The 61,666-nt window shown below is 38.3% G+C and overlaps 1 protein-coding gene across 2 annotated transcripts; it reads right to left on the bottom strand.

Annotated features, from left to right (window-relative positions):
* Positions 1-7,237: 7,237 nt before the first annotated feature.
* LOC129247347 (platelet binding protein GspB) lies at positions 7,238-24,559 on the bottom strand. 2 transcript variants are annotated; one of them, XM_054886454.1, is made up of 6 exons: positions 24,318-24,559; positions 23,785-24,005; positions 19,420-20,267; positions 13,191-14,464; positions 12,488-13,093; positions 7,238-9,008 (listed from the first exon to the last, which is right to left on the bottom strand). In XM_054886454.1, exons 3-6 carry the CDS (start codon positions 20,120-20,122, stop codon positions 7,890-7,892), a joined length of 3,702 nt encoding a protein of 1,233 aa, XP_054742429.1. In that variant the 5' UTR covers positions 20,123-20,267; positions 23,785-24,005; positions 24,318-24,559; the 3' UTR covers positions 7,238-7,889. The 2 variants fall into 2 exon arrangements, with proteins under 2 accessions (XP_054742429.1, XP_054742428.1); XM_054886453.1 differs by having other exon boundaries at positions 23,785-24,559.
* Positions 24,560-61,666: the final 37,107 nt, after the last annotated feature.

Below are 61,666 nucleotides of genomic sequence, written 5' to 3'. Positions count from 1 at the left end.
TTTCTTTTAAGTCTTTTTTTATAAATTAATGGATTCTTAAAACTCGATAAAAAGCTCGACAATGTAGAATAAAATTTTCACATACCTAATTTTCAAACTATAAAAATAAAAAAATAAAGTTTTAATTTAAAGAAGAATTTTTTTTTATTAGAAAAGAGATTTAAAAAATGTAAAAAAGAAAACAAAAATTTAATCAAAAGAAAAATGTAATTTAAAATATTAAAAAAAAATTTTTTAAAAAGGTAAAAAAAAATTGGAAAATTAAAAGAAAAATTTAATTTAAAAAATTAAAAAAAAATTTAAATAAATAAAAAGTAAAATAAAAAATGTTCTTCTGAAAGGTTTTCAAATTTTTTTTTATAAATTAATGGATTCTTAAAACTCGATAGAAAGCTCGACAATGTAGGATAAAATTTTCACATACCTAACATACCTAATTTTCAAACTGTAAAAATAAAAAAATAAAGTTTTAATTTAAAGAATTTTTTTTTATTAGAAAAGAAATTTTAAAAAATGTAAAAAAGAAAAAAAAAATTTAATCAAAAGAAAAATGTAATTTAAAATATTAAAAAGAAATTTTAAAAAATGTAAAAAAGAAAAAAAAAATTTAATCAAAAGAAAAATGTAATTTAAAATATTAAAAAAAAAATTTAAAAAGTTAAAAAAAAAAAATTGAAAAATTAAAAGAAAAATTTAATTTAAAAAATTAAAAAAAAAATTTAAATTAGATTTTTTTTTAATTTTCTTTTAAATTTTGTTGTTTTATTATTTTATTATTTAAATTGATGGATTCTTAAAACTTGATAAAAAAAAATTTTCACATACTTAATTTTCAAAATATATCAAATGTAAAAAAAAAATTAATTAAAAGAATAAAAATTGCAAAAAATTTTAATTTAAAAAATTAAACTTAAATATAAAAATAAATTTAATTAAGAAAAATTTAAAATTGTAAAAAAATTTTAAAAGTAATTAAAAGAAAAATTTGAATTTCACAGCATTGCTAATCGGAGGTGGGGAGTGGAAACTACTTGCGTTACGACCAGACAAATTTGGCCATCCTACAATCTGAAACAGACCAAAACCCTTATAAGTCTTTCGAAACACGAACTAAGGCATATAATATCTCTTATCACCGGCCACTGCCTTTTGGGCACTCACGCACGTCGGCTCGGGGTTCCTCAAAACGACCTGTGCAGATACTGCGAGGACGAAGATGAGGAAGTATCGAGCAGACATTTGCTGTGCAGTTGTCCCGGTCTAGCCAGACGTCGACTCGCTCTTCTAGGCTCTCCAACAATTGACAATCTTTCAGTACTCCCTGAAAATCGAGTATCTCATCAAATTCTCGAAACGAATTAATATCCTTGACCAAAATCTATAATAAAAATCTCGGTTAGGTGGGGAGATCATATAATATAATCAGGTCTAGGGCAACACAACGGACCCAACTGGCGGTCTATGTGGCACTCCGATGCGGGGTCAAAAGAAAAATTTAATTTAAAAAATTAAAAAAAAAAATTGTGTTGAAATCTTATGAAATTTTTTTTTATATATAAATCTCGAAAATTAAGAATAACATTTTCACATACTTAATTTTCAAAATATAAAAATTAAAAAAAAAAATTTAATTAAAAGAATTAAAATTTAAAAAATTAAAAAAATAATTTATTTAAAAAATTTAATTAAGAAAAGATTTAAAAAAATTAAATTAAAATAAAAATATCTCAATTTAATTTTTTTTACTTTAAAATTTTATTTTAATTTTTATTTTTTAATTTAAATATTTTTTAAGTTTTCTCTTTAATTAAATTAACTTTTTTAATTAAAAAAAAGAATAATAATAAATATTGAAGTTTTTTGTTGGCCATATTAGTTTTTTCGTCCCCTCTCTTGGGCAGACACTCATCGTCAGCCAACTTTTGTCCGTCCAAGAGAGGTGTCCTCAAATGAGGGTTACATTTTCCGATACATAATATTTGGTATAAAAAAATGTGCGCTCAAGGAATGATGGCGGCTAATAGAAATGTCCTGAGCTCCTTCTCCTACAGTTTCGCGCCGCCTTCGATCGGCAGATATTTGTTATGAGGATGATTTTAATGGCAGAAATACACTCGGTTTTTTAATCGGTTCCTAGAAATCTAGGAGAGATGCTGAAAATCTTCATTACTAATTATCTCTTTATTTAGTTCTATTTTACAATTTTTTTTATGGAACATTGATACCTAGAAAACTAAGTTTAATATTCGTCTTACTTAGCAGAGTTTTGCAAAAATTTTCTTTCTCAAATACAAAATTAATTAATTAATTATTTAATTGATTTCTAGAAAATTGGAGCTAACGAATTCCCATAACTCGGAAACAAAGCGGAATATTGCAAAATATTAATCCTTCTTTTACAAAAATTTATCTCACATTTTAAAATGTTTATTAAACAAACTAAATTTTGATTTTCGATGTATTGAAAATATTAACATAACGAAACATTTAATTCTCAGTTTTGGGGGTTTCTCAGCAATTCTTACTTTGGAGGTGCATAAAAAACTCCATCACAAAAAAAAAAGAAAATAATAATATTCCCATTCTTCAAACTAATCGAGATATTAAAAACTTTTACTTGTAATTAAAAATACATTAACTGAAACTGGATTTTTTGTTTGCTTTATTTCGTTCTATTTCTTAGTTTCATAAAAGTACGCTAAAAAAATTAAAAACATCAAAATTAAACTAAAAACAATTTTAAAATTTAATTAAATTAAAAACAAACACTAAAACTGAAGTGATGCCTAGAATCTTTACTTGCGATTGTCAAATCGGAATTTATAAGATGCATAATCAAATTGAGCTGCTGTGAAAATAATATGGCGAAACATTTTATTAAAATTATGTTATTTTAATTGCGAGAATAATAATAAAAAATACGTGAACTAAAATTAGTTTAAAATTTTACAGTTAGTTTTATTAGCCAAAAAATTAAATATAAAATAAGAAATGTATAGTTTCAATAATTTTTCCCAGGTTTCTTTTTACGATATTTCCCTCGACTTCTTGTCGAATGTGAGGTTATGTTCTAGGTTATGTTAACTTGACTAATCCACATTGATTTCACATGGACTGGAACTGGTTGCTAGCGTTCGAGCGTTCATGAACTCGGGCAATGTGAGAATTATTTACTTAAAAACTTAATACTAATAAAAATAAGTGAAGGGCGATTAAAAACATTTGGTTATTAAATCTGTTTCATATTTTGGAAATTTCCGCATCATTGTTTAAATTACAATCAAAATTTTCTCAATTTTAAAAATCTTTCCGCAAAAGCTGATATTAAATTTAAAGTGAAGTTCATTAGAGTAAAGATTTGGAAAACAATAGATATGTACCCTAGGTGGTTGGAAGCAGTAGTAGGTTTTTATCCTATAGGATTATTTATAGATCAAAATGTGTGTTAAGGCAGCAAAAACGTGTTTAATTAATATTAATAAAACAGACGAACAAATTTTAAATTTTTATCCGTCGCAGTGTAACCAGAGACATGAGGTGGTGCTAATCAGAAGTAGTGAATAAAGCTATAGCACATCGCGATTGACCTTTTCCATAGTTGCATTTGTAGGCTCAGCAATAACAAAAACAAAACAAATCAGGGAAAAAATTAAAATAAAAAAAATTTTGAATAACTTTAAAAAAAGTGAAAAAAACTAAAAAAAAACTTGAAAAAATTAAAAAAACAAATAAAAAAAAATTAAAAAAAAAAGAAAAACTAAAAAAAAATATAGTAAAAAACCGAAAAACAAAATTAATAAATAACGACATTAGAAAAAAATCTCAAAAAATTCAAAAAATTTAATTAATTAAAAAACAAATAAAAAATTAGAAAGCAAAAATATTAGAATATAAAAAAATAAAAAAACAAAACAAATATTAAAAAAATTATGCTGACTTCATAAATCATGGAGTAATGCAACACCATAAATTCTCAATATTTTATTCAGTACAATTATTTTCTGATAAATAAAATACTGAAAAAATTGAGAAAAAACTAGAAAAAATATTTTAATTAAAAAAAAAATTGTAAAAACAAATAATAATAATAAAAGAAAAATTAAAAAAAAAAACACATTTAAAAAAATTAAAAAACTATATTTATAAAAAATAAAAAAGAGGCCTAAAAAATTAAAAAAAAAATTAAACAACTTAAAAATAAATATTAAAATATTAACTAATTAAAAAATAAAATTAAAAAAAATTAAAAAAAAAACAAATTAAAAAAACAACAATTAAATAATAGAATTAGATTAAAAAAAATTCTAAAATTTTAAAATAATTTAAGTTAAACAAATTAGAAATTAAAAAATATATTAAGACAATTTAAAAAAATATCAAAATAAAACACTTTGACCATAATGAAAAAGATTAAACAACTTAAAAATAAATATAAAAACAATTAAAAGTAAAATAACAAAAGATTAAAAAAAAACTAAAAAACAAAAAAAAATAAATATATAAAAGAATTGGATTGAAAAAAAATAAATAAAAAAATTTCTAAAATTAGAAAAAATGTAATTTAAAAACAAATAAGAAAATTGAAAAGACAAAATAAAATTCAAAAGCTAATTAAAAATAAAATAACAAAACAACAAAAAAACAATTTTGAAAACAAATTAAAGTAAAAAAAAATAAATAAAAGAATCAGACTAAAAAAATTTAAAAAAAATTCTAAAATTAGAAAAAAATGTATGTTAAAAAAGAATAAAAAAATTGAAAAATATATTAAAATCAATTAAAAAAAAATCAAAATAAAACACTTTCACACTAATGAAAAAAAAATTAAACAACTTAAAAATAAATATAAAAAAAAATAAAATAACAAAAGATAGATAAGAATAATAAGAAAAAAACAGTTATGAAAAAAATAAAAAAATTAGATTGAAAAAATATATATAAAAAAATTTAATTAATGAATTAGATTGAAAAAAATATATAAAAAATTTCTAAAATAAAAAATTTTGTTTTAGGAAAAAAAATTAAAAAAAAAATTAAAAGCAATTTAAAAAAAGTATTAAAATAAAACACTTTGACCCAAATGGCGTCATAAATCATACACAATTGCTGCATTATAAAACAGTTCTCGATATTTTACTCAGTAACATTATTTTTTAACAAATAAAATGCTGAAAAAACGACGAGGAGTAGAGTGTATATTGGTTGTTGAATCGCATCAAATTTAAAGCACTTCAAAACTTGCAGCATTAAGTCTTCAGTAATGACTGGCACGTTAGTTTTTGAAAAAATTTTCAAATTATTTGCATACTTTAAAGAGCCGTAACTACAAGTATTTCTATAAACGACGAAACCTCGATATGATGATGTTAAAGTGTACGAACCTCATATTATTATTCGTTTTGCTATATTCACTTTTCATCAAAATCTTAATCTGCATAAATTTCAGGGTAAATAATTCATAGTTTGTCAGTAGTTATTTTTTTTGTCATGTCCAAATACAGTGAAACCTCTCTGACATCGGACATTCATCGTCAGTCAGCTTTTGTGCATCCAAGAGAGGTGTCCACTCAAAAGAGGGTAAGTTTTTTCGATACATAAGATTTAATATAGAAAAAAATGTCCGCTTAAGGGTGGCGTTCGGCTAATAGAAGTGCCCGTTAGGAGAGGTTCTACTGTAAGAAAAAATAGAAGTTTTGTAATCCTTTTACAGGCTTTCAATAACGGAGCTTCCACTACATCTTTTAATTTAACGAGCCCGTTTGGACGAGGTTAAGTTTGACTCTATAGAAATAAAGTTTTTGTATAATTAATTTCTATGCTCAAGACTTCTTCGTTTTATCTATGGAGTACTTTTGTATGAAAAACTTTGAAAGCACTGGATTATTTCAAGGAATAGCAAAAGTGGCGTCTTTCGAAAACTGCTACTTTGTGCTTGGCGAATTTGAAATTGAATTTATGTCAGTACAGCTAATAAACATAACTTTGAGTGGAAATATTTAGACTTGCATATGCATTTGTGCACGATTTATTCAATCAATCTTGGTTTGCCCAGTTTTATTTTTTTTTAGCAAAAAGTATTGAAAACAGAAAATTTCACAACATTTTACCTGCTCTGAAAAATCGTTGGAAAAAATTAGTTTTATTTTTTTGTAAAATTATATTAAAAAAAAATTTTTTTTTTCTTAAATTAAATTTGTCAAAAAAAAAATATTTTTTTTTGTAAAATTAAATTTTTCAAAAACAAAAAAAAAAACAAATTTATTTTTGTAAAACTCAATTTTTAAGAAAAAAAAATTTTATTATTTTTATTTTTTTGTGAAATTCAATTTAAAAAAAAAAGAAATTTTTTTTGTGAAACTAAATTTTCCCCAACTTTTTAATTTTAGGCGCAAGTCATGTTACGAACGAATTCGAAACTGATTCATTCAATTGTTAGAAGAAACGTTATTTGCTTGTTTCTCTTGTTCACAATAGTATTTCTTTTATGTTGCTAAATTTCTCGTACCTCAATCATTTTGTGTATTTAAGTAAATTCTGAATTCAGAATACTTCTGAAATCTAGGTATTCTGAAATCGATTTATGGTGATGTTTAAGGCGCATTCATTAAAGGTGGTGGTACTAGACCAACAACAATGTTTTGTACGTTTGATTGTCAAAGCAAGGCATTGAGAAACTAGAAAACAAATAATGAGTTCGCTTTGTTTCATTCTGAGCTGACAGTCATATGGACACGGCAAAAGAAAAAAAAACAACAAATCAGCTGATTTACCGATACCACCTTTAATAGATTCGCCTTGATCTAAGTATTCTGAATTCGGTATTGTTAGAAAAAACGTAATTTGCTTTGTTGACTTTTTTACGATTTACGGTGATGTTAGAATAAACTTTCTTAGCTTCCTAGGCATTCTATCTGAGTCAAAATGTAAAAATATGTAAATACAAAAATATAAGCGGGTGAGTAACTGAGCATCAGTATGTGAAAAATCGCATTGCGACTGTAATTTTTTTATAATTTCCAATATTTTTAAGTTTGTGTATGTGGAAAATGACATTGCGGCTGTATTTTCTTTTTAATATTCAATCCCTTCCATTTTTGAGCCATTAAAGTTACGATTTTGTAATTGCTTCAGCTGTTTCTGTAGTTGATACGAGTAAAACCAGGATAAAAATTTAATAAAAATTAAAAACGAAAGTTAAATGAAGTCTTAAAATAGGAATAAAGTTATGCCACACTCATTTTGTTTGAACATACACATACAAATATGCAGTTGCTTTATATTTAGGCATAGTTTAAAAGGAATATTAACTTGTAATGTATGATACATTGATTAACACTATAATATATATATATTAAAAAACCGTTAATTCATTTGTTGCAATTTTCCGTAGTGTGTGTGGGTTTTTTATACAAATTCTATACATATGTTTTTGTGGAAAGTTTGCAACAAAGCCGAAAAAAATTAACATTACATATTAGAGCGAGCTGCTGTTTCTTGCTACAAAAAATTCATTCATTCATTTCGGCTGCTAGTCAGCTTATACATATAATATTTTTGATTCGTTCTTCAAATACGTTTAGTTTATTTTAAATTAATTATACGGGAATTCACTAACAAAATTCCGCTTAATATTTCTTCTGTTTCGTTTTAGTCTTCGTATTTTTTTTCTTTTCTTTTTTCTTCTTTTTCAGTTTAACGCTTATTACTTCTATGGGCTAATAAAAATCAAGTCTTCTCTTAGAAATTGCTAACAGTGTAGAAAGCGTGGCGTGGCGCAGCGCCTGTGCATGTGTGAATGTATGCCTATGATGTGTATGCATGTATGTGGCGGGCGTGTGAAGGGGAGTGCAGTGTGCATGTTTGTTAAATAAGACCCCCTTCCCCGCACTTTAATTGCTAATCATATTCACTGCGCTTGTGGCCGCAATTGCAGTGACAGTGGCAGTAGTTGTGGCTGCAGCGGAGGTGGCGGTGGCGGCAGCGGTAGCTTTGGTGCCGTTATCTGCAATGCTATCACCACTACTGAGTGTGGCTTTCGCGGCATCACTTGTAGTTGTAGTTGCAGTGTTATCAGTGATACCCGCATCATTTTGATGCGTGACAGTATCCTCATTAGCATCACCAATTGTGCTTGCCACAGGTGGCGGCTCGATTTTTGCCGTTGCTACAACTTTGAATGCTGCCTTCACATTTTCATCTTCATTGGTTGTGCCTAACTTAGACGCTACCGATTGCTGTGGCTCTGTGATAGGTATTTGTTCGCCGTCTATCTCTTCTGCTATGACCTCGCCGTCATCCTTCTCCTCCTCATCCACTGCTGCATCTTCTTCTACATCCACGCTGCACGTGTTGTTGTAATCACAATCGGTAGTCACGCTGCGCTTGCTAATAAGCGTACTGGTGCTGCCACTTACGCTCAAACAAGCCGTATGCGAGACAGCCACAAGCGTGGCGGTTGTATGGCGATTATGCTGTAGCAGATCATTGATTTGTGAGAGCCGTGTTGCACTGGAAATGGGTGTACTAAGCTGTATGAAGCTGGTGCCACTACCACTGCCACTGCCATTGTCGCTGCCGCCGTCGCTGTCATTGCTGTTGAGTGCAGCGTTGCCTCTGTTGGTACAGGAAGTGGTTTTGATTGTGGTGTTATCGGCACAGCTGCTGCTGTTGTCGTTGGAGGTGGTGGTGGCGCTGCCATTGCCATCTCGGGTAGCGCCACCTGCTTCAACGCTACCTTCCTCACAGCCGCCGCTGTCGTCAATGCTAATGCAGCTGGGCGCTGTGGTGTCGACAAGCGCATAGCTGTTGGCGTTTTGGTACTGTGATGCGGCTGCGGTGGTTGTGGCGGTGCCGTATGGTGGCAGCGATGGTACGGCGCATGAGCTGTAGGTGGTTGGTGGTGGCAGCGTTGGCTGTGTGGATATGCCTGCCACTGTGGCGCTTTGCTGGTTGTGTTGTGGTAGATAACCAGCGCTTGATGTCTGCTGATAGGCTGTGTAGGTTGAGACCTGTAAGGTGGAAATCAGTGATCAATTCAAAGAGGCGTTTGAATTATTGAATTAATGAATTTTAAATTAAATTAAAATTAAAACTTAAAAATTAAATTAAATTCAATGTTAAATATTAAATCAAATTAAATTGAAAAACGTATGCCAGTTTTCATATAATGATGTATTGGCAAATTTAAATCAAAATTTCCATGTACACGGTGGCGCAAAATTAATCACCCTATTGGAAGATTTGTAATTTTTTCGAATGGCGTCGACATCTGTAGTATACAAACAGACAAGCAATGGACAAAGGAGCGCATAAAGGTCAAAATTAAGATGCCCATCATTCAAAACCTGTTTTTTAGTGAAAAAGTTGAAAATTGAAATTTGAAACGTTGAGCCATGAAGCACCGAGAGATTCGGTAACTCTGGTAAAACACACAGGCTAAAAAGCTCATTGTATTTAAAGCTCTAGAAAGTAAAGGGGTAGATAGTTAAGAACGAAAGGAGAAAAGTAGCAAAAGGAAAAGATAGGATAGAATAGAGCCAAAGAGGTAGTTAGACCTGTGAGAATTTTCCCGTTTTTATTTTTGGTAAAACTGAAAATATCCTCTCGTTTGGGAGAACGAATATTACTGGTTCTCATCACATCGGAACCCAAAATTCGTAGCCTTGCTCTAGCAAATGCGGCACACTCACAAAGAAAATGCTCAGTGTTATCCGCCACCTCTATGTAAGACAAGTAAATCGGGTCCTCAATGACTCCAATGGTGGTCATATGTTGACCCCAACGAACGTTGACCAACGTCTTTTCCTTCAAGTTTTAGAAGAAAGTTCAACAGTTTTCTGTTCGGGCTTATCACAAAAGTGAAAGGTTGAAAAAGTTATTCACAGACAAAATGGATGATTAATTTTGCACCACTTTGAGTGAAATTGTGTTTATGTGTGCATACAGCCAACGCAATCACTGAGCCAGTTTTGACGAGGTTTACGGTGTTTCGCACTTTCTTCATATAACAAATGCAAGACATTTGAAAAAAAAAATTATAAAAAATTAACGGAATTTTCAGCAATTTCAAAGTCGCACTTTGTTATACTGCATACCAAAATTTGTTCGAGAAATTCTAATTAAAGACCTTGGAATTGAGGTGAAAATATTGTGGATTTTTTTTTTTTTAATTTTGGTATAACGTTTGAAACTTGGATTTATATGGTCTTTGTTAGAAAATGAGCCATGGTTAGGTGAGGCTAGCCAGGTGGCTTGTATAAGGCAAGACACTCGGTGGCTTTAAGGCCCATTGTGAAACCTGCATTTGATTTTCATCTCCTAATTAAGCTGCTTAAACCAATTAGATATTATTTTTTAATTGGTCCCTCCAGTGAGACAATTTGGGAATTTCTCAGATCTTCAAAGAAATAATTGCTAAGATATTTAGCACGGCTTCTTGGAAGTGCAGGACATTCACAGAGGACGTGTTATACCGACTCTTCATCTCCACAACTCGTGCAGAAGTCATTGTGAGGCATACCCATTCTACTGGCTGGGATGCCAATAGCGCAGTGACCCATTATACACCTGTAAGGACGCTTGTAGTTGATCTGTTGACTCCAAGCAGACATTTTATCCTTCTAAGATTTATTTTGACCAGAGTGCTGCGGAGACCCTGCAGTTAGTGGTCAAAGACCACCTTTTATTGGTTTCCGCGTTTACGCTCAAGCCAATCGCAGTGCACAGTTCGTGTAGAGGAATGCTTATGTCCTCTATCACTCACTGAAGGTCAAGCTCAGAGCATTTCCTGGCACACTCTTGTGCTCTTTCATTTTCTTGGCTAAATGGGTTATATTTTTCTGCAAAAATAATGAACTTAAAAAAAAAATTTAGAAAAATAGTAAAAACTGGTCAAACTAATCAGCTTATTCGAATTGAATTGAAATATTGCAGCGGAACTTCTTTCGTTTAGCTCTTTGCCACTTCAGCTCTTATCCGTTGCCTTTCTATACTCCCTGTTCTATACTCTTAAGAATGAAGTTATTTGAATCGAGCACCATTCAATCGTTGTTGTGTGTCTGTGACATCATTTCTTGTTTCGTTATCTGCACGTAACTACCTGATCTCATAAGCTTCAACTCTACACTTTCAGTAAAGCTAACTATCATTTTTGGGCACAATTACAAGAGCTCTCATCGAATTCAATAGAATATTCAGTAGCCTTCACTTAGAGCATTGGCTTTCACAGTAAAGAAACATTTATGAGAAAGTCAAATTAATTTTTTTTTTGTCGGGACAACTAGCAAGTGCAGCACTCAGACATTAATTAAGTCCATTGTACTACACTTGGATTCCCTTTTTAATTTTCTTTAAATCTACCCGATCTCCGAAGAAATCTGAGTAGATCTTGTGGTGCCAAGGAGCCAAGATGGTCGCTTCTTAACACATCAGTGCCAAAGATCTCAAACCTGATTCGAGCGAAGGCGGGGCAGACACACAGGAAGTGGTTCGCCGTCTCATCCTCCTCTTCACAAGCTGGGCAGAGTACACTGTCTGAGATGCCCAACCTTTCCATGTGCTTTGCCCACAGAAAGTGGCCAGTCATCAGTCTAACCAGCCGTATGCACTCCCCTCTGCTTAATGACAGAAGGGTTTGCGACAGTCGATCGGACATGACAGGCAACATCAGTTTAGTCCATCTGCAGCCTCTCTTAGCCTGCCAAGCTCGCTTGTGGGTGGTAGTTACCCATTTGCTAGCCGTGGCTGTGATGGCCGCAGAAGGTAGTGGTAAAACTAAGGAGTCAGAGGTCTCGTTACCCGCAATACCCACGTGTAGTCAAATTAATACTTGAACAAATAATAACAACGTTCTAAATTCATGCTGGGCAGACTTCTCCGGCCGATTCTCATTATAATAACAAGAATTTATGTTAATTATAATAGAAGTAAAGGGTGTTACATAAACAATTTGAACTTCAAATTCTTTTTTCTTTTTGCAATTTGTTTTTAAATTACATACTTCTTCCAAACTATTCGGTATACTTATTAGAAATAATTTACTTAAAACCATTTTTATTGTTTATTAAAAAATATCCTTTCATCACAGCTCTGGCAATAAGCCACTGGCTATCGAGACTACGATAAAATTTCTAGGAGAGTTGGTTCTACGTTACCGGAACGACCTGGATTTATATCCGGCCAAGGACTGTCATTCCCCGTACATGTATGGGGAATGTTTATGCTGCAACAACAACAACAACTGTAATTAACAAGGAAGATTGGCAGTTCAATAATTATTTTCATCACACCAGTGAATAGAAATCGTTGTGCCTCTGTTTTCGTTTTCGCGCTGATGAGTACGGAAAAAAATTGGAGTTAAGAAATCAATTACCGAGGTGAATAATTTAATTTCAGTTGATGGAATTTCGACTACTGGGTGTTACTAATTTCGAGTCACCATTTAAACTTAGATTTCTCTTTCTTATATAAAATTTCCGGTAGTACTAACCTGTGTTTGTTGAACAGTCGCATAGTTCAAATTCTGGTGATATGCACTCACAGTGGCAGTGCTCGCGGAGACTCCGACCGCGCTACTGTAGGATGGCAGCATTTCGCCGTACACGGGTGCGGCAGTAGCTGAGCCCGCATATACACCCGCATCTAACGAGTCTAATTGATAATTTTGCTGTGTTGTCGCTTGCAACTCGGTTGTGCTTACGGCGCTGTAATGAGTGGTGCTGCTACTTTGTTGTTGATAATAATTGGCTGCCGGTTCGCTTGGGTATGCGGGAGAAGCGTAACCAGAGCTATAATTTGATTGTGTCTGCATGGCATAGTAGCTGTTGGGTAGTGCGGTGGCGTATGATGGCGTCGATGGTAGGGCGTTTGTGTGTGGACCGACAGCGGTAGCAGTTGTGGCACAGGCAGCGGATAAGCTGTAGCTGCTCACAGTACCACAGAGAGACGGATTCTGCTGTTGACGGTTCTCCATTTCCAGGCGCATGATTGTGTGTATGAAGTGGGTGCGCACACGTGTGGGATTAAATTCAACGCGTCCCACTGTGTTGCCACAGGCATCGCGCGTACAACCGCATGGAAACATGGCGCGATCGACCTGGTAAGGGAGAATAAGAAAAAATTAAGATCATTCACATGAAAAATATAGTAGTTACAGTAAGTTTATCGAAAAAAGTATTTTCTTTTACACTCACTTGACATTTGATGCCCGCTTGACTGCAGGCACACGACTCTGGATCACAGAACTCCACACACGCACAGCCGCACACCTCACGTGAGTTTCGTATGTCGCGGCATTCAATCTTCTCGGCTGCGTCGATCTTGCGCACACCAGCTGCTTTCAGCAGTGCACGCCGTTGCTTCGGTGACACCGGCTGCAGAAAGCCATTCGATTCAGCATCCAAATCGGAGCTACTGCCCTCGCTTAGGTAATCCTCTTCGGATTCCTCACTATCATCACTCGACGAACCACGTGGATTGATTTCCTGCAATTGTAGACGATGAGCACGCCGCAACTCAGCGGCATGTTCCGCCAGCGTAAGCGTTTTGAAGCCAATGTGGCGCGCGCCCATGCCCAGCGTACAACCGCCCGCCGAGGGTACACAACCGAAACCTTGCTGTCGTGGAAAGTAGTAAACTTGCACGTTTTCAAAATTGATGGAACGTTTAAGTTTTTTCACTTGTGTGCCGCCGGTGGTGGATAGCTGCGTTTGTTGTGACGAATCGCCAAGCGTATCATCCTCCTCGAGGCGACGCTTCAAATTCGAACGTACCGGTTTCGAAACTACTGTTAGTGGCGTCATGGCGGCGGCAGTAGCAACAACGGGCACAATCGCAGTGGAAGTAGCCGCTACGCTGTCTGCCAATGTCACATTCGACTCGCTGCTATTTATGGAGCAATAATTGCTCGGGGTATCTACGGATTTGCTGGCAGTAGGTGCACTTACGGCGCTGCTATCGCTGGGTGCCGCCAACTGGCTGGTGTCTGCCAGGCTGGTGAGCGTCGTCTGCAACGTGGATGTCTCACTGCCCAGTCCCGAGTCGGAACCATCGCTGCGTATCTCTTCCGCGTTCTCATCACGTTGAGTGCTTAGGATTGTTGCGTTATTGCTGCCGCTATCGCTGCTAGCGACCGCACTATTACGCTTCTCCTTGTCCGTAGTAGGAGAAGTAGTGAGATGTATCCGCAGTATGCTTGTGGACGTATCTAAATTCGTCCTGATTGGTAAGTCTTTTTCTGCATTTGGCGTTATAATGTTTGTCTTTAAATTGTCGATATTACTCCATAATAAATCGGCGCTTGTGGATGCCTCATCGTTCGTTGAGGAATCCAATGGATTCGAAGTATCCTTGATTGCCGAAATCGACGGCTGTGTGAAGTCATCGATGGCCAGTGGATCTTCGGAGGGCGCATCGGACGCAATGGAGGAATTTATGTCAACGTCGCCGAGTACAATGATTTCGCTATCTAAAATATTAAAAAAAAAAAAAACAAATTTTAATTAAATATTAATTTTGCCAGAATGTACACATTTTTTTTTAATTAAATTCTACAGAAAAATAGTAAATTCTTAAAACCAAAAGGAAAAAAATGAATGTTCGGTTATTACGTGTCACGAATCTGCTCAACTGGCCAGCAGACATCTTCGTTCGTTGGAGTTTGCGAATGTAGATTTTATTATTCCCGCTTCACGGATAGTTTTTATATACAGTTAAAATCTTTAAAAAGGTAGAGAATTGCAGGCGTATCAAAATTATGAAAGAGGGATTTATTACAATTCACAAGGTGGATATCACCTTCAACGATCGTACTTCGTCGGACCCGAAGAGATGCGCGAGCTACTTTAGCCGGCAATTTATATTGCATCCTCCGGTCGACAGATCCAAGCGTTGTGCCACCAGACGGCTGCACAAACTGCCCTACAACAGTGCACCGCTTACTTTCACCAGCGACGAGGTTCAGGGGGCCATCAAACACATGAAACCATCAAAAGCCATTGGCCCCGACGGACTAAACATGCTGATGCTGAAAAAGCTGGGTCCATTGGGAGTAGAATATCTCACAAAGGTCTTCAACCTGTCTATGGCCACTCTCATCATTCCTGATAAGTGGAAATTAGGGAGAGTGGTCCCACTGCTGAAGCCTGGGAAACCCGCCAACCAAGGGGAGTCTTATCGTCCGATAACTCTCCTTTCCCCAGTAGTGAAGACACTTGAGGCCCTTCTACTCCCACTCCTCACTCAACACCTGACTCCAGCCCCACACCAGCATGGTTTCCGTAGAGTGCACAGTACCACCACGGCACTCACCGTCATAAACACCCAGGTAAACCGCGGCCTTAACCAAAACCGCCCCTGCGAGAGGACTGTCCTAGTAGCGTTGGACCTACAAAAGGCTTTCGACACAGTCAGCCACACCACGCTACTAGATGACATTTTACAGTCGACACTCCCGCCAGGGCTGAAGAGGTGGACCGCGAACTACCTGAGTGGTCGTCACTCGTCGGTAGTATTTCGAGACCAAACCTCAAAACAAAGAAAAATAAAGCAAGGAGTACCGCAGGGTGGTGTCCTTTCACCCTTGCTTTTTAATTTCTATATTTCGAAACTCCCCCAGCCACCAGAGGGAGTCTCATTGGTCTCATATGCCGACGACTGCACGATAATGGCGTCGGGCAATGACATTGATGGCCTATGCTCAAAAGTAAACGACTACCTCGCCAGCCTTTCTCGCTTCTTCACTGCGAGAAACTTAAAACTTTCTCCCACGAAATCCACGGCGACCCTATTTACCACCTGGACAAAGGAGGTCAAGCTGCCACTTCAGGTTCACGTCGATGATACCCCAATTCCGACGATAAACAACCCCAGAATTTTGGGAGTCACCTTTGACAGCTTGCTCTCCTTCTCGGCGCACACAACCGCTATTGCAACGAGAGTACAGAATCGCAACAAGGTCCTCAAGTCGCTTGCCGGCAGCACTTGGGGCAAAGACAAAGAAATGTTGCTGTCGACTTTCAAAGCAATAGGCCGACCGGTTCTGAACTATGCCGCGCCTGTCTGGTCGCCTGGAACCAGTGATACGCAGTGGACGAAGCTTCAGACCTGCCAGAATACTGCCATCAGGACCGCGACAGGATGTCTCCTGATGTCCCCTTTTCACCACTTACATGACGAGGCGCACATGCTCCCGGTTAAGGAGCATAACAAAATGCTCGGCAAGCAGTTTCTGCTTGGGTGTCACCGTAGGCCTCACCCATGCAGACACCTGCTCGAGCCTGAGCCACCTCCCAGGCACATCAGGAGACACTTCCTCAACTACGTGGACGAGATCCAGGACAAAACGGACAGACCTCTCCAGGATCAGACAGTATACAGACAGGCTATTAACGACATTCATCGGGAGACACTTACCACCTTCCTAAGCTCCCGACCCCCGAATGCCGTTATCGGAGTCTAACCACCACCTATCGCAGACGAAGAGCTCCAGCTTCCTCGAGAGTCCCGCGTAATCTTGGCACAACTACGTTCTGGATATTGTAGCAGGTTAAACTCCTACCTATCCAGAATCGACCCCGACATACTAAACATATGTCCTGCATGTGAAGGTACCCCGCACGACACTAACCACCTCTTCACATGCCCCATCAAACCCACTCATCTAACACCTCTCTCCCTCTGGACCCAACCCGTCGAAACTGCCAGTTTCCTGGGCCTACCGTTAGATGAGCTAGACGAAGACGACCGGTAATTTACACTACACTGACAGGGCGAAGATACTGCTACAACAACAACAACAACAATTCACAAGAGAACTACGTCCTCTGCCATGCCAAAAGCTGCTCATAAAAATCATTTGCCGTTCAGAGTCGGATTTAAGCTGTTGGTCCCTCCTGTTGCGGAACAACATCAAGACGAACGCCACAAATAGGAGGAGGAGCTCGACCAAACACCTGACAGGAGTATAGGCGGCAATTATATTTTGTTTTTTGTATAAGAGACCTGCTAGATTTATGGATTAGTAGAATAATTCGGAGTCCAAGACGGTCGATGAAATAAAATTTCAAGTCGCCCCAGTAACTTGTGCTTTTTTCAAAATTAACGCTTTGCCTACCGACCGGATAAAATAGATCCGAATAAGATTTTATTGTATTCCCTGAAACTCTGTTACTTTCTTTATTTCTAAATCTTCTGTAATATTCTAACATTGTTATTTTTAAATAATTGGACCATCCAGAGCCAGTTCTCTTATCAAACTTAAGATAGAACTGGGTTTGCTCTGAGCGTACTTGCCTTTCTTCTGGCTGCCAATGGCCAAAATGTCCCAATCTTTTCCACGCTATAGCGCTGCATTCAAGGAGAAAGTGCATGGGGATATCCTGGGACTGGTCACAGAAACAATCAGAGTCAGTGGACAACATCCGGATCATGTGCAGATGACTGCGCAGTCTGCAATGGCCTGTGATAATGCCCATGAGTTATCGAAATTTTTAAACCTCTTTTAGTTGTACCCCGGGAGGGATCTGGCCTGGCGTAGCCTCATAGTTTGATGCCAGCTAACCTTCCTTAGCCTTAGTTTATCACTCCTAAGCTTCTCCTTAATGGTGTGCTGTCCCATAGCAAGGAAGAGCTCGGGGGCTATTAATGACGAGGCCGTAGCATCTTTCGCCAATGCGTCCGCTACTTCAATCCTAGTTATTCCGCTGTGTCCTGGGACCTAAATTAGCCAGTTGCGATTGCGCGTACCTAACAAGATTCAGTTTCTCGATACACTCAAGGTCCAGTGAGTACTTAATCTCACAGGGTAACAAAGCTTTGTGTGCCGCCTACCTGTCGCTCAGAATGGCAATTCGCTCATTCCGGAACTTCCTATCTAATTTAATATCTGCACACAAACGGAGCCAGACTCCTGCGCTTTGAAGATGCTTGGAAAACTACCCATCGGCACAGAACGCTATGTTTCAGCGCCTATGCCTTCTGGCGTCCCCGAGCCATCTTTGTACCACTGCAGGGTACAATTCTGCAGTTTATGTACTTTCAAATGCAGGTCTACTCACGTTTACCTTGTCGCACAGTTCAATTCTGTTTGTATTTAAACATGGATAATTTTCTCAAAACTAAATTCGTCTCTGTAAAATAATTTTCATCGAAAAGTTTATATAAGGTTGGCAAAGAAGTCTTGCGGTATTTCCGCAAGCTTGTCTTTGCAAGCGCGTAGTTCTGGTTGTATTCGTCGCATCGGTTCACGCTAGAGCTTTTTGGAAAGCTCTTTTCACGTGCTAACACGTGTTTGATTAATTGCTGTTTGCTTTTAGTCGTTCGTGAGTTATAGCGTCGCAAACATGGAGCAAAATAAAGAGAAAATACGGCATATTTTAGAGTACTACTACGATAAAGGCAAAAATGCATCTCATGCTGCCAATAAAATTTGTGCAGCTTATGGACCCGATACAGTTTCCATTTCCACCGCACAACGATGGTTTCAACGTTTTCGTTCTGGTGCAGAGGTGATCGAAGATGCGCCACGGTCCGGAAGGCCTGTCGTCGAAAATTGCGATAAAATCGCTGAATTGATCGAAAGAGACCGGCATAGTAGCAGCCGTAGCATCGGCCAAGAGCTGGGCTTGAGTCATCAAACCGTTTTAAACCATTTGAAGAAGCTTGGATTCAAAAAGAAGCTCGATGTATGGGTGCCACACGACTTGACGCAAAGAAACATTTTTGCCCGTATGGATGCATGCGAGTCGCTTCTGAATCGCAACAAAATCGAGCCGTTTTTGAAGCGGATGGTGACTGGCGATGAAAAGTGGGTCACTTACGACAACGTGAAGCGCAAACGGTCGTGGTCGAAAAGCGGTGAAGCTGCCCAGACGGCGGTCAAGCCTGGATTGACGGCCAGGAAGGTTCTTCTGTGTGTTTGGTGGGATTGGCAGAACGCTCAATTCGGAGCTGTCTGCCAACAACTGGACCGCTTGAATGCAGCACTTATGCAGAAGAGGCCATCTTTGATCAACAGAGGCCGAATTGTCTTCCATCAGGACAACGCCAGGCCACACACATCTTTGGTGACACGCCAGAAGCTCCGGGAGCTCGGATGGGAGGTTCTTTTGCATCCACCGTATAGTCCGGATCTCGCCCCAAGTGATTACCACCTATTTCTGTCCATGGCGAACGAGCTTGGTAGTCGGAAGTTGGCCACAAGAGAGTCCTGTGAAAATTGGCTCTCCGAGTTTTTTGACAATAGGGAAGCGAGCTTCTATTAGAGGGGCATTATGAAGTTGGTATCTCATTGGGAACTCGTCATCGAACAAAACGGCGCATATTTGACTTAAATCGCATTTTTATAACCAATTTTATGAACAACTGAAAATTCAATAAAAATACCGCAAGACTTTTTTGACAACCTTATATCTTTTTGCTTACCTTCAAAGTGTCGCTCTTGATGGCTTGCTAATTCCAAAAATGTCTCTTCGACATCTTCTTCTTCCGTGATAACCTCCTCTTCTGCAGTATCCTCTCCACCACCAGCCGTACCATCATCACTCACCAGCGAAATTGCCTCTGCGCCTTCTGCTGGATACTCATCGTATTCACCTTGTGAATCAGCATCAATGGCATCGCTGTGATCGCGTAATGAGTCATGCGATTGCAGCTCTACACTTTCGCCACCATCTCCATCTACTTCGTCCGTTAGGTTTTCCACCGAAGTAACACGATTTAACGGTCGACGCAGCATCACACTGCTCTTAATTTGCAATTCAATATCGTCGTCCTCTGCGTCATCGAAGTCGGCACGGCCATTCAGCTCTTCACCGTTAATCGCATTTACTGTGGCGCTATTACCATTTACAAAATTCAATTTATTCAATTCTATTCGCTTCATATCTTCGTCCTTTCTTTGTTCGAAAATAACTTGAGAAATCCTATTTTCTTCTGTGTGCCTCCGCTCACTGTTTTCTTGCGTTGCCTCGCTTTGTATGCGAATTACTCTTGTTGCTTCGACGCCAACCTCTTCAGCGCCGGGTTCTACTTCACTATCAGCTATTGTTGTAGTACTGCCAAAAATCGCACTGCCGCTTGCATTCTTCTGTATATAGTTAATGAAATTCTTGATTGGTCTAAACATTCTATCTGAGAAAATTGCCGTTGACAAACTGCCTCGTATTCAACGAACTGTTTGTTCTGCTGTCTTAACAGCTGCTCCTGGAACAACCGAGCTGAAGTGGGCAAATTGGTTGTTGGAGAATTTTGCACAACACGGTAAATGGCATCTGAAAAGAATATGAGATAAATATAATATATTGTGGATAAATTGCTAGCAAGGCCTACAGAATTGTTGGATTTTCTTCAGTTGAATGCATTAAAAATAATTAGCCTATTTTGGGGGAATTATGACAGAGTAAAACTCGTTGAATGCTAAAAAATCCGGGCTCCTACGTTCCCCTAGTCCGGCAGCATTCCCCATTCACCTCAGCAGCATTCCCCTAAAACTCATGTTACAACAACGCATTAACGATTGTTGCCGTGAGCGGCTAAGTGCTCTTTCGGGAGTAATTCGAATATGACGCAAAAAGAATACCGGAATGGCCCGCATGTATAGCCAGCCAAGGACTTGTAACTCCAGTACCATTCCCCGTAGATGTATAAGGAATGTTTATGCTGCTTAAACAACAACAATGGAGTACATAATGAAAGAGCTGACAGCGGAAGACTTTCAGCGCTGTTTTGAACAATGGAGCTTTGTAGGAAAAGAGGGGAAATGTTGTACTCGTAGATAATAAGTGAACATATTTGAAATCGAAAAAAATTGCTATACAGTGTCAGTTTATTTTTTAATGGCCACACCTGGTATTTGCTAATTCAATGATAACACAGGTCTGCAAAAATATGGGTTCGGAATGTTCTATAAAAGTGTAGTGTCATTTCCGAAGTAATTTTTTGCGTAGAATCCGAATCCGGGGTTTAAATTACTCTATCACGTCAGGATTTTGAGATATCCTAACGTAAAAGTGCAAACAACGCTGGTTTTGCCTATTTTTGAGGTTATGTAGCTACGAAGATTTTGCTCTTCATAAAAAAGTAGACGTGGTATTTTAAATTATAAGTCTTCCTCTTTTAAATGCCGTTGAGTTTGCTCAAATATCTTAATTTTTCACTGAGATATCGCATTTTGAAGTTTCCATGTTTGTGAATTTTTCGATATTCGAAAATCCATTGAGATAACATGAGACGTGATACGGTCGATTACATAGTCACAAACATGGAGACTTCAAAATGCGATATCTCAGTGAAAAATAAAGATATTTGAGCAAACTCAACGGCATTTAAAAGAGGAAGACTTATAATTTAAAATACCACGTCTACTTTTTTATGAAGAGCAAAATCTTCGTAGCTACATAACCTCAAAAATAGGCAAAACCAGCGTTGTTTGCACTTTTACGTTAGGATATCTCAAAATCCTGACATGATAGAGTAATTTAAACCCCGGATTCGGATTCTACGCAAAAAATTACTTCGAAAATGACACTACACTTTCCTAGAACAAAACGTTGTTGACCTGTGTAATCGGTATAAGATGAAGTTTATACAAAGATACAGGTGCGCCCGCTTTTTGGGAGACTTTACTCATTACAAATTGGTTGCCACCTCGATGTCAATGGACCCATATTACAAACGTGGCAATTTGATAATATAGTATTATTATATTCACGCCTAACAATTTTCAATTCACTCCTATGTAATGTAAAACCACAATAAATTACCTGAAAACTGTACTATACTTAACTGTAGTACACAGCTTTTTCTTTGCTATCATCAATTAATAAAAGGAATGGTTTTTAGCGCAGAAGAAACCTTAAGGAAAAATAAGCATAGCATAAAAATATGCCATGGGAAAGAGTTAAAGCGAGCGCTTTAATAAAATAATGCAGTATAATAAAGCTAAACAACATTTTTGAAAGAAGAAAAAGTATACAAAAAACGGCCGGGGCGTATAGGTTGCGATTTTCAATAAATGCGAATGAAAGAAAATGTAGGTGAAACTTATGCATCCCCCCCTATGAGTGGGCGTAAACGCTAGAGACTTTTACAATAAGGAAATATGGATAGGGCTTGCGATGGCAGCATGCCGATGATAGTTGCAGTCTAGTGATAACTGCAATGATTGCACGGATAAATACTAAAAATTGAGCGTTGCATTTATGTGTGCGTACAAGTTATTTTGTATATATGCATACGTGCGCACCGATGCTACCGTCCCAACGGTGTACGTGATCTAAGCATGTGTGTATGCGTTAGCTAAGGAAAGAGTAGGGAGACGATGTTATTATATATTGAAGAAATTATTACTGCTGCTGCTGCTGCATTCAAAAAGCTATGACATTTATTTTTCATGCATTACCTCTTTCTTTTCTTTAGCTTTTAGTAGTTGCAGTGTTGCGTGCGCATGGAAAATTGGATAAAATAAACAACTTGAGTTTTTGAGTTTGAAAAGTTACACATGCAGTGGGTTGCATGTGTACTAAGATAGGGGTAAGGTTGGATGAAGCAAATTTGTTGGCAGGAGTAATAGGTAACCGTATTGTTTTAGATTTATTCCCTTCTGTTGTTGCTCTACTTGTAGTACTCTCTCGATATACACACACTCGTATGTTATTACAATAGGGAAATAATGTAATAATTAATATTGATTGCCAAGCAAAATATGTTAAGCAAAACAACATGACTACAGTTGAGAGAGCATACATATGTACATACATACGTAAGTAGGTGGCTTTGAGATCACTAAGGGAATGTTGTAAAGGTCCAGCTTTGAGTAGATACTTTTTAGGATTGTTACAAATCTATGCAAAAATGAGCTTGAAGACTGACTCGGTAACGCATACCTACATACATATGTACATACATGCATGGGCAACCAATTTTGTTTGTAAAAATGGCTCAATAGGTTATATAAGTTCTTATTAGGCGGAACGAATCAATGCTACTACCTACCAAAGGGCATGTCAAAGCTTGCAAAAGTTAAAAAAAATAATTAAAAACAAATTAAATAAAATGCAGAATCAAGAGTTCTTCAAAATTGAAACGCGTCATATTGTGTTGCCCAAAGCGCTAAGTATTAAATTTTGTAATATATGGCTTTAAACTCAATTATCTCATGGACTACACTTATCTTTATCAAAACAGATACGACACTGTCGTCTGTAAGCTGGCAATTTATAAATCGGCATTACTATTATTTAGCGAAATGCGATTTGCGCTAACAAATTTAATAGTCTTGGATGTCTGTAGGCTACATCAAGAAACAATGCAAACAATGAAACATTGAAAGAGCCAAATTTCTATCTACGAAATGCAGCTGGAATATTAGGAAATGGAAGCATTTTTAAAGCGAAAATTAGTGGTGTTGGTGTTGGTGTTGATATTGAAAAGGATTAGTAATATAATTGCTGCTCTATTGAAGCGCCCACAACTGAGAAACAGCAAGACAAATGCCAAACGACATACATTTTTGATGAGCAGCCAACACAACATGGGACTTCGCACACTTAGATTCTCACTTGTTTCCGTATTTTACTAATATTCTTATTGGACTAAGTTCTAAACCAAAAACCCAGAATTCATTCCAAACGATTGAATAATTCCTCTACTCAAAGAATGCCGAAAGATCATAGAAAAATATAGCATACAGTTAATTGAATGAAGTTCATAAAGGAATCTTTCATTTTTACTTAAATTTGTTACCCAACTTTTTAGATAACCCAATCGATATTATTTATATGAAAATACCTTTATTGATCCTTTTTTTTGCTTGCGCTATCCAGCGTAAATTTTATTTACAATCCACTTGTTAAACCTGCTGCGGCAGCTGACCTTTATATAAAACTGAAAATCAGGGACAGATGCGTATTTTTTCTTGTGTGCGCCTTAAGCTGGCGACTTTTTTGCCTCACTCCGCACGGCTGTTATGCTATTCTACCAAATTCCGATAATTAAATTGCCTTATGAAGCTAAAACGTTTCCAAAGCGTTATTTTTGGGGAAAAATTTGCACTGAATTACTCAATCCTGTAAAAAAACGTACCGCATTTGCTGCGCGTTTTGCCAAAATTTACTTTACACTGATTTTTTCACATCACACACGTTCTGACGTTTCACTTTTTTTCAATAACGGCACCCGTCTTTTTTCTGCTATTTCTTTAGAAGAAATGAATTTTCTTGCTCTTATATATTTATTTTCTTTCAATTTTATAAAAATCTTTTATTTTTTTAACTCAGTTACGTTGCATTTTCATTAAATTATTTTATCTCAAATATTCATACAATTTTCTACAGCTCACAGCTTCTTCATTATCGCCTTTTTGGGACGACGAATTTTACTGCCGCTCTACTTCTTGGTAAATGTTTTACTTAGTTTGTTATAATTTGTATTACAAAGTTTTCTTTCTTAACATTTTCACGCATTTTGCGGATTTTTTTGCATTTATTTACATAATTTCTGCATTGAAAATGGCAGGATTTGAATTTTCACAAATTTTCTCACGACTTTTCATTTCCATTTCGGACGTTTTCATAGTTTGCCACTTCTGCTTCTACGATTGTCTTTTTCGTACCTATGTCGTTCTACGCACATTCGTTGAAGAATTTTGAATGTAGGGTTGCATTTGGTTCAGCGGATGATTAACGAAATTTGTTGCAGATAAACTATAACTTTTTTTTAGCTTGGGGTAACATATTTCGATATATCAATTAAATTGTTTTTGCTGGTTTAGGTAGCTTTGAGCTATAAGAGCTTGCGTTTAATTTATTGTATATAGTTATATTACAATGTTACATACTACTATACTTAGTTACATGATCACCCTATTCCTATATTATACCTACTCTTAATTCTAACTTAATCTTACTCTTATATTTAATTACTTATGCTAACTCTAATGTAAACCAACAACTGCTTTACATACTTTCTCACACTCTACACCCACACGCTTACTCACGCACTCAACATACACACAACATTCATTCCTACATTCATTTGCTAGCTTTACTTTTTCCCATTCTCATTAAATGTAAATATTAGTTAAGCTTTAAGTTAAGAAGAGTTTTTGTAAAAAGGAGAGTGAAATAAAGTTCTTTGATAAAAGAAGACGTGTTTTACTTCATTATTATATACTTGAATATTAAATTTCATAAGTTGCTCATAGCGCTTAATATTTTGTTGTTAACTTTGGGCTTACACAAGACAACAATGCTCTGAAGACAAATACATTTACAAAGATAGTTCGTTGTTATTGGCATTTCGTACAAATTACCCTCTCTGATCTCAATTTGTTTGGGCTAACATTTGAGTGAACCGTAGATTAAAATAATAAATATTTCAATAATACTTATCAAAATTTTCAAATTAAAATAGATTTCTCAGAATTGTGCGCTCATTTGAGACTAGATTTTGCTTTCTTTCGCGAATTGCAACTCCGAATTGGCGTATGACCAGTTATTTCAAATCATATGTATGTTAAATTTAGAGTCTTCCTACGTCATTGACGAAGACAATGAGGGAATTCTGAGTGTATTAGTAAAAACGTATGGATGCCTTTGCACGTATTGACTATATAAAATTGTCTCGGGTAACGCCAAGCAAGCAAAAATGTTGTAATAGTTTTAGTCGTTTCCATTTGCTATTGTTAAAATAAAAATAAGTTTATTAGACAATTTTAGAAGCAATCCTGCTATAAAACGGATGTGAATGCGAAATTCAACAATTTTATTCAAAGCGAATTTAGTGCAGCGCGCGCCATCTGCAAACAAATGGTCTAAATGGAGTTACCATAAGTGATTATCGTCAAAGCAAAACATGCGCAATTATTAGGTCTAGTGCCCAGCAGATGTCACTGTGTAACGCAAGACTTCCTTCATTCTTGCGGAAATTAACCGAAATTAACGGAAATGTAAAATAAAGTGAAACAAGAGGTGGCTTGTAAGTTTTTTATTTCATTAAAAAATGAGAAGATTTTACTACTACTGGAAGTTGGAAAAGTGAACGTCTGTTTTTGTTGTAGCAGCATAAACATTCCCCATACTTACATACGGTGAATGCTGCTGGAGTGACAGTCCTTGGCCGGATATAAATCCGGGTCGTTTCGGTAACGTAGAACCGACTGTCGTGGAAACGTGAACGTCTGTCCTCCTAATTAGTGATTAAATTAGTTCGTTTGTGTTGTATTGTAAGCATATTTTCAAAGAGGTTCAGCAAGTGTGCTAGCAAGCTGGACCAGTCTGCCTCCTTATCTGTAAACTCAAAACTCCAGCGACCTTGCCCATTATTTCAAGGACATCATGTCCCTTCAAATCGCCACCCAAATATCAAGGGCGGGCAGCCGTTACTACGCTTCCGGAGTGACCCGGAAAGGATTTCTACTATAGCAGCATTTACTAAAAGTTTTTGCCGACTATTCTATGCTTCTATAACAACGATAGCGCAGCTATTTACGTATGTGCGTACAATTTTGCGCAAACGTTACTCAGCAATGCTCACGAAATTACGCCAAGTTACACTACTCTTGTTCAAGGCGAACACGCAAAATTTCGAATTCATTTTGGCAAGGAATCATTGATCTCCCTGGAATTTTCTCAATAAACAAACATTCAAGCTAAGGGACAAGAAAAACAACACGCCACTTCCTCAGCACAAAGCCGTCGAAATAAACTATAGACCAGAAAAATGAGCAAAAAAAAAAAAGAGATCCAAAAAAACAAAAATATACATAAATGATATGCTAATTATTTAATGCTCATGCATAATACCAACATATGTATGCACATGCGTATGTATTGTAAGTGAATACGTACTCCCCCTACGCGGCAGCATAGCGAGTACGGGGTTGTGTTGATAAATTGGCCTGACGCACAAGGTGCGTGCGCTCTTTACACTGTTGTTTTTATTGCTGTTAGTAGAGCAGTTTTTGTTGTTTATTCGTTATGGCGCGAAGATGCTATGGAATCATTGATTTTTGCCAAATTCAAATGAGATTCTCAAGCCGCAGTAGAGGAGACATTGATCTTGACCGCATAACTGTGGCGGCGGTGAGTGCGTAAAGCGGCGGTAATAGTAAGGCGTGGCAAAACATGTGCTTGAGCGCTGTAGCAGCGCTTTGACGCAGCTTCGCGCAGACAGTACGTTGACACTTTTGGCAATTTCAGTATTCCCCACACTTAACACTGAACACTGAGCACTTTGGTTTGGGTGTACGTGTGGCTTGGAATTGTTTTCGTCCATTTTATTTATTTATTTGTGGTTTTTGTAATGATCCAACTGAGTTAGCGTGGAATAGGAGGAAGAATTTTACGCGCGCTTTTTCGCTTGCTAAATTTTCTTATTGTAATTGTATAATTTAGCATTGGGTTACTTGTCTCTTCTGAATTTTGCTACGCACCAAAAGGCTATTGACATTTTCAAGGATTTTTGTTTTATTTTTAAAACGTAGTACAATGCATGGAAAATATGTATTCTTCTTCACGCAAATTACGCAATTCGTAAATTATTTGATCGATGTTTGAAAAATACGCATTTTCGCAGTATTTTTGCATTATTTAAGTTCTTTTAAGTCTTTTTATGCGAATTTAAATGAACTGTTGTGGAGTGATGAGTATTAAAAAGGGTTAAAGAAGACGCGCACGGTCTTAGGAAATAATGTTTGTATGTATGTATGTAGTACATCAGGTCAATGACCTTAGATGTTTTGATTTGGTTGTACCCTGTTTAGAACAATTTGAGATTAATCTTTGTAGAATGCTCGTACAAGCATAATATGAAACATTTATCATCAGATAATTTGAAGCTAAGCAATTTTAGAACCTGAACTATCGAGAAACCCGTCACTCCTTGCGATTAGAGTATACAGACTTGCTTAGTGAGTTGCTTGAACCATCAGCATTATCTTGCACCCTTAGTTTAATCGAATAAAATATATTAAAGAATAAAAGTAGTTAATTTCCCTATTGCAGTTTGCTGAAAAGAGAATCGCCACACACCATCTTTTTGTCGACTTCAAAGCTGCATTCGGCAGGTCGAAAAGGAGCTGCCTATACTTGCCGATGTCTGATTGGTATACCCGCAAAACTAATACGGCTATGCAAAATGACGCTGCTCAATACCAGCACCGCCGTCAGAATTGGGAAGGACATCTCCGAGACGTTTGATACTAGACAGGGTGACACTGTCGTGTGACTTCTTTAACCTGATGCTGGAAAAGATCGTGCGAGCTGCAAAATTTAATCGCCCAGGCACAATTTTGTCTAATATACATATGTATATATAATTGGCGCTTACCCTTTTTGGGTGCTTGGCCGTGCTCCTCCTCCTATTTGTGGCGTGCGTCTTGATGTTGCTCCACAAATGGAGGATCTGCAGTTTCAAGATATTTTTTTTATGAGGAGATTTTTCATGGCAAAAATACACTCGGATATTTGCCATTGCCTGCCGAGGGGTGACCGTTATTTTCTTCATTTTGGTGTTTCACGGAGATTCGCACCAACGTACTCCGAATTCCGAATCGTAGTCACGCATAAACCCATTCAGCTACGGCGGCCGGACTGTTAGTTCTGTATTTTCCATACTGCATTAGGAAGCACAGCGGATGGGTCTGATGGTGAGCGCGGCAAAACGAAGTACCCGCTGTCATCATACAGTCGGCGTACTCACGTGTCGGAACCCACGTCACTGTTGACAGTTATGATTTTAAGGTTGTAAAAGACTTCGTTTATTTAGGAACCAGCATCAACACCGATAACAATGTCACCCTTGAAATCCAATGTAGAATATCTCTTGCCAACAAGTGCTACTTTGGACTAAGTAGGCAATTGAGTAGTAAAGTCCTCTCTCGACGAACAAAACTGACACTCTACAAGACTCTCATCGTGCCCGTCCTAACGTATGGCGCAGAAGCGTGGACGATGACAACATCCGATGAAGCGACGCTGGGAGTGTTTGAGAGACAGATTCTGCGGGAGATTTTTGAACCTTTGCACGTTGGCGACAGCGAGTATCGCAGGCGATGGAACAAGGAGCTGTATGAGCTTTACGACGACATAGACATAGCACAGCGAATGAAGATGCAGCGACTTCGTTGGCTAGGTCATGTCGTCTGAATGGATACAAACGCTCCGGCTCTGAAAGCATTCGATGCGGTACCAGCTGGTGGTAGCAAAGGAAGAGGAAGGCCTTCTCTGTATTGGAAAGATCAGGTGGAGAAAGACTTGACCCCGTTTGGTGTGCCTAACTGGCGCCGGTTAACACGGGAAAGAAATGGCTGCCGCGCTTTGTTAAACTCGACCAAACCGCGTAAGCTGTTATCGCGCCAATCAAGATGAAGTCGAAATGTGTTGATTAATAGTTACTCGAGTAACCCTAAAGTTTGATTAAAATATTACATTTTTAAAGCCATGAACCTTTATCTTCTTTTCTTTATGCTTTCCAAAAAATGCGGGGAAAAGTCAATTAATACCGTACGGGAATTATGAGTACTCATTTAGATTTCTTAAAAGAGCTTCAAATTTATGTTAGACTGGCTATCAGAGTAGATGGCGGCGCTATAGGTTGTGCCAAAAATTGTTGGCAGGCTGGTTGTTGTTGATAATATTCAGGTGTTTGAAACATAAAAAATAGTCTGCTGGCAGTCTTGTTTTATTTTTTATGCTTTAAAGATCAGATAATTAACTGACTTTCTGAAACTAAGAATATTATAAGGTTAGCTCACCTGCAGCCTCGATGCATCGCAGTCATCACTGAGCAAAATATTCTAAAAATGACTTCATTGGCTGATAGTAGGACTTCCTTATGTCAGCGAAAATGGAACTTTCGAACGAAAAATTGCTCACCGAATTCAATGGGAATGGCAAAATTGGTGAGAAGCCTCCGGTATCCTGTGCGACAAGAAAATTCCACAAAAATTAAAAGGTAAAATCTACAAAAGCATGATCAGGAAGGCAATGACATATGTATGCACCAGAGTGCTGGGCTGTACCACGTAAACTAGAGCCGAAACTGCACGCGGCAGAAAAGCGGATGCTGAGGCGGGCGAATGGCGTTACACTGTTGGGCAAGATTCAAAACACCTTTATTATTGGTAGCAAACAAGTTGCTCCAATCAGCACTAATCTCTAGGAAAACCGATACGGTCATGTGATGAGAAGACCAGTGGATCATGCAGTGAGGCAAGTATTGCAGCTGGAGGTAGCGAAAAGAGGGCCAGGCAGTGCACCAAACACCTTGAAAAATACCAGTGAAAACGACAAGCGATACAGAAACGTCAGCGAAGAGACGACTCAGGATCGCGCGACCTGGAGACTTCGCATAAGGAGAGCCGACCCGAAATAGAATAAGGTTAGGTTAAAGAAGAATATGCAGCCTGCCTTTGCAATACGCTTCACTTCAGTTGAATGAATCACTTTATACGTACAATAAAAAAATAAAACGTTTGTTGTACCTTCCGTAGCATTTTACTTAAGGGGTTTTATACAGTTAGAATTTTCAAAAAATCGATTTTTAAATTTTATTTTCTTAATGTACATTTACTTAAGAATACACACAGAAAATTTAATATCGTTCCGGTGAATATTTTCGAAGTTACACGGAAATTTGAAAAGTCGTTTTAGACTTAGACTCAGAGCTTTTCAAAACGGCTTAAAACTGTAGGTCCCTCCATTTGTGGAACAACATTAAGATGCACGTCACAAATTGGAGGAGCAGCTCGGCCAAACACCCAAAAAGGGTGTAACGCGCCAATTATATATACATATATAATTAATCGAAGATTTTTTCTCACCGATAAATATTTGGGAAAACTTTAGTATAATGTATATCGCTTTGAAAAAAAAGGTTAAAAGGGGGGGATAGAGGGGTGTATCCTCATCTTAAAACTGAAAACCGAACCTGCCGGCGGCGAGCGAAAAGTTGGTGTTGCCATACGCCTGAAATAAAAACGAAGTTCGTATGCAGGGATGTTCAGTGGAAGGTTCATTGTAAAACTGCAGTATTTTTTGCTGTAATTTAAAATTGAGAAATATTTTTGAAAATAAAAATATACAACTCATTTAAACTTAAAAACAATGATATTAAGCGTATCACAAAAAATAATAAAGTAATTAAAATTAAATTAATTTAATTAACACAGTATTTTTGCTTAGAACTTCTTATCGGGCCTCCGCCCGCGCTTCAAAAAAAATAACCCTCATCAGTCCAACTCCGGCTACGCAATCCACAGTATTTTTGCGTAGAACTCCTTTCCGTGTTAAAACCATTGAACCCAAAATTAAAACATCATATGCGTGTATGTAGTAAGGACGCACAATAATCCCCATCCCCATCATTAACACTAAACTTAAATACTTAATTTTTGTTCATATTTTTGTTTCATTTGTAGGCATCCGGCAACACCATATTGTTGTCATTCCAATCTTCTTCTTATTCGCGTTTAAAATTGGAAAGTGATTACATGGACAAATGAATGTGCATTTAATTTTAATAAAAGCAATTCGAATATAAGCATAAAAATCAGAAAAAACACGCGTGTGAGTGTATATTTGGTGAATTTTAGTGAAGTGTTAAAAAATATATAGTGTAATGTGGCAAATTATAGTGAATTTCCCGAAGGCATTTTGAAGGCAAATAATTACAAAATTATTATTTCCCGAACAATTTAGAGTTATAAAGAGTGTTCCGTAACACCTCACTAACATCTCCACCAAGTTTCATTAATAAAGACATAACAGTTTGCCAAAAATTGCCCAATATACATTATTCTAAATTCCAGTCAAATATTTTGTTTTATAAATAATTTAAGGCCGAAATTTTGGTCAAAAATCGATTTTTTTTTGCCATTTTGCCAAAAAAATTATTTTGCCTATTTCTTCGATTAATTACTAGATTTAACATTACTTTAACGAAATCTGTTTGGTTTTTTAATTTCAGGGGATCTAGTTCAGAGATATAGTGGTCACAGTAGAACGTCTTTTTTTAGAAAAGTTCTCGGAGATCAAGTGTAGCTCTTTTCCAAATAAATATTTTTACTAATACTAAGTCTTAAAATACAGTTAAAAGATAACAAAATATGTGTAAAAATTTGTAGATCAATAAATTTAAAAGTTTTCTCAGAAAAAATTCTGGAAAATTTGCTTCTTTTCGGCTTTCTAACTGTATATAACCCCTTAAGCGGAAAATGCAGAAGGAGAAAGCCAGGAAGATACAGCTATAACAGATAAAAGCAATACTATGGAAAAATCACAGGAACAACTACCTGCAACATTGGACGCAATAAATTACATGAAAAATCACAAATCGTTGGGAGAGGGCAAAATTACAGCTGATCTTTTAAAAAACGCTGCCCAAGGATTAGAATGTAGCGCTTAAAATACCAATCCATAAGAAAAGTGAAAAATGAGAGTGTAAAAATTGCCGCGGTATCTCACTTTTCAACACAACATACGAAATCCTAGCTCATATTATAGACAATGGACTTCTTAAATACGCCGAAAAAATGTTGCCGGGGTACCAATGTGGCTTCCGTCCGGGTCGGATCTTCATTTGATTTTTATTGACTTCAAACAAACATTTGGCAACATTAAGCGAACGGCCATGCCAACAATCTTCAAAAAATGCAAAATCCCAGAAAAACTAATCAGGCTAGTAATGATTACCCTACAAAACACTGAATACAAAATCATGATACAGCATAAATAATCTGAAGCCTTTCACACACAGAGTGGCGTAAGACAGGGCGACACGTTTTCATAAACAATTTTTAACTTAAGGCTGTGCTGTGCAATAGACGAGGTAAGCGATATCAAAAGAACTGGACATATAATGAATAGAATAACTCAGAGTTAGGCGGCTGCTCAATGAAATTTTCAGGCATCCAATCTTCTGTCGCCATCGCTTTGTGTAAAGAAGCAGAGTCTTGCTGAAAGATGTATGGGCCGAGTACCCAATCAACCACCACCTCGAGCGAAAACCATAAAGTTACCTCAATCTGGGCCCCGGAAAATCGGAGCATCGTAGGTAATGAAAAAGCGGATGAACTGGTAAGAAGGGGATCTGCCATGAATAACGCTCTTGCAGAATCGGTATTCACACGACTAAGTGCAGTCAAGAGTGCAATTTCCCTAAAATACCTTCGAACCGCAGATTGTAGATGGAGAGACCAGACAAAATGCAAAATTAGCAGATCGTTATGGCCCGCCTACAACCTTAAGCAATCGTCAACATTGATCAACATGAAACGATGGGACGCCTGGAGACTAACGGCAGTCATAACTGGCTTTTGGTCTGTGGGAGAACAAGCAGCCAAAATGGGTATCCCTCACAACACATACCGTCATAGTTGTAAACAACTGGAGAAAAAGGAAATAATCTTCCATTTCCTCTGCGAATGCCCTGCCCTATGGAAGGACAGAATGTTAACCCTGGGTAAACCGTTGTTCGAGAGTCTGGAACAGCTGTCTGGCTTAGATGTCAACAACCATATAAGGTTCCTGAACCGCATAGACTGGATATAGTCATGCTGTAAATAACTGGCAGACAAGTTGGTAACGAGGATGTGGCAACAAAATGGTGCGGAAGCGCTAGTTGGATTCTGGAAGAATCACCACTTAAACCAACCAACCCAACCCAATCAATCCAGGGTTTTCCTATTGTCTCTAGAACCCCGATATATGCAGCAGAACTCATTCGAAATCCTTGAGTATAGAACTTCGTATTAATAACAACAGGAACCCCTGTACGATTGAAACATAGCTATCTGTCATTTTAGCCATTTCTGCGGTTGATCTTGGCCAAATTTTATTTCGTCCGAAAAATATCATTACATCTCAGGCGTCTCAGGGTATTTAATTTTGTTTAGAAGGCGTTTTGATCGAATAACTGACTCTTCTCGTGTTTGCTCCAACATAAACTGTCGCACAAGGTAGGATTTATACCGAAGATCTTCATGGACAGCTCGGTAGATAAGACCCTCAGAAACATTAAGCTCCTTCGCAAGGAACTTCATTGATTTTGAAGCGTACTCGTCAATGATCGCTTGCTCTTGTTGAATAAATTCTGCAGATTCGGCAGATCTGAATTCAGTGTCAGAATGTTCTTCGTGCTTTTGTTTTTCGTCACAGTGAACCTTATGAACGAATGATCAGGCGAACTTAAGAAAATTAGAAATTTCTAAATCGGTGTGATTTGCACATACAAGTATATGTAGCGACGATACCTGCATGTCTCTTGATTTCTTGAGTTAAGTTGCAGTCGGCCATGCCTTATCTGAAAAAGAGCAAAACGAAAAATAATGATTTCGGAAAGTTATAGTCACATATTCATAAATATCCTCAAAAGCCGTATGAAATAATAATAACAGGGTTTAATATAGGCTGATAGGTTTAATAGGTTAATAATAACAGGGTCTTTATCCCAAAAATCTTACTAAGAAAACATAAATATTGTTGGAATGAATTTTGTTTTTTATTAAAAACTGGAAGATAATTTCATAGCATTTTTTTTTTTAATTATCCGGCGTATTTCCGCAGCGGCTACGAGTTAGATGGTACATTCGATCAAATAAATCGATTGTTAAAACAAAACAAAAATTTAGTCAGCATGGGTCGATAGCATTCGCCATTCCCCGTAACTGCAGCCGTTTCCTCATTTCGAAAGAAATAACGACCGAAGATGCCGCCAGTTCTCTACGAACTTCGCCAACAGATTTTTTTTCTTTCAAAGTAAATTTCCGCAATTTGGAAACGTTGTTCTGGTATTAAACGATTCATTATGACTTGCTAAACCTTAAATACATACATAACTTCTGCTCAAATATGAACGAGACGGTATCAATAAAACGGTCCGCGGATGACATATGGCAAAAATACAATTTTTTGTTTTTTGGTAGGACTGTTATAAGCTTACATGGCAAATTTCAGCGTAATATGTCACATAGTTTGTTTTCTGTGCTACTGTAAACAAGTCAAGCTCGAGTGTGTTCTTCGATTATAACAGTCCTACCAAAAAACAAAAAATTTATTTTTGCCATATGTCATCCGCCGACCGTTTTATTGATACCGTCTCGTTCATATTTGAGCAGAAGATAATTGGCGCATACTCCCTTTTTTGGGCGTTTGGCCGAGCTGCTGCTCATATTTGTGGTGTGCGTCGTGATGTTGTTCCATAAATGGTAGGTCCCTCCATTTTCGAGTAGTTCTCATGCACTCTCCCCAATTTTCTCTATAATTCAAGTCCATTTGTAGAACAGCAAGACGCCCACCCATCACAAATTAGAATATAGAGCTCGACTTAGAAATCTTTTATTAACTTTCAAGTCTACAAACTTTTTGTAATTGAGCCTTTCGGTTCCCTGGATTTCCCCTCACCAAATGCTTGTATCTGCCTTTCTCTTCAACTCCTCATAACCCTATTACGCACGCTGGCACTGCGGTCAGGAAGACCAACCAGCCTGATAATCAGCCCCTCTTGCCAACGTAAATCGATCGCAAAGAGTTTCTTCTAAGAATTTCCCGCCAAAATACAAACTGCAAGCTTATGCAATGTCAACACATGCATTTTCACTGGATATGTAAACAAAAACATAGCAGATAAGTATGGCATTGATAAAAAATTTCACAGCAAATGCAAAGAGTCATCGAGCGTGCAGGCCAGACAAGTGTGCGTCAGTGGGACACTGCTTGGGGGCTAATTTAGTCACAAAATCAAGACCCAATACATTTGCACGGAAAGCTATTTATGGATATTTGCAAAAATATGCGAAAACCCAGAGAATTGTTTTTATTGTTGCCATTGCAGTGAACCTTACCTCACCCTTTTTTCTTGCAAATATATGTTGCAAATAGGTATGTATATGTTTATATGTACATGTTGTTGTTGTCAATTTGAGTCAGTTTCTGTGGTTGCTTTATAGTAGCGGTGTTTACATTTTTTTATGGAGGATTTTCGGTAGATTACAAAATGAAGTGCATGGAGTGTCTGCACTTCAAAGGGTTCAAGTACAGGTTAAATCAACAAAAACGTTGTTGATAAGCGTTGACAACAATAACATGCCAAAAATTAATACATATAAAAAAACAAAATCAGTTAACATTGATCGTACACTTTTTGTAAGCAGTTGCAGGCAGTTGGGGACACAAGACAATTGAGCCAGATCTCCGCTTGCCACTTAGTACTTGCTTACATCAACTCAACGCTTTGAAAAGTTCAATATTAAGTCAAGTTAAGTTGAGCTCGTTTTTTTTATTTTTTTTTTTATTTTTTTTTGTGGTATTGTTCGCAAAGCTCGCAGCTCTTTAGGCGCGCGTTGTGACACCCTACGGCTTTGCCTTACTTTTTTCCTTATTAAGAAGATCCAAACGCGCTGATACGTCGGTTTAATGTTGAAGGAAATTGCGTCAGCAGCAGGTCGTCTAATGTGCAGAGGCAATAAAACTGTTTTTTTTTGCCACGTAAATGCAGCAGTGCGGGTATTGTAGCAGTGCCGCGTGCATGTTTTTTTTTGCTACTATTTGCACTTCTTTTTACTGTTCCTTTTATTTTTCGGCAAATTTTGGCAAAGCCGAAAAAATTTATTGCAAGACACCTTTTGATTGGATTGAAGCAAAAGGAAGGAAAAAAACAACAACGCTCTGCAATTGAAAAAGGGTAAAAAAGGTATTAAGTATAGTTTAACAAACAAAGCGATTTTTTTAAGGTTGGGTTTGGCAGCTACCGATGCAACAGTAGCTGCCTCTGTTAACGAAGCCTGCGAATGGAAGGTGCACATTAGGGCACTGCGTTGATTTTTAGTTGCACTCTTTTTCTCTTAATTTTTGTTTTTTTTTTGTCAACTTTATTGTATGTAGATATGTTAGTTATGTAGGTTTGCATATTCCGTGCAATTTTAGGGCACCAACATTTGTACGTGAGCAACTGCAAACAGTAGCTGCCGTTTTTGGCAATTTGGCTGGTGATTGCGGCATAATTGACGCCACAGTAGGTGACTAATCAGTATTTGCCGATCACAAGCCGCCATGCTCGCAAATTGATTGATTCTTTCGGGAACGCATTGACATTTGCATAATTTTCGAAATTCGCCATTTGCAGTTTGCCGCTTGCCGTTCGTCGCCTGTTGGCGCTGATGTCTGCTGTTTTGTATGTAATTATGCAAGTCAAAATTTGTCAACTGTCAAATATTTGTTTATTGCAGTGCTGCGAAGGTTTGGTTCTGGGTTTGAATTTGTAAATGACGCGCCATGGGTAAATATGAAGTGGGTGATGTGATTGCCTACACAAAAATAACTTCCTTGATTGGGAAATCGTTTTCAAAGCAAACGATTATGACGATTTCAGGGAAAATTACGTAATTATAAAAAGAAGTAAATATTTTTCTCTCTATTTTTGTTAGATTAAAGATTCATTTAGAATAGTCGGCATAATTTCTGGGCTTAACAGGGTTCTATACAGTTGGAAGGCCGAAAAAAGCGAATTGTCCAGAACGTTTGTTGAAAGGCGACTTAATGAAGCCCAGCTGTTTGACCGCATAAGCAGAACAAAACCACTCCTCTTAAAAAGATATATCAAACACCGACTTGCCTTTGCAAAAGCCCACAAGGACAAATCTATTCAGTTTGGAAAAACGGAATAGGGACCTACGAAACCGAAATAAATAGGATGGGACCAGATGGGAAAACTATTGTACGTCGTCCAAAAAATCAAGCGCTAAATCTTAGGTTCACAAAAAAGACGATTAAACACGGCGGTGGAAGCATCGTGGTTTGGGGAGCTTTTTCCTGGCATGGTGTTGGACCGATTGTTCGCGTGGTTGGTAAAATGGAAAGATTTCAGTATCTGGATACAATCCAGAATAAAATGGAGCCATTTGTGTTTGAGTTTATGACATTGGATGTTTATGCAGGACAATGAGCCAAAGCATACTGCAAAGACAGTGAAGCAAAAAAATTAATGTACAGGATTGGCCGGCGCAGAGCCCTGATCTCAATCCAATAGAAAATTTTTGGAATGACGTTAAGGTCAAAATCGCTAAAAAAAATTTTGATGATTTGTGGGCCAAGCCTCCTCAAGGTACTCGATTCCAAAGGAAAGATGCCACAAGCTTGTAGAAAGCATGGAGCGACGGCTTGAAGAAGTAATCAAAAACGGTGAATATAGTACAAAATACTAATCTGGTAATACAATATTGTTACTTAACTATCTGATTTGTTTACTATTTTTGCCTTTATTTGGAATTTTTTAGGATGTGCTATTTATGTGTCCAGGAGGTATCGAAAGTTACCAACGGTCTAAATTAAATCAGAACAGAAATTCCTTATGAAAATTTTTTTGTTTTAAAGTGGAAGTAAATAAGCTTTTTAGTTTTTATGTTGCTTTTTCCCAATAGAAAGTAATTATTTAAAAACATATTCAACTCTTTGCTTTCAAAGTCTAAATGTGCTATTTATTTGACCATGGCTGTATGGCTGTATATCTTTGAACTGGATCGTCTGAAATTAAAAAACCAAACAGATTTCGTTAAAATAAAATCGATTTTTGACCAAAATTTCGGCCTTAAATTGTTTAAAAACCAACAAAATATTTTTCGTTGAGAAAAAATCTGCGATTAATTACTAAAAAATATATTTAAGAAGCTTGTGCTAAAATCTGAGACTAATCGGTTCAGCCATTTTTGAGTAATGTTGGTCACCGACTTGGAAAACACTATTTTGAGAAAAACGCGTTTAAAGTTTGAAAAGCTCTGAGTCTAAGTCTGAAACGCCTTTTCAAATTTGCGTGCAACTTCGAAAATATTCACCGGAACGATATTAAATTTTCTGTGGGGGGGGGGGGGGGGGTGGGTAAGGGATAAACCCTAAAAAAAAAACACTTTTTTCATGAATTTATTGTAGCGAAACGGTTCAAGTCAGTTTATTAAAAGTTGTTGCATATTATAAAGTAACATTTCAAGAATATTTGATACAATTTTCATGTAAAAATATTGCAAAATGAGTGAATGAGAGCACATTTACGTAGACGTCTTTTCAAAAATACATTTTGCAGTAGTCAGCATATCTCAGCGTAGAATCATCTGAAATCAAAAAAATCGAATAATTTAGTTAAAGTATGAGTTAAACTTCCCCCCCACAGTTTATTTTGACGATTTATTTTCATTTTCAGCCATTTGGTAGTCGTTTGAAGTAAAAAGTGATTTTTGACGAAAAAATGCCGCCATTTTGTAGGTGTAAAACCACCTTAATATAAAAAAAAATGGCGAAAAAAAACGTTTAGAGGAGGTTTTTTATATGTAAAATATGTGTGCAATATTTCAAAAAGATCGGTTGAGTAGTTTTCAAATGCCAATGACTACGCACTTAAAAAAAAAAGGTTCGAGAAAACCGCGTTTAAAGTTTGTAACGGACTACGCGCGCAACTGCTGCGTCTCGGCAGATGTTTGAGGCGGCTCGGCTTTATGCTCTATAACTTAAAAAGTTTTGCTCGGATTGACTTAAAATTTTAACACGGTATTTTTGAAATGTTTTACTACAATAACATGCAAAAAAAAAAAATCGATTTTTATCCCTTACCTCCCCCTTAAGTTTAGTGCAAAAAAGTGCAAATTTAAGGTTCCTGGAATTTTCCGTTGATTCTTCTCTTTTTTAAGTGCCAAAACTTTTTTGACTAACTGTCTGTATATGAATTCGAGTATGAATGTATCAGCCTTGGTGTTTAAGATACGTAATCCCACAATTGATTGATTAGTTTATTAGAATACAAATATGCGAAAATCCAACGAAATAAGTACTCAGCAATCGAGCACAGAGGTTCGATTTTATTTATCTGTACAGTAACATTTTTATTCCCATGAGCTAAAAGTACGCGCACCATGCAAGTGGGCGCGTAACTCAAAACAAACATTTTTATTTGTATAAAAGTAATACTCGAATGCTCTTGCACTTTCAATTTACCAACTGATCACAAATGCCGTTAAACGTTTTAATGGATTATCGAAATGAGTTCGAGTTAGAATCAAATTGAAATCAAAGCGGAATCAAAACATAATCAGTGTGATTCATATCTATACAATTCTATTTGCATTAAATTCAACAACAACAAAAAACATTAGTACATTCATTCCTGCGCCATTGAATGCAAATCAATGTGTCAATGTGCCAATATGCCAATATGCCGTTGCATTTGCATACATTTATCAGTATGGATAGCCGTATCTGCACAATCTGTAATGCCTTAATTAATTCACTTCATAAATCGCGCGGTAATAATTTCTTGTAGCTAGGCGGAGGTGTTCTGTAGCTGTTCCTGGCCTGTGATGGCAATGGTTGGCAATGGATGGCAATAAAGTTGGTAGTGGCGGAGGTGATGGAGGTGATGGAGTTTATTTAAAACAAACAACCAAAGAACATAAAAATGTCACATACGAATATTCATTGAATGAAAATTATAATGGTAAACAAGAAACAATAACGCAAAATTACTATGTCTGTGCATGAATTTCATTTACTTCACAAAAAAAAAAAAAAAATTAATAACATGTGAATGCACTGAGCAAAATGAAGCGAAAATATATGTAAATTATGTAGCAGTTGAACTAAGTCGCTTACCAATCTGACTGGCCTTCCATTAGTACAGTGATTGTTACTATCATAGGGAACTGCCTAATGCAAACACATGGAAAATGTATGGTGTTTGCCTCCAATGGGTTACAGGAACGAGGAGAAGGTGGAGGTAGGTAGGTAGATAGGTGAAATGGTGAAGTGCCAGCCTGGCACTCCTCAAGTAGCACTAAAGCGCCGTTTTGATAGCATTCTGAGACCTCCAAACAAGCAGATATCTACAGCTAACCAGAGCTGGTGATATTATGGAGAAGATTGATGTGATTTAGATTGGCGCACTGACCCAGGCTGTTGAAGAAAGGAGCACCCAGTGACCCCAGCACATTTAGCTCGAACAAGACGGCGCTACTTGCCATGCAGCTCGTGAAACTATGGTTTGACTGCGCTGTCGTTTCGGTGAGCAATTTATCTTTCGTTTCGAAAAAGTAGATTGACCACAAAGATCGTGTGATATCACAGCTTTTTTGAACTTGACTTTTATTTGTGACTTTTATGTAAAGTCAAAATGCTTTGTGGATAAATCAGTTTCAATTGAGACATTACTAAAGTTGTTCGCGAGATACCGGCCGAAGTCCTTTAGCGACTCATTCAAAATTGATGTTTACGAATGGCCAAATTACGGCGCAGTTATGGCAAACATTTGAAAGGGATTATCTTTAAAAAAAAAGTATGTAATGGATGGTTCTACACAAAAATAATAAAGATTGCCCATTCAATTTAAATGTTCGCGAAAGATCTCAAGCTTGATTCGAACGAAGAGGGGGCAGACGCACAGAAAGTGGTCCGTCGTCTCATCCTCCTCTCCACATTCTGGGCAGAGTGCACTGTCTGAGATGCCAACCTCTTCCATGTGCTTTGCCCATAGAAAGTGGCCCGTCAGCAGACCAACCAGCCTCCTACAGTCCCCTCTGCTTAGTGACAGGAGGAACTGCGACAGTTGGTCGGACATGACAGGTAACATCAGTTTTGTCCATCTGCAGCCTCTCTCAGCCCGCCAAGCTCGCTTGTGGGTTAACCGTTTGCTAAATGTGACTTTGATGGCTGCAGAAGGGAGTGGCAGAACGGGAAGCAGGAAATCGGTTTTAGAGCCAATTCTGGCTAAAAAGTCAGAGATCTCGTTACCTGCAAGACCCACGTGTTCCGTGGGTTAGCATCAGGCTATTATGTCTACCGACATAGTTCAGTCTAGATTTACAAGACTCGACTACCCTTGAAGTGGTTGGGGGGCTGTCTAAAACCATGAGCGCTGCTAGGCTGTCGCTGCAGACTCATCTGAAGAGATCTGCCTCTCCGTCTGTTTTCCACAACAAAGTTCATCGCTTTTTGAACAGCACACACCTCCGCTTGAAACACAGATGCATGCACTCCAAGAGCAAAGTGCAGTTTTGTCTCGCTGGATTCCACGTAGACCCCAGAGCCGGAGCCTTGCTCGGTCCTGGAGCCATCTGTGAAAATGCGAAAACAGTGTTTGCCGGGCTCATTTTCTGAGTTTAACCACAGTTGAGCTTCGGGCAGCACCACACTGTATCTCTTGTCAGGCACGACTCTGGATGGCATGGAGTCACGTGGCATGGCGAGGATCGTTGGATCGACTATACTCTATACTCGTATCTAATTTTGTTGCAGACGGCGGTGGAAGAGCTCCCATTCGGATTGGGCGCATTCAAGTTTATCGTTGTTGACCTGTGTGTCCTCTGTGCTGTTAAAACGATAGAAACAGTTTTTTCGCCCCTCGGCAAACAATGGCAAACCTCCGATGATATTTCTTCCTCATAAAAAAATGTCATGTTTGGAATCGGCTCAAAGCTGTAGGTCCCTAAGGTCTCTTAGAACGAGATTATTTTCCAAAACTAGTTAATTCGAAGATTTGACACTATCTGCCGTAAAATACTGCCCAATGGGTATTTGTATCTGTATCTGCATTTTCGATGTGAAGTACGTGCGGAGCTATTCCACTTCATTGTTTCCTTGTAGTGCCCACAAGCGGTATAGTTTATGATTTGCGATATACCTGAAATATAGAGAAAAGCAATATCATTGTCCAAGGAGTTGTTGTTGTTGTAGCAGCAATACTAAACCCTGTCAGTGTAGTATAATCACCGGCCGTCTTCGTCTAGCTCATCTAACATTAGGCCTAGGATAACTAGCTGTTTCGACAGGTTGGATTCAGAGGGAGAGGGGTGTTAGATGAGTTGATTTAGTGAGCATGCAGGACTTATGTTTAGTATGTCGGGGTCAATTCTGGATAAGTAGGAGTTTAACCTGCTACAGTACCCAGAACGTAGTTGTGCCACTGTTACGCGCACCTCACGGGGAAGCTGGAGCTCTTCATCTGCTGTAGGTGGTGGTTGGACTCCGATTACGGCATTCGGTGAACGGGAGCTTGAGGTGGTGAAGGTCTCACGATGAATGTCGTTTATTGTCTGTCTAAACACTATCCGAGGATTCGTCTAAATTAATGAAATTAATTAATTATTAAGTAAAAAACGGGTTGGGTACAATATGATTTTGGTTCAAAATTCTGTATTTAAAATTCTGTATTTAATATTCTGTATTCAAAAATCTGTAATGCAAAATTCTGTAATGTTAAAATTCTGTATTGCGGAACACTGTAATTTTAAATTTTGTACATCAAAATTATGTATTGTCAAAATTCTGCATTGCAAAATTCTGTATTGAAAAATCGGAAGAACATATGGAAAAATAAAAAAAGTGCGATTTTTCAATATAGAGTTTTGCAAAACAAAATACTGCCAATACATGACTTGTCAATGAATTTGCTCGAGGATATGGCATACAATTAAATCCAAAACGAATCTTTAGTGACTTTGAGATAGGTATTATATCGGCTGCCAAAAAATATTTTCCCGATACGAGATTGCAAGGATGCTTCTTTCATTTTAGTCAAATAATTTGGCGTAAAATACAAAAAGAAAGGTATATTGTGTAATATATTGATATACTGAACAATTTCATCCCAACTACCATAAAGTACTGAATATTTAATTTTTTTTGTTTGCAGATTGGTTCAGAAATATGGAAATGATTCATATTTTTCCTTACATATTAGAATGTTAAAAGCTCTGGCTTTTTTGCCTCACGACGAAGTCTCTGAGTACTATAATCAATTTTATAGTACTCTTGAAGAGGAAGATACAAAACAGTTTTGCTCGTGGTTTGAAAGAAATTACATAGCTAGAGACAACTCCCAGCCAAAATACCCACCAAAATTTTGGCCAGTGCACGATGAGTCCAATATCGCTTTCCCCAGAACGCAAAACAGTATTGAGGCTTGCATCGTCGGCTAAAAGCTATTGTTGGGAAACGAAACTCAAGGTTGTACAAACTAATTAATGATCTAAAAGGCTTTCGCACAAACCAGCTAAAATTCAAAATGGTCACAAAATTAGTCAAACGAAAAAGGCTGTAAAAGCAAACAACAGAATTAAAAGAATAACAAAAAAAAAAAGGCTTATATTAAGGCATGTTTCTTTTCTAAAGCGAATTGCAAAAAACTTAATAATATAATAATTGTTTCGCCATTATAATGTAATAACTTTTGTTTTGAATGAATTTTTGAATTTTTCTTTAATTGTAATATGTATATATACCATTGTTTCTATAAAATCAAATTTCCATTATTCATAAACTAAATGTGCTATTCAGGTAAGCGTACTTATCAGGTTATCTGCTTATTTCGTTATATTTTTACAGCATTTTGATCGAAAATAATTTTGATTCCAGAATTTCAGTTCTCCATCATTTTGATCATACAGAATTTTAAATACAGAATATTGAACCAAAAGAATTTAGGCTGGACAGAATTTTTTTTTTGATTTTTACAGAATTTTCATCCAAAAGAATTTTGAAAAGCAGAATTTAGTACCTCTCCCGTAAAAAACTTTGTTTTCTATATTTCGAACATTTTTTGTTCTCGCGTTTTTCCTTTTCCGTGTATGCGCGCGCGCCTTCTAGGCAACGCCTCCTCAAAATGCAAAAAGCGCCAAATCGAAAAATTGAATAATGATGTTGCATGTGGCAAAATATTGCATTTTGCATAATTACCGTTGCACTTGGCATGCCAGGCAGCTAGTAAACATGTGGCTATTACATACATACATGCAAATAAAAGAACAACAACAAGAGCAATACACTGTCACATACACACAATACATACGCATTAACGTAGTTGAGAGAAAAGTAAGAGACAAAACATTTGCAAATAAAGTCAAGAAATAACATTAAGCGTATTGTTGTTGCACATAAAAAATTGTATTGTAAAATTTGAAAATAGCTGGTTATAAATAAATCGCTTGAATGTGCAGGTATGCATGCAAATATAAGTAAATATGTAAGTATAATTTTATTGTGCTTGCGCAGCGCAGAAAAACGCCCAGTAAACCCACCAACAGCTGCCCGCAGCAGCCTACACACACACACACACTAGCATTGCGCGTCTGGCTATGGGGCGCTGCGCATACGCCATCAGTATTTTAGCTGCTGGCGTGCTTCGCTGTGTGTGTGAGTATGTGTAGGTGGGTTCAAAGCATTTCGCTATTTATGCACGTTGCTTTTGTTGTTTTTATTATTACTACTGAGCGTTTATTTTCGCTGATTTTTGTTGTTGTCCTGCAGCTTTGTGCCTGTTGCTGTTGTTATTGCTACTGCGACGGTGACTCATGCGCGCAAGCAAGACTTTGTTGCAGCTGGACTTTGTACACGCGTTGCTTTGATTTCAATTGATTTGCTAGTGGTACTATTTTTGCAGTTATTGTTTTTACTGTAGTTGCTGTTGTTGTTCCTGCTGCTATTACATGTCTCAAAAGTATGCATATGACCAGAGGCGCAGCCACAGCCCCTGGCGCCATTCGTGCGCAGCTATTGTGCCAATATTTGACATTCTGCTCTCGTTGCCAATTTGGTGAGCAAATGAAAGAGGGGAATTGAGAGAGGGGAATCTTTGAAGTCACTGTAATGTAAAATTAGTTTACATACCATGAAATTAGATGATTTTGCACTATTGATTAAAAAAATAAAATAAAACACAAAACAACAACAAAAATCGATTTTACACGAGAATATTTTAGATGTGTGGGTGTTTAATAATTTTAATTTTTTTTTCCAAAATCGCTTAGGCGATTATCGCGGCAATCAAGAAGAAGAAGCCATTTTTTGTCACGAAATTGAGACAGCGGACTATCCATCAAGTGACCTCTCTTCTAGCTGCCTTCACTAGATCGTTTTCGCAGTTCTTCAGGGAGGGATCGTGGCATAAAAATGTTATTTCTGTTATCTCACAGCTCCCACGTTCGTGATTCTGCGCTCAGTAACCTTCTGCATAGATTGTTCTGAATTTTGCTTTGAAGAAATGCACGAGTAAACAAATAATACAGGGTCCGGCACTCGAGGTGTAACCAACTTCATATCGCTAGCGCACGGGATCAGCTATCTGTTAGCTAAATGTCAGTCCAGAGTATTGTCTACAATCGGGCGGAAACATTTTGCCGAGAGTAAACGCGAAAAACGAAAATCAGTAATAGATTGCATTATATTTGGCTGGAAAATCACGACCAGCGATTATTCGTGAGCTCGAGCACCTTAAAGTAAATAAAGTTTTTTTTTATCGCTCCATTACTCGATAATACTGGAAGCAGGGCGAAGCGTCATGGAGGTGGTCATCAAAAGACTGCAACGTCACTTGAAATGGTTCAAAAAGTGAAGAAGCGACTTGAGCGAGATCCCCAACGAAGTGCCAACCAAAAGGCAAAATAACTGAAAATATCTGACCGTAGCATCCGTCACATACTGAAAAATGATCTCAAAGTCAAGCCTTACAAGATCCAAAAGGCGCATGATCTCACACCAAAGCAGCAACAAGGCAGACTTGAGAAAGCGAAGGAGTTGCTTCGCTTGGCCGAAAACGATCAATTTCCGAAACTTGTGTTTTTTGACGCGAAAATTTTTCAAATTGAACAATTTGTAAACTCCCAAAACGATTGGGTTTATTTGACCGACCGTTCATACGAGAATTTGAGGTAGCGATTGGCCACCAGGAGGCAGCACCCGTCACAGGTAATGGTTTGGGCTGCTGTAACCGCAGATGGGCGCTCTCCAATCGTTTTCATCGAGACTGGCGTCAAGGTAAATGCGAAACATTACCGGGAAAGTATTCTGGAAGTTGCTTTGAAGCCGTGGGCAGACAAACATTTCGGTGGAAGACCACGGACATTTCAACAGGACTCGGCACCGTCTCACAAAGCTCGAGTAAACCAAGAATGGTTAAAAAACCACGTTCCGAACTTCATAACGTCCACACAATGGCTCTCAAATTCACCAGACGCAAATCCGGTGGACTATTCTCCTTGGGTCATTTTGGAGAGCAAGGTCCGAACTAAAAGAGTCACCAGTCTCGAGGCGCTGAAAAAAGCCATTGTCTATGAGGAAGCCAAAATATCTGTCAAGTCACATTCTGGCAGCTTGCGATTCATTTTTGGACCGTCTCAAGGCCATAGTCAAGGCAAAAGTTGGTCATATCGAGTAAAAGTAAATTGATTCTTAATTTTGTATAATTTTCACACATTTTTTACTTTGAACTGTACATACGCGCCAGTCTCGTCTTTGAGGAAATATAGACTGATGATTCCTCCAGCCCATAGGCCGCACCAAACGGTTGTTTTCAACGGATGTAATGACTGTTCCTGAATGGCTTCGAATTGCTTTTCAGCCCGTGTACGGCAATTTTGCTTATTGACGTGCCATTAAGTCAAAACTGGGCCTCATCACTGAACGGTTATGTACACCATAAGTTGGGCTGAGTGCGCCATGAACACTTTTCACAGAGCGTCCTTTTTCGTAATACAAATGTACGATTTGTAAACATTATGTTGAGGCGTAAGTCTTTCCATGATGAAATGTCAATGAAGACTGATCAATATGTATTTAGTTTGACAGTAGTCACGCGTGATCTGTCAAAAAAGCCTTTTGGAAAAAGCACCTCCAATCTGATCACCCATTAAGTATACCTATGAGTAGGGTGTTTCATATAGCGCTTTTTGTTTCTTTATCCTATGTTGTCGCAGCTAAAAATCTTGACGAAAGGCCAGCATCAATCTCCAAAGTCAATGTTGAATAGGTGCTCGTAGATCTGATTTAGCGACTGAAGACAGCGACGCCCTTACTTGGTGCAGTTGTTGTGTTTGTGCACATAAACGTCATATGCATGCTTTATTGCTTTTTTCGCTAGTAGTTGTTGTTGTTTCTACTACTCTCAGAATTGTTACTGTCACTCCGTCGGCTGCTGCTGCAGCTGCTGTTACCATCGCCCCATTGCCGTTCCTATCGGCACCTCGGTTGCTGTGAGGGAGTTTTCCGCTTGACAATGGCTTGTCACACTCTGCTTTATATGTGATTTTATGGCACCCAGACTTACCGTTGTTTTTTGGCTTAAGTCTCGATATTTTATTGCACTTATTGTTGTTGCAACAACGCATGTCGTCTAACTTTGTAGGCAGGCCGGCAGGTGGGCAGGCCGGCAGGCATTGTGACATACACGCCGCTCTGCTGTCCGCCAGCCACTTCAGTGTGGCATTTTGCACTTTGCGCGCTTTAAAATCTCTCATTTTTATTGCTTCATTGATATTTATTTACTGCCGCTGTTGGTGTTGTTCTTGCAGTCAACTTTTTATTGCTTACTTTTTCCCCTCCTGCCATAGTTATATTGTTAACCTTCTTTTTTTGATTTGTCCGCAATTTCGCATTCGCCTGATTGTTGGTTTGGCCAACGCGACATTTTAAGCTGGGCTTGGTGACAACATTTTTATTGGCTTAATTAAGTCGGCTGTCGGCAAGTCGGAATGATTGGTCGGTTCGTCGGTCGTCAGTCGTCGGTCGTTGATCGGTTGATCGGTTGGTGCAGTTTGAGGCGGACGTGTGTTGATGTGTGTGTGTGTGCATCATAAATTGTCTGGCCGATTGGCTCATTTGCTAATGACACTTACAGCTATGCATACATATGTATGCACATACGTGATTTAATATATACGGGAAATGTTTCACAAATACACCCACAGATTGTGAAATAAAGCGTCGTCTTAATAAAGTTCACATTTAACCTCTGTAAGCAGAATTTTGACCTGCCTCACAGAAAAAATACTTGCAATAAAATAGTAATAGCAATATTAACTATAATAACTTTAAATGGAACAATTATTTTTGGTTGCGTATATCGACTTGTAAGGTTTGTTAGTAGTAGACCTTACTGACGGATCACTTGAAAACTCATAGACGGCGTTAGGCTACAACAGAGTTTACTTTGCATTGCGTGTCGTATCCCGCTGAAATTCGTTAACATCTATGATTCATTTATGATAGTAGTCTGGTCAAATACTAATTTTTTATAAAGGGTTTTCCAACAAGAGGTGTTATTTTGATATTCAAAGAAAAAAACTATTTTTTTTATATAAATGATCGGATGTTTATTTCATTGTAAAGAGGAAGGTATGCCATTAATAGTGGAAGATAACATCAGGATGACTGGATTTTTATTTCATTGTAAAGAGGAAGATATGCCATTAATAGTGGAAGATAACATCAGGCGAATGACCACCACGACCACGCTTACAGGACAATATCCTTTTCATGAAATTTTCCATAACCAAATTGCAAAGTGGCGGCTCTATGTCGTCGATAGCCTCACGAATTCCATTTTTGAGGTCTTGAATCGACCCTGGGCTGTTGCCGTAGACCTTCTCTTTCACGTGGCCCCAAAGAGAAAAGCCACAAACATTAAATCTCAAGATCTCGGTGGCCAATTTTGATCACCTCTTTAAGAGATAACACGGTCCGGAAACTTTCCCGTAAAAGATCAATGGTTTCGTTGCTTGTGTGGCACGTAGCGCCGTCTTGTTGAAAATAAACGTTGTCTAGATCAATACCTTCCAATTCCGGCCATAAAAAATCTTTAATCATCTCTCGATAGCGCAATAAAATATATAATAACACCTGTTGTTGGAAAACCCTTTAGATATTTTTAGGATTTTTTTTAAGAAAATGAAATGCGATCGTTTTGATTTTATAGTATGTTATTATTGGCATCAAATAGTATGCAAAAAAATTATTTATTTTTTTGACAAATTTTTTTATAGTAGTGTGGCACCAAAGTAAGCGTCTTCAAAAAAAGATAGGTGGCTTGTCAACAGGATTTTGGCTCTTCAGGACATCTGAAACGAAAAAGTTAAACTGATTATTATTTTGTAAGCTTGTTATGCTACTGCTACCAGGTGCTACTTTCCTTTCTTTTCAGACCTAAATTTTCATACTACAGTCTGATTTCCACCCAATAAACATACCTTTTTTTTCAAAAGTCCGCCATTTTGTTATTTTTCAATAAAATTTTCCTATTGTAGTACCAACCCGCATAGTTGGGTTAGGCGCCCGCAGAGTAGTAGTAACCAGCAAATTAGAAATCTGAATGGTGCTTTACTGACCTCTAATGATGACCAGATCCGTAAATGGAAAGAACAATTTGAAGCAATTAGCAACATCGCTCTTAGCTTTAAAGTAGGCAGCACAACAACCAGCAGCAAAATAACAACATTCTGCCCTAATCTAGCGGAGATCAAGGATGCAATCAAGAAGCCACTCGAAGTCAGCATGCAAATAGTCGACACGTCCTTAGTGACCCAAAAAGTAGTGAAATACTTAAGTGTTCAGCTTGACTGCAGGCTTACTTTCTGGACCCAGATACGGCATGCGGCTACCAAAGCAGCAAAGGTCGCGGGTATGCTAAGTAGATTTATGGCAAACATCGGCGTGCCAAAACAGAGCAAAAGAAAGCTAATTATGGCGGCCACAAGCTCAATTCTCCTGTACGGTAGCGAAGTATAGCGAATTGCTTCAGCCTACCGCACTGTCCCAGGTGCAGCAATTTTCGTGATCAGCGGGCATATACCCGTCGACCTCATGGTCCGGGAACGAATGGATGCGTGGGACTCCAAGAAGAAACACGTAATCACTAGCTTCTCAGAACGGAGATGCGAAACCATGCTGCGATGGCAAAGCCGATGGGACACTGAACCGAGTGGCAGATGGACGGCAAAACTTATTCCATCAATTGAAAAATGGGTCCAAAGGAACTTCTGGGAAGTGAACTACTTCTTAACTCAGTTCCTCTCGTGCCACGGATACTTCCGGAGATACCTATACCGCATGGGCAAGGTAACCGATTCCAAGTGCATATACTGCGCAGCGCTGAGCGATGACGCTGAACACACATTTTTTATTTGTGGCTCGCGGAAAGAAATGCTCTGTGGGAGCAGATTGGCGGCATCGCACCGAGCAACATAATCAGCAAAATGCTCGAACGCGAGGACAGCTGGAACGCGGTAAAGAAATATATCGAGAAGTTCCGGGGAGGTTGTCTCCCCAGAAGGGGGATAGTTTTAGTGGCCACACCACACGACGTAGTAGACGACGATCGCTGTAAGTGCGAAGGCATTTTGAACCCTACCTCACCCACCAAAATAAAAATAAAAATAACAATAAGCTGAAGCTCAACAAAGTCACGGCCGAAGATGGCATACAGCCAGAACTACTGATCGCCGATTCACATCACCACCGAACATCCCTCTTCTCTTCGCATCATAGTACAACAATCAGTTCAGTAGCGCTCCCGCTTTACAAGCTGTTCGTTGACTTTAAGAAAGTATTCGACACAATCAAACGAGGCTCAATATGGCTGGCTTCAGTAGAAGAGGGAGTTCCCGCTAAGATAATGCGCCTCATCAGAGCCCTTTACGAGAACTCCAAACTAGCAGTGTTTCACAACGGCAACACCAGCGACTCATTCACCACCAACGCAGGCATATGGCAAGGTTGTCCGCTGTCGCCCCTTCTCTTCGCCATTATCCTAGACGACGTTATGAGCCAATTGATCCTGCACAATAGAGGCATTGTATGGAGTCTCACCAGACATCTTGAGGACCTGAACTTCGGCGATGACCTCTGGCTTCTTTCTCACAAACTCACTGACTTGCAAGCGAAGGCGGACAGACTAGGCAGAGGTCAACATCGCCAAGACAAAGGCTATGAGAGTCAATCACATTAAAGCAATAAATATATAATGGTTGACGGGTGCCCGGTGGAATGTGTCCAAAGCTTCTGCTACCTCAGCTGCACTGTCATGACAGACAGCGGAGCAGATGAGGATGCCAACTGCAGACTACATAAATAAAGCAAGAGCGGTGTTTTTTCATCAGCAGTATTTCTGACACTTCCGTGGCAATAAATGACCGAGTAAGTGCGGCAAACAAAGCATTCTTTGCTCACATAAAATTATTCAAGTCCCGATTGCTATCAAGAGATCAAAAGATGGCAATGTATAAAGCGCTTATAAGACCCATACTAACATACAGCAGTGAGGTATGGGTACTTAAAACAAAAGACATGGACCAAATACTAAGGTTTGAAAGAAAGATACTGCGAACAATATATGGTCCTTCCCGGCGAGATGACGGAACGTATCGGATAAGATACAATCATGAGCTAGACACATTGATACGTAATGGAAACGCAATACGCTTTATAAAAAGTCAACGAATCAGATGGCTGGGGCACATGTACCGAATGCCCAAATGGAGAGCTGCCAATATAGCGTTCCATAGACAACCAATTGGACGGAGATGTCGAGGGAGACCAAACAAACGCTGGGTAGATGAGGTCACAGCCGACCTGCAGAAAATGGGTATCACAAACTGGAAAGGAGTAGTAGAGAATCGATCGGAGTGGAGAACCGTAGTTGTGGAAGCAATGGTCTGCACAAGACTGTAATGCTAATGATGATGATGGTGTTCGGGCGAATGCTTACAGTATGGACGAGCTCACAAATCTCCAGACGCACCAAACTGCAAATATTCAGTTCATGTGTGCAGTCTGTATTGTTGTACGGAAGTGAGACATGACTGCTCTTCAACATCATCACACAGAGACTACAATCTTTCGTCAACAAATGCCTCCGCGTCATTTGTAGAATATTCTGGCCGAACACCATCAGCAACGACGCGCTGTGGATGGGTCAGACGCTTAGAAAACCATCAGTTCACGAGTATGAAAGTGGACTGCAACCAGCAAGGGAGCAGAGGTCGCGGTCGGAGAGAAGGTAGATGTTTGGAGAAGGTTGATGTAGCGCGAGCTAGCAAATGCCGACATCGCAAGGGACGACGCAAAAACAACAGCCCAGAATCGTGCACGATGGAAGAGTCTTGTCGAGGCCCTATGCTCCCAAGCTGAGTGAACAAGGATATACAAAAAAAATATTTGTGAAGTAAGAAAATCTTTCTCGCCGCAATTTAGTGAAATTTCATTATATCAGTTTTGTTTCTGAAAAGCTTTTTTACTAAATAAAAGCAAATTTTTGAGTGATGGAAATCTTTAGTTTGACCTTTACGCGCTCCACTGCTTGTCTGTTTGTATACTGCAGCTGCCTGGTTCACAAGTGCCAGTTATAATTGTCATACGACGCCATTTGGAAAAATTATAAATCTTCCGCTATGCTGATTACGCCACCTTGTGTTTACTGCATTTAATGCTTAGTCGTGCTGTTGAAACCTCCATATGCACATCTGTATGTGGGCATATCGGTATGTAGGCCTGTAGGTATGTAGTTATGCACATAAATAATATGTTTTACAAAAGCAGTTGAACTCTTACATTCGGCAAAAATTTTTACCAAACAACCCGAAATGGGTCAAACGAGTGCTTTGCATTTGATTGTAATTGCATCATGCTTTAACAGGAATGGATTGTCTAACACCAATTGGAGGCAACAACAAAAATAACAATTATAACAACGTGCAGGATACTCGTGTCCAACATGAATTCAATAAGATAAAGTGTTGTTGCCCAAATAAATAAAATAACGTAAAATGAAATGATTCAGTAAACAAGGAGGCACTTACAAGGGGCGCCATGACGTGAGTAGAAAATATTACAACCAGGTGTTGCGCCCGCTTTAGCGAAAATTCATAACAAACAGGCAACAATGGTGTAAATAGCAAGCAGCGGGAAAGCAAGAAAAAAAAGTGATTATAAAAACAAAAACTTAGTCGGACCACATAAATGCCGATGGAAATCAAAATCTATTGCTGAAAAGATGTTGATGCAAGTTAAAGGAAAAAAGTATTGAACAGCAATAAAAATGCAATTTGGATATATTTCGACTTTGGGAAAAGAAATATTGAATGCATCCGTTGGTTATTAGAAAACATTTTCAGCAGCTTTTAAATGTTGAGAGATCACTCGGCAAAGAGGTACAGAAAAGAGCTATTTAAAACAAATCCAAAGATTGAGATACTCTAAAAATTTTGATTTTTTCAAATACATGGTTTTATTAATTGGATTAATTAGAAGTAAACTTAAGCCTGTAAGTTTTTAAATTAAATATAAATAATATAATAAACTACTTGGTAGCCCGTTGAGTGGGCTTGTTTTGATCTATGTATCTTAGGCCGGGTCGATTTGTGGGGAGACAAAAAAAATCGCCCATTGCTCTGTGAAAATCATATTCTAGGGATCAAAATAAGAAACTTTGCCGAAGGAACCATACCTCTAAAACGAATTCTGATGTCCCCCAATTTGGGTCGAACTTTTTAGTTTCTTTTCTCATGTAAAGGCCAAAAATGGTGATATTTTGAAATGATTGTATGGGGAAGCCCCCAGGGGAGTTCCAGGGGGTGTGCCACTGGCATGGGTGGATCGGCTGTCCAAAGTTAGGGGGGTCGGTCATACATTTGGACTCGATTGGAGCACTCTAAATGGGTCAAAGTGGGATTTTTCGTTCGACCCAAATTGGTGGACATCAGAATTCCTTTCAGAGGTATGGTTCCTTCGGCAAATTTTCTTATTCTGATCCCTAGAATACGATTTTCACAGAGCAATGAGCGATTTTTAAATCGACCCGCCCTAATGTATCTCCATTTAATGCGGCCGCCATTAGGTTAGGTTAGGCTGAAGCGGTGGTCCTGTGGGACACACTTACGCTCATAGCCCAAGTGTGTAATGCCGCGTGGGGAACTGGTCCCTATCTCTCCTAAAACTAGTGTGTGGTTTTCAAAAATTTTAGAATATCTTTGATTTCTGCAAAACTGCGTCTACCTAGAATAGTAAACCTGTGTCTAGATAGAGCAGGACAGTAACACAGTAGGTGCGAGATTGTCTGTTCCTCATCTATACAATTTCTGCAGGAATCATGTGTTTGCACACCCATCCTCTGGGCATGCTTACCCATTAGGCAGTCAACCCATTATGACTGAAAACCGTGTGCCAAGACTGTGATTATTTTAGCTTAGCAAATATTCTGTGCGTTTAGCGTTGAGAGCCTGCCTCAATTATCGGGCAATTCTGCAGGTGGTTTCATTACATCATCTTTCGTTCGCTGCTGTTACGATTTCCTCAAGGATAAGTAGCTTACATGCTTGTAGGGTATGCCTATGTCATTGTCTATGTACTCATCGGTCAAATTGGTGCCGAGTATCGCTGGTTCATCGGCTCTGCAGTTAGCCTCAATGTCGCAATGGGTAGGAACCCATGTTACCTTTAGGTGAAATGACTCACCTATCTCGTTAAGAGAGGTGTCACATTTCATGGCTATTTTGTAGGCTGTCAACTGCTTTGTGTGGTATTTCATCGCCGCCTGGTTTTCAGTGAAAATGTAGATACCATTTTCAGGCATTGCGTCATACTAGTCACACAGCCACGACGGCTTTCATTACCGTTCTCAGTTCAGCTCAGATAGTGCCGTAGTCGAGGCGCCGAAAACTGAAAGAGATCACAGATGTTAGGAATATCTACCTCCGTCGCCCTGCCTTCGAGCTTAAAGCAGCCCTGCCGGCCGTCGTAGCCGAATGGATTTGTGTGCGATTACCATTCGGAAGTGCCCAGGTTCGAGTCTCCGAGCATGAAACACCAAATAATAGAAAAATATTTTTCTAATAGCGGTCGCCTTTTAAGAGGAAATCGGAAACCTCCCAGGGTATTTATGCCATGAAAAAGCTCCTCATACAAAATATCTGCCGTTCGGAATCGGCTTAAAACTGTAGGTCCAAAAGCATAAGCGTCCACTTGTTTTCGAAATGAAAAGAAAAAAAATAAAAAAATATATTTGGAGGCTTCATTAACATTCGTGCTTTCACAAGCCAAAAAACGGCAATTCATTTTTATTGTTTTATTTAAAAAGGCAAAATATCCATGAACAAGTAACTTCACACAAATGTTTGCTTATTATCTGTGTTGACGGCACCCAAAGTAACTGTGGATGATGGCAGTAGAAGGACAAGTTATGGGCTAGCCTTTAAGAAAATGTACGCACTCATTCCTCATTGCCGGTCAAGAAGTTTCCAGCCATGTAAAGGATTCCCTTTTCGACCAACCAACGCATTCGTCGGATCTTGCGTCATGCGATTTTTATCTGCTTCTTAATGGGAAATCTGCATTATAGATAAAATAATAAAATTTTTAGTAGTCTTCCAGTTGATGTCCTACTGGAAATGATAAGAAATGAGAAGAAGATTGGAAGTCTGTAAACTTCTTTCAACGAAAGTTGTTGGTAAAAGATGCCAGATTTGTGATGTGCGTCCGATCGCCAGATGGATTTTTTTATACAGTTTTTTCATGGCAGAAATACACTCGGAGATTTTCCATTTTTTGTCGAGGGGCGACCGCTATTAGAAAAATTGTTTTCTATCATCTGATATTTCATATCCCCCGTGGGTTTCGAGACCAGTCGCCACTGTATGACTGCCACGTACAAAGCCAATTTGATTCTCTATAGCTTGACGAAAATTGTGGGCGAACATAAATTAGAAAACAATAAAGAGTTTTGGAGTTCAAATTATACAGCTTTTTGGAGTCGTTTAAAAAATTACTTCGTTTAAGCGGAATCCACACGGAATCGTATATCCACGGAATCGTATATTCTCTGTCATCATCAGCAGACATCGCTTCGAAAACTCTAAAGATGGGACTATCCGTATTTATTCCATTGACATTACATAAACAACTAATGTGCTAATTCCATTTTCTAAGGAGCTCTCTGCCAAAGAAATGCTTCATCAAATTGCAGATAGAAAAGAGCTTATTCTTGTCGCTGAGTGGATATCTAAAGTGACTGATGATGCTTAGTGCCACAACAAATGATTTCTATTGATTTCGATTTTCAGCTCTTGTCTTAATTTGTGCTCATGTCAGTTTTTCGTCTGTACGCCAGGAGCTGCTTGAACGTTCTTTATTTCGTGTTTTCTGCTGATTTCAGTAAAAAACAGTTCTGCTGTTTTCGAGCTTTGGAAGTCCTATCCAGCGCCACTTTCTTTCTTGAATCACAATATTTTTAGGCCTTTGGTTACATTTATTGAGTAGATCCACATTTGAGACCCAGTTGTCGGGCCATCTGATACGGAGAATTCGGCAAGACAGTAATCTAAAGTGATTATTCTTTTGAAATCGTCTTGACGAACCTTTTTCCTATAAAAAAAGGATGATTTTTGTGACTGCCTTTGAGAAAGAGGTGTGACGGCCTTGAAAAACACTAACTAACTGGTCGTTAATGAGTATTTATTTGATTTATATTTATAAATTGCTATTGGCGGTAGTATTTAATGCAGACTCTTCGTCTAATTTGTCAAGTATAATCTTCGAAACGGCCGCCGTAGCCGAATGGGTTGGTGCGTGATCACCATTCGGAATTCACTGAGAGGTCGTTGGTTCGAATCTCGGTGAAAGCAAAATTAATAAAAACCTCATAAAAATATCTGCCGTTCGGAGTCGGCTTAAAACTGTAGGTCCCTCCATTTGTGGAACAACATCAAGACGCACACCACAAATAGGAGGAGAAGCTCGGCCAAACACCTAACAGAAGTGTACGCGCCAATTATTTATTTATTTTTTAATCTTCGAAACGGCTTCGTTCTCTGGGTTATGTCGTCCCATGACTGGCTCCGACTTAGAAACTATTCGATGCGGTACCAGCTGGTGGGAGCAGGGGAAGAGGAAAGTCTCTTCTGCATCGGAAGGTGAACAAAGATTTGGCTTCACTTGGCGCCGGTTAGCATGAGAAGGAAATGACTGGCGCGCTTCGTTAAACTCGGCCAAATCTTTTAAGCGGTTATCGCTCCAATCAGGAAGAAGAAGAATAATCTTCAAAGTATTCAATTTAAAATGGTGCAGTTTCTGCGATTCGTCAGCGTGAAATATACTCTCGCTTTTTCTGGGAACTTTTATTCCTGCATGGAACATAGGGCCTCAAAAATTGTCCATGATTGGATGAGCTGCTGAATTGCTTTGTTTTTGTATACCTTTTTCTTCCCCAGTATCTCTAATGGTAAATCAGTGATAACAGACTGACGTATGTTTTTGGGAAGAATTCTCTATTTTTATATAATTTTGAGGTTTGATACTTCACTGAGGCAGAATAATCACATTTGAGCATATGAAGCTTTCCGAACAACGGCTTTCTTACAAACGTCTACCCATTGTGCATATACAGTGAAACCTATATTGAGCGGACTCACCGTCAGTCAGCTTTTGTCCGTCCCACAGAGGTGTCCATTCAAAAGATGGTAACTTCTTCCGATACATAAAATTTGATATAGAAAAAATGCCCGCTTAAGGGAGGCGTTCGGCTAATAGTGGTGTCCGTTAGGTGAGGTTACACTGTATATGGTTGTAATTAGTCAAGCGCAGCAACAACATAAAAACCACCAGTAATATCGTTGAAGTAACTGAAAGAATGGCCAAGTGTTAATTCAACACGATCGTTATCGGCAACAGTAGCAACAGTTGGGAACAGCAGTGGTAACAATGATAAAACCCAACAACAACAATCACACTAACACCAAAAACAAAACACACACACACACAGACTTGCCAAAGTAATGGTGTGATTTTGATGTATGGATCCAGTACAACCGCCGTCTGCCACAAGCAGACCCCAGCCGGGTGTCACGAGGCCATTAGAGCCTCAGCCAGCGGTAGCGGCAGCAACACCGGCGGAATGCTAACAGCAAAAAGCCTTTATTCCCCCAGCGATTTTCAAGCAAACTTTCGGCAATTCGAAGGCGCTAACGTTGTGTTGCAATATTGCGCTGCCAAAGCGATCGAAAAAGGAGAAAAAGTGCCAGCAACACCTCAAACTCATTTCGGCAGCGTCAAGTACAGTAGGCTTTAGTACAGTACAGTAGTTGTTGTTCACGTTAAACGCGTTTAAATGATTGGGTGCTGCTGGTTTTTGCTAAATAAATTTGAGTGGCCTGCCATAATTTACCCAAAACCGACACGGACACTAAGACAAATGCCGGTTCGGCTAAAGAGAGACAAAAATAAAAAAGAAATAAAAAATAAAAAAACAGCAGCAACAAGAGACTACAACAGCTAAATTAAAACAAATAAAAAATGTACCTAAATTTATCTATGTTCCGTATTTTTGTTGTGCAACATGTTAACAGTTGCACTTGTGCACCTCTAAGCAAAATAAAAAATAAAAACAAAAACGAAATGAAAATTACCCAAAAAATTAGCAACAATCAACACAAATGTGCAGCTTGTCACGCTTGAAGAAATAAAAGAATGAGTGAAAAAAGCTTGGCGCGTGCGCACAAATTAGCTACAAACACATAAAAAGAAACGACAACGTGAAACAACACGCAACACTTCAGCAACATGTTGCCGCATGTTGACAATACGCGCGGCATGCTCGTGTGGCATGTGTCGCTTTGAAGCCATGTACCGCTGAACTTGCGTACGTAGGGTGGTCAAAAAGTAGCAAAAATAGATTTCCAATAAACAGTAATGAAAACTGGGGAAAGATAGAATATAAATAAGGCAATAAATAGAGGGGCACTGCATCCTACTAGGTGGCGCAAAATTAATCACATATCGGAAGATTTGTAATTTTTGTACATGTCGTGGTACGTCAATTATATTTGACGCTTGTCAAGACAGCTGCGGTATACAAGCAGACAAGCAGTGGAGCGCGTAAAGGACAAACTAAAGATTTCCATCACTCAAAAATTTTTTTTATTTAGTAAAAAATGTATGCAAAAACTAAATTGGATGATTAATTTTGCGCCATCTCGAAGTTATTATTATTATTTATTTGTACGTATCTTCAAGTTCAATAACTTATAAATTAAGAATAAAAGAGATGAGAGAGTAGAACGGAGGGGAAGCAAATGTAATTCAACAGGTGTTAAGACTTAAGAATAAAATATAGAGCAAACAGCCAATTTGGGGCGTTTTAGATTTGACTCTAGTTTTAATTTCAAAGAATGAGCGAGAGAGGGAGCAGCTTGGCAGTCCGGCAGCTCGCACTGAATTTGATAGCCTCAGCTGTTGAACTAAGGGTATGGACATTTTTTTTAAAAACAACTTATCTTATACGAGGTGTGTTTAACAAGTATCGCGAATTTTTTGTTTTTTCAAAAATTATTTATTTATTCATTAAGATCTTTTGAATATGGTAGCTGTGGCATCATTAGTGCGTTGTTTTTGTTCTTCCACAAATCCGGGCGTTTCTGGCTTATTGCTTTGCGCAAATTGCGCATAACTTGCAGGTAATATTCTTTATTGACCGTTTTACCCTGTGACAAGAACTCATGATGCACAACGCCCCTGCAATCGAAGAAAACGGTAAGCATAACTTTTACATTTGACCGGTCTTGGTTCGTGCGGCAGCTTCCATTGAGATGATTGAACTTTGGTTTCCACGTCATAACCATAAACCAACGATTCGATAACCATAAACCCACCAGTTATGACCCTGTGGAGCAAATTTGGTCGTCGCGGACAGAGTCCAACATCTCAGTAGCAATGTTCATGCGATGCTGCTTTTGGGCGAAATTGAGCAGTTTTGGTACGCATTTTGCGGCGGCCCGTCTCATCATCATCAAATGGCACGAGCCAATCGATATGTCTTATCGATTATATCCTTTTTGGGCATTTGACCGAACTCCTCCTTCTATTTGTGCCGTGGGTCTTGATGTTGTTCCACAAATGGAGGTACCTACAGTTTTAAGCCGACTCCGAACGGCAGATATTTTTATGAGGAGCTTTTTCATGGCAGAAATACACTTGGAGGTTTGCCATTGCCTGCCAAGGGGCGACCGCTATTAGAAAAAACTGTGTCTATCATTTGGTGTTTCATGCTCGGGATTTATGTTATTTACTTCCAAATGGTAGTCACACACTAAACCCTTCGGCTATGGCGGCCGATCTTTCCTTTATTTACTTATTCAATAGTATATCATTACTGCTCAGCAAATGTAGAGATATTTTTGACGAATCTTAGTAGTTTGTCAAGGGAAAAGAATGTAGCTAGTCTGTTCTCAATACATCCGACGCAAAAGGGTATCATCTAGCGTCTGGCGAAAGTACGATAGCGGGAAAGAAAATGCTCTTTACTACCTTGAACCTCCAAACATGATAAAAACAGTGCCGTGTTCATGGATTGTGCGCCGTAATTAGTCTACTAAGGGCTCCTAACCCACTCCTCCTCTGTCTGAGAAGGAATTTTGCTACCACCCTGCCAGCCATTTCAGGAAACACTTGGTTGTTGGGCAGGTGTCAATGCTACATCGATGGTATTCATAAGACTTTGTGCTGATAGCCTTGAAATAGTCGACTGCTTCCTTTATACGAGGGGTGCCTTTTATGTGTCGGGATTACAGAACAAAAACAAATTTTAATCATCGAAAATCAATTTATTGTTTTTCAAAATATTCTTCATGAAGATCTATACACTTTTGCATGCGTTTGAACCAATTGTCGAAGCACTTTTGCCACTCTGAATGGTGTACCTCCAAAACATGCATTCTGAATGCTGCAACCGCTTCTTCAGGTGTCGAAAAACGTTGACCTCTCAGTTTGTTTTTTACGTACGGGAATGAAAAGAAGTCATTCGGTGTCAAGTCAGGACTATACGGCGGATGACCCATTAATTCGATGTTTTGGGTGCTCAAAAATGCAGTTGTTTGAGCCGATGTGTG

Source organism: Anastrepha obliqua, chromosome 5 (assembly GCF_027943255.1).
Source record: "Anastrepha obliqua isolate idAnaObli1 chromosome 5, idAnaObli1_1.0, whole genome shotgun sequence".
In the NCBI taxonomy this organism is placed as follows: Eukaryota; Metazoa; Arthropoda; class Insecta; order Diptera; family Tephritidae; genus Anastrepha; species Anastrepha obliqua.
Note: the sequence above shows the minus strand (reverse complement) of the source record. Positions and strands in the feature narration are given on the sequence as shown.

Bases quoted from the DNA above. Each gene is read 5' to 3' on its own strand.
- LOC129247347 (XM_054886453.1), bottom strand. From the start codon at position 20,122: ATGTTTAGACCAATCAAGAATTTCATTAACTATATACAGAAGAATGCA. The intron at 13,094-13,190 runs GTGAGTGTAAAA...CTCCCTTACCAG, and splicing joins AAGCGGGCATCAAATGTCAA to GTCGATCGCGCCATGTTTCC. The intron at 9,009-12,487 runs GTTAGTACTACC...TCCACCTTACAG, and splicing joins CGACTGTTCAACAAACACAG to GTCTCAACCTACACAGCCTA.